The following is a 72,089-nucleotide window of genomic DNA, read 5'->3' as shown; positions in this document are numbered from 1 at the left end:
GTAAAAACATTGTCTCAACTAAACGTCTGTTAGAGTTACTACACTTGGATCTCTTTGGTCCAGTCCAGCCGCTGAGTCTGGGTGGAAGAAGATTTTCCTTGGTCATTGTAGATGACTTCTCTCGGTATACGTGGGTCATCTTGCTGACCAGCAAGGATGAGACTTTTGAGACATTTTCAAATTTGGTTAGAAAAATTGAAAATGAAAAAGACCTAAAATTAGCTCATATCCGTAGTGATAACGGTGGAGAATTCAAAAACCAAAAGTTTGTTGAATTCTGTGAAGCCAGCGACATTGACCACAATTTTTCTGCTCCTAGAACACCTCAGCAAAATGGGGTTGTAGAAAGGAAGAACAGAACTCTGGTTGAAATAGCCAGGACAATGCTGGATGAGCATAGACTTCCAAAGTATTTTTGGGGAGAGGCTGTTAACACAGCATGCTACATTCTTAATAGGGCTCTAGTTAGACCTATACTCAAGAAAACCCCCTATGAACTTTGGAAAGGACGAAAGCCCAATATTGGATACTTTCGTGCCTTTGGCTGTAGATGTTTTATTTTAAATACCAAAGATAGCTTAGCAAAGTTTGACTCAAAAGCTGATGAGGCTATCTTTTTGGGCTACTCAACAAACAGCAAAGCATACAGAGTTTTTAATAAGCGAACTCAAGTTTTAGAAGAGTCAATACATGTAGAGTTCGATGAAACTGACCCTGCAGGTAGATACCAGCCGCTGACCGAAGATGATCCAAACTCAGTAACCATCGCTGACCCAGAACCAGCTACTGAGTCATTCACAAAAAGGCTGACCAAGAGTAAGAGTGAACCCAAGATTACTTTTGCTGACCCATCTACTTCTGCAGAGATTGTTGAAACAGGAACAGCACAAGACATAAATCTACCCAAAGAAATAAGGATTCCAAGAGGGCACTCCGAAAGTGCAATCCTTGATTCTGCTGGGAATACCCTGATGACTAGGAATCAACTCAGGAAGTACCTCAGCAATGTTGCCTTCGTCTCAGTACAAGAACCGAAGAATTTCGCTGAAGCTGAGTACGATGAATTCTGGATGATCGCAATGCAAGAGGAGCTCGATCAATTTAGAAGAAATGATGTATGGGAGCTAGTGCCTCATCCAAAGAGTCAAAAGACCATCGGAACAAGATGGGTCTTCAGGAACAAGATGGACGAACAAGGAAACGTAGTCAGGAACAAAGTAAGGCTTGTAGCTCAGGGCTACAGTCAGCAAGAAGGTATTGACTACGGTGAGACCTTCGCCCCAGTGGCAAGGCTAGAGGCAATTAGAATACTGTGTGCATATGCATCTTACATGAATTTTAAATTATTTCAAATGGATGTCAAAAGTGCATTTCTTAATGGAGTTATAAACGAGGAGGTTTATGTAAATCAACCTCCAGGTTTTGAGGACCCTAAATTCCCAAACCATGTTTATAAACTCAAAAAGGCTCTGTACGGCCTCAAGCAAGCACCACGTGCTTGGTATGAGAGGCTGACCAGTTTCCTGCTGACTAGAAATTACGTCAGGGGCAAAGCTGATACAACCTTATTCATTAAGAAAAAGGGTAAAGATACCCTGCTGGCCCAAATTTATGTTGATGATATAATATTTGGTGCAACTAACGAATCAATGTGCAAGGAGTTTAGCAAGCAAATGCAGACTGAGTTCGAAATGTCCATGATGGGAGAACTCAACTTCTTCCTCGGTCTTCAAATTAAACAAGGAAAGAATGGCATCTTCATCAGTCAAGCCAAATATGCCAAGGAGATCTTAAAGAAATATGACTTGGAAAATTGCAAGCCAATATCCACTCCTATGGGCACTGACACTGTCCTCTGCGCTGATGAGAATGGTAAGTCAGTAGACAGCAAATTATATCGAGGTATGATAGGCTCTCTACTTTACTTAACAGCCAGTAGACCGGACATTCAGTTTTCAGTATGCTACTGTGCTAGATATCAATCTAACCCTAAGGAATCTCATTACATTGCTGTAAAAAGAATCCTTAGATATTTGCAAAGCTCAGTGAACGCAGGTTTGTGGTATCCAAATACTCATGACTTTACACTCATTGGATACACTGACGCTGACTATGGACGAGATAAGCTGGAACGAAAAAGCACCTCTGGAGGATGCCACTTCTTAGGAAGCTGTCTTGTATCCTGGTTCAGCAAAAAGCAGGCGTCAGTAGCCCTGTCCACCACTGAAGCTGAGTACGTTGCTGCTGGTCAGTGTGTTGCTCAAGTCCTATGGATCAAGCAACAACTTGAAGATTATGGTGTTCAAACGAAGAAAATTGAGGTCAAATGTGACAACAAAAGTGCAATTGATCTTTCCAAGAACCCAATTCAACACAGCAGAATGAAGCATGTCAGCATCAGACATCACTTCATTAGAGACCATGTACTCAAGGGTGAGATCAAGCTGACTTTTGTCCCAACGGACGAACAGCTTGTTGATATCTTCACGAAGCCACTGGCCCATGAGCAGTTCAGCATACTGAGAGAAGCAATTGGTATGTTTAATCCTCTTCAATAAATTCTGTGCTAAATGAATATGAATGCTGAGTAGATTACATGCTGAATAATTTTTGTTTGCTGAGTATCTCATTGAAACTGACTGAATATGCAATACTGAGTACACTTGCACACTGAGTAAATTAGTTTAGAACTTGAATTTAAAATCATCCCTAAATGATGCACTGACCATTTAGAATATCAAACGCTTGACATTCTAAATACTGAGTGATTAATCCGTTAGCATAAATGCAAAGCACGCATATAGCCTAGGATGACGTATTCGCCATAATGTGTCATAAATGCCAGGATCATTGTCGGTACATGATCCCAAGGCAAAACTGACACATGGATTCGATTAAGATCCACACCGTTCATTTCGTCTATAAATTATGGGTATTTCCCCATCTTTTACTCCTTACGCTTAATCAATTCTTAAGGCAAGGAAATCACTTAGAACTTCTTTTCTCTCAAATTCCTCTAAATTCCTCCATCTTCGAAGAATGACTAAGTTATCTTTCAACGTCTCCGGTGCCGGCCAACAAAAGTCCAGCTCCGATGAACCTTCACGAAACCCTTCTACATCGAGCAAGGGTAAAACTGGCCAAACTTCTGGCCAAGGGAAAGCTGTTAAGATCAGGACCTATTCCAAGGTCTTCAAAAATGTCCGCGAATGGAAGGTTGAGCCCTCCAGATGGGTCTCTGAGCATTTCGTACAACATGAACAGCCATTTGCCGAATGGATTTCCAAGAACGAATGGACTGGGCTGTTCTCGGTCAGAGATGAGACATATCCTGACCTAGTGAGGGAGTTTTACCACAACCTCAAGGTCGCTAATGACAATGCTGACTACCTATGCATCGAGGTAAAAGGAAGAACCATCTTCGTCAACCCTCTTTACATAGGAAATCTCCTCCAGCTCAAAACTGAGGGAGTAAGGCTGAGGAAGTCAGGCGATCGGGACAAAACCAACTATGTCCTTACCTTCTGCAAACCTGAGGGTTACTCAGGAGAAGTCTCAGCATCTTCAATGGGTCAGCACCAGAAGATGGCTCACTATCTGCTGACGTACTTTATCTATCCGAAGATCAATTGCACTACATCAGCAACGAACTTCGAGCAGTGCTTCATCTGGCACATGCTGACGTACACCCCTATCAACCTACCAGTTTTTCTTGTTGCTGGCTTTCTACGCAGCACTGGTACACTGAGGTTAGGGTCAATTATTACCAGGATCCTCATCGACCACAAGATTGACCTCGAAGGTGAGGAATCCGTCAGAGGAACTGAGATCACAGCTGCCTTGCTGAGGGCACTAAAATTCGGACAGCCCTTGAAGAAGGGAAAAGCTGCTGCTGGTCAAACTAACCAAGCTGAGGAATCTGTTGCTGAGCCAAAGAAAGGGCGAAGAACTAAGGCCCCAGCTTCTCGCAAGAGAAAATCTGCTGAGACTCCTTCACCAAACGTTGAGTCTCCAGCAAAGAGGCAAAGGTCAGCTGGTAAGTCAGCTGAGAAAAGAAATAGGCAAGATGAGCCTGGTACTGAGGAAGCTGCTGAGCTACCTCAGAAGAAGCAGAAGCCTTCAACACTGGCACCTCTGGATGTCATGCCAACTGATTTTATTGTACCGGGTGATTCTCACTTCACCCAGTGTCAAGGTACCAATGCTGAGCCTGAGGAACCTGAGGTCCAATTAGATGACCACTTCATCTCCCAAGTTGAGGAAGAACTTGATGGAGATAATACTGAGGAGGAAGAGGAAGACGATGAAACCAGCGGTCAAGATGACGCTGAGGATTCAGAAGAAACTGCCAGCGAAATTGAAGCTGAGGATGCTAACACTGGGTTAGCAGGTGGAGCTGTGCAGACTGACACTGAGTTGGCAGCTGGGATTGAGCAAGTTGAGCAAGCTGACCAGACCCATACTGAGGAAAAGGAACCTACTCCTATTCACTCAGAAGAAGAAGCTGCTCCTACTTTCACTCCACCACACAGAAGGTGAAAGCTGGTTAAGGCCAGTGAGAAGATGGTCAGTGAACCTCCTGTACAATCACCATCTATTCCTGAACTTGTCCTCTCCAAGACAACAAAGGATCCTTCTACTGTCAAACTGACATTCTTCAAGCGGCAATCCACTTCAACTTCCTCCGCGCCGTTAGAAAAACAAGCCTTTGTTTCTTCTCAACAGGAACATGCCGACCATCATACTTCAACCACTTCAACTAGTCAGGTTGAACCGACCACTGCTCATGCTGTCTCCTCAAGCATGGTGCTGACTCCCCATCCTTCCGCCGTCAGCACAGACAGTGTTCGGGTTATTACCTCTATAACAAACCTCTCTGCTGATCAATCAACATTACCTCCAAGTCAAGTGCAGATTGAGCCAAGTCATCCAGTCACTGACCAGGGCACTCCCTTCACTCCACTTTCTTCTGGTCATACTGATATACATCGGGATGCCACTGAGTCCGGCCAAAAGCTCATTGACTCAGTACAAGCACTCATCCACGATCTTCAACATTCCGCTTCGCCTGCTGCTGGATCTTCAATTCCTGAGACAACTCAGCTCTCCCAAGTCACTCTACTTCTCAACGAAGTCAAGGGACTCAAGGATCTACTGAATATAGTCGTATCATTCCAAGCCCAGCAAGCTAAGCAGGATTCACTTGCCAAGTTGGCAGAGATACAGCTATCAACAATTCAACACCTGAACTCTCTCCATCAGCAAGTTCAGAAGTTGTCTGCTGTGAACACTGACTACGCCACTTCCTCAGAACTCAAAATGCTTTTTGCTCAGCTTCATACTGAGCAACTTAAGATAAATGAGCAAATGGTGTCCTATAGTCAGTGCTCCGTCGAGCAAATCGGTGAGGCCATCCGGCTACTTAACCTCAACAAGCAAGATATGGATACTGACGCATTGAAGCAGAATGAGTTGCTGTCTCTTGCACAGCAATCTTTCAACCACATCCGTCATAATAATCTCCAGCGTCATCATTATGACTCAGCTCTCTTGAAGACATTCCACCAAGTTTTTGCTGGCCTCTCTGAAGCTCTCATCTGGCAAGCCAAAGCTCAAGTGTTCAGCATAAATATGCTCAGTGCTGCTGATCTTCGAGTACCAGTAGAAGTATCAGCTGATGGAGTTGCCATTTTTGATGGCGTCAATGATAGTGCTGACAAGCTCAAAGAGCTTTCACAAGAACTGGCTCGCGTTGTCTTAACCGATGCGTTCAAGCTCCCTGAAGTTGACAAAACGGGGGAGAAAGCGCAAGCTGCTAGAGCTCAGCATGAGCGACGTCAGTACGAGCGAAGTCAGTCACAGGGCAAGAAAAAGAAATAGATAGGCTAGCATAACTTAGGCCATAACAGTATAATCTAATTGTCTAATTATTTCTTTTACTATGTAATTGCTGACTTCTATCAATATATATCATACTTACTTTTCCTATACAAATACTGAGTTATAATATATGCTATTAAGTACTGAGTCATTATGTATCTTCAATTAAATCAGCTATGTGTAATACTTGTAACATTTATTGACTAAATGATATACTGATAACATATTTGACATTAACCTATGTGTTTATAAAACATTCTGATAAGAACTCATTGAACAACAAAATACTCAGCGCGCGCTCTATATGTTTAAACCTTCCGCTTAACACTGAGTAAATAGAATATGTGATATAGCTGACCTATTTCTGAAAACTGGCCTTAGACTTACTCATTTAAACCCTTAAATGTTTTAAGAAAAAAACTAAGTCAGTAGCTCAACCCTTACGGGGGAGTTTGCTAAATTATATTAGGTCAACTATCATGGGGGAGCTCATACTGAGTTCCTTGCTGAATAGTTTTGCCAACATCAAAATGGGGGAGTTTGTTGAAACACCTTTCCACATAATTTTGATTTGACAAAATTGTTTAAGTATAAATTAAAATACATATTCTAAACACACTAAGTTTAAATGCTTTGATTTATTCTACTAATGTGTTTGTTCAATGTTGAGTTATAAATGTCATAAGTATTGGAAGGCCCAAGCCCAATACGGAAGCCAAGGCCCAAGTCAAACAACTCAGTACACTCGGCCCACGTATGTCAAGACGTTGCCGTTTTGATGCAAAACGCAACTCAGCAAACGAAAGGATCTAGAAGACCTTCGGGAACAACTTCAAAATGAAGCTGCTGAGTAGTCTCGACAAAGCGTACAATACAGCAGCTGGCAAAGGAAAACGTCCAGACAAAGTGTTTCCTCTTTTGGCAAAGTTCAGACGACACAGTATGCTGTCCAGTTGACTTTACCATAAAAGGAGAGACCATCTGCTGAGATGACCGAGGACAGAAGATACACGATTCTGATTGGCCGAGAGCTCTGTGCAAGTCAGGATGACAACGACATATAGCCGTTTCCCTCCAACGGTTATTTCGAAATTCGAAATGACCGAATGCCCAGACGTCTCTATAAATAGTTGCATCAGAAGCTTCACAAGTGATAGAACTTGATCAAGCAGTTACGCTGACCAAATTTCCATACAAGTTCTGCGAGCAAGAAGCAAATCAAATTTCTTACACTACAATTTTCTCATCTGTGTAAAAGTCTAGAGTGATTGTAAAATCGCCTAAAGTGTCTTAGCACATCTTTGTATTAGGACAAAAACACTTATCATTTCTAGAGATAGAAAGGAGAGGCTGAGTACTCGGTTTTAAGTACTCAGCGGAGAGATTAGGATTGAGTAGAAGTATAGAGGAAGGTACTCTTGTCATACTCAATTGCTGATATTGTAAAAGGTTTGAGGCTCTACCTTTAAAGAGCTCAGTAGAGGATTTGAAATCTCGGAAGTGTTCCGGGGACAGGACGTAGGCTTAGAAGAAGCCGAACCTGGATAAATCTGCTGAGTGAAGTATTTCTTACCTTAACTCCTTATTTATATTGCTTGCTTTAAATAATCAAAACTGACCAAGTGAAGAGGTCAAGTTGAGTTGTGCGCGTTGAACGTCTGAGCTCAGGAATAGACTCTAAGTGCTATCTCCTGACTCAAGCTAAGAAACTGACCTAGTCACCTATTGACTAAGCCAGTATCTTGTTGTTTACCCAGCGCTGCTGTTCAAACCTTTTTCTTTAGAAAAAAAGAAGTCTGCCTAAATTGTAAAAAGTTTAAATAGTTCCTAACCCCCCATTGGAACTATACTTGCAACTAAACAAGGGACCAACAAACCTCTCTTGAAGAGCTTGCAAACATGCTCAAATCAGTTGAGCCCAATATGAAGAAAGACAATGCCATACCGGCTCTTGTAATCGAGGGATCGAGGAAAAGAAAAGGGAAATTTCCCAATTCTAAACATCCCAAGAAAGGTAAGAAAGATGTTTCCAAGGGAAAGGAAGTTAAGAAGCCCAAAGGAGATTGTCACTTCTGTGGTAAAGACGGGCATTGGAAGAGAAACTGCAAGGAGTATCTAGCCACCCTCAAGAAGGGAAAAGGCGGTGCTTCTTCATCTGGTATGTTTTATATTGAAATAAATACGGTTTCATTGTCTGAATCTTGGGTACTTGATACCGGATGTGGATCTCATATTTGTACAAATATGCAAGAGCTAAAACAGACTAAGGAACTAAAGAAAGGAAGCATAAACTTGCGAGTGGGAAAATGGAGCAAGAGTTGCCGCCCTCGCAATTGGAGATTATGTTTTACTTTTGCCCTCTGGGCTTGTAATAGAATTAAGGAATTGTTTATACGTTCCTGAGATGTCTCGTAACATTATTTCTATTAGCCGTCTCGTTGACGACGGTTTTCATATTTCAATAAAGAACAATAGTTGCAATTTTTATAAAGATTCGATCTTTTATTTTTCAGGAATATCACAAAATGGGATTTATGTGTTAGATGATAAAACTCCTGTTTTTGCAATTGATACCAAAAGACATAAGCTAGATAATTCAACTTACTTGTGGCATTGTCGTTTAGGCCATATAAACAAGAGACGCATGCTAAAGCTACATTCGGATGGGCTTATAGATCCAATCGATTTTGAATCATTGGAAACATGCGAATCATGTTTAAAAGGTAAAATGACAAAGACACCCTTTAGCAATAAAGGTGAGCGTGTATCAGACACTCTAGGACTCATTCATTCAGATGTATGTGGCCCTATGTCAGTCCAAGCAATAGGAGGATTCAGATACTTCATTAGCTTCATAGATGACCATACTCGCTATGGTTATATCTACTTGATGAGGCACAAATCAGAAGCTTTTGACAAGTTCAAATGCTTCAAGAATGAAGTGGAAAATCAATTAGGAAAGAAAATAAAAACACTTCGATCTGATCGAGGTGGTGAATATCTTTCTGATGATTTTCTGAATTATCTAACTGAATGTGGGATATGCTCACAATGGACACCTCCCTATACACCAAAACACAATGGTGTATCCGAGAGGAGAAACCGTACCCTATTAGATATGGTACGATCCATGATGAGCATGGCCTTACTTCCAAAGACGTTCTGGGGCTATGCCTTAGAAACTGCCCTCTTCACCCTGAATCGAGTACCAACTAAATCCGCTAGTTCCACGCCATATGAATTGTTCGTTGGTAGGAAACCCGTGTTCTCTTTCATGAGAGTATGGGGTTGTTCAGCATATGTCAAACGCGTTGCGTCCGACAAATTAGATTCTAAATCTGATAAATGTTTCTTCATTGGATACCCTAAGGAAACTATGGGATATTACTTCTATCATCCAGATGATCAGAAAGTGATCGTATCCAAACACGCAACCTTCTTAGAGAAAGAGTTTCTCGAAGAAACACAAAAGGGAAGCGTGATTGAACTCGATGAAGTTCAAGAGGAAGAAACACCAACTGAAACAACGGAGGCGGTCGAGGTACCCGAAGAAGTCCCATTAGATGAGACTCTAGTGGCACCTATTCGTAGATCACGAAGAGTTCGTGAACTCCCAGTTAGATATGGTTTTCTAGTGGGAGATGATGACGAGGTTCCCGTGTTAGATGACGAACCCGAAAACTATGAAGAGGCTCTTACTAGTCCAGATTCTAAAGCATGGCTTGAGGCCATGGATTCTGAAATGGATTCCATGTATACTAACCAAGTTTGGACTTTGGTTGATCCACCCGAAGGGATAAAACCCATAGGGTGCAGATGGATCTTCAAAAAGAAGACTGGCATGGATGGAAAGGTTAGCACCTACAAGGCTAGGTTGGTAGCGAAAGGATATCGTCAAAAACAAGGTGTTGATTATGACGAAACCTTCTCTCCCGTTGCTATGCCCAAATCAATCAGAATCATGCTTGCAATTGCCGCTCATTTTGATTATGAGATTTGACAAATGGATGTGAAAACAGCTTTCCTAAACGGAAACCTGCTTGAGGATGTATACATGATGCAACCTGAAGGTTTCATATCAAAGGATGCAAATAAAGTTTGCAAACTTCAGAGATCCATTTATGGACTCAAGCAAGCATCTAGAAGCTGGAACAAGCGTTTTGACGAAACCATAAAACAATTTGGTTTCGAACAAAATTGCGAAGAAGCTTGCATTTACAAGAAAGCAAGTGGGAGCTCTATAGCATTTCTCATACTATATGTGGACGATATACTGTTAATGGGAAATGACATTGCTCTTTTACAGTCAGTGAAAATATGGTTATCTGGTAACTTCTCAATGAAAGACCTCGATGAAGCAGCCTATATACTTGGTATAAAGATCTATAGTGATAGATCATGTAGACTGCTTGGTCTTTCACAGGCTACATACATTGAAAAGGTGCTAAATCGGTTTAGCATGCTTGAATCGAAATGAGGTAACTTACCCATGGTACATGGAGTAAAGTTAAACAATCATCAATGTCCTAAAACTGACGATTACAAACGACGCATGGCTGTAGTCCCGTACGCCAGCGCGATCGGTTGGATTATGTATGCTATGATATGCACTAGACCCGACGTAGCGTTCGCGTTATCTGTAATGAGTCGTTACCAAGGGAATCTGGGAGACGAGCACTGGATTGCCGTCAAGAACATTCTTAAGTACTTGAGAAGAACTAAAGATATGTTCCTAGTGTACGGAGAAGGAGATCTGAAAATTGAAGGATTTTCAGACGCTAGTCATCTCACAGATGTGAATGATTTTAAATCCCAATCAGGATACCTGTTTATCTTCAATGGGGGCGCGGTCAGTTGGAAAAGTTCCAAGCAGGGAAGCGTAGCTTTCTCTACGACCGAGTCAGAGTACATCGCTGCTGCGGAAGCAGCAAAGGAAGCAGTTTGGTTTAGAAAGTTCATTACAGAACTAGGTGTGGTGCCTGACATTGTCAATCCCATTACTCTGTACTGTGATAACAATGGAGCCATTGCACAAGCAAAGGAACCATGGTCTCATAATGCATCCAAGCACTACCTAAAGTGATACCACATCATTAGAGAGATTGTGGCTAGAGGAGATGTGAGAATAGAAAGAGTACCTACAGAGGACAACGTTGCAGATCCGTTGACAAAGCCTTTAACCCAGAAAATACATGATCGTCATTTAACTTCTACTGGGATAAGTTTTAGAAACAATTGGCTTTAGTCCAAGTGGGAGTATGTTGGGGTTTAGTGTCCTATAGACAATTGTTGCAGGATACAAACTTATTGTAAATGAATTGTTCTTTATATCATTTGTTTTAATGAGATATATGTTTTATAACTATATAAAAGCAATCCCTTTTAAGCACTAAATAAAGTCTAATAAAAGGAAATCCGTAAGTTTGTTTAAAGTGATTATAAAGTGTTCATACAAGCATGAAGTGAGACAAAACTTTATAAAAACTAATAAACTTAAAACCACCCCAAGTCAAGTGATATATTTAGGATTGATATATCACAGTTGAGACTTGTATGTAACAATGTCTTCTGTCCGACAGAAAGCTGATCTCACAAGCTTCACATATATAGATATCTGGACAGTTACATAGATCCGGTGAAACGTTGTTCATTAGGATTGGGGATCCGACTTGAGATAACAGGATGGGTAGATTCATCCTTGTCAACTGTTCATCTCATTGGTATTAATAGGTATAACTAATCCTCAGACTCAAAGGAATGTTAATTGGTCATCCTGAATTACTGAATGTGAGACTTTGATCCTGTGGTCCCACGATCCTTAACAGAGATGACTCTGGGGTGTGAACTGCAAAGGTTGGGTGTCACAGGAAGTAATTTCAGGGTAGTTATACATTGGATTGAGCATTTATCACTCCCGATTAATGGGAGATACATCCAAGGATCGCTTGTGGAAGACTCGACTCTAAACCCTTGCAAGGTGATAGCTTAAGAGTAGAAATTCGGATTTCACTTAACCTATCTTTTTGAGTTGACTCGGCCAATAACAAGTAAAACGAACGTCTCGCTATATGTGACTTGACATTACCCATAGTCATAAGATTCAGTTCAAGGATGTAGTTGATAAAGGATCGTATTATACCGTAACTAATACGGAAGGGTTAACGACAGAATCAACCTGTCTTCTTAACGGACTCTGTGGGAATGATTACGGACTTGCCAATAACATACTCTGTACATCATTCCGTTATGCAAGGGATTAAATATAATTCTTGAAGAAATTAATTTAATAGGTTGCATACGGCCAGAAGTAGTAAGGACCTAATGGATCACACATAAGACTTGGAACCAAAAGAGAGATGGATATGATTAATAGATGGAAGCCCAATTAAGCCCAGTAAGGCCCAAATACTAGGAGGGGGCCGAAATTTATATATGTTAGTAAGGAATTAATTTTATTCCATTAATCCTAATTAGATTAGGATTATGAATTAAATTAATTAAGAGATAATTAAGTTAGGAGTTTTAATTAGATTAATATACTCCTATTATTATCCAATTAGGTTATTTATTATTATCCTAAATGTATTTGATATATTATAAGATAATAATTAGGAATCCTATTCCTAATGGAATTCCTATTAAGTAACCTATTCATATCTAACTAGGGTTTAGATACAAGCTAATATATATACCCCTTCCCTTAATGAATTTCGACTAAGCCTATATCCCTCCCCACTTGTGATTTTCGAAATTGCTTAAGAGAGAGAGAAAAGAATTCTATTCCCAAGTTCGTGAACAAGAATTCATACGGCATTCCATCGATTGATTAATCTTATTCATCCCTCTTTCTCTTTGATCTTGTGTTGGTTTATTAGAGGCAATCTATTTTGGTTGCATCTCATAAGGGTTGATTCTAACTTAATCTCACCGTGTTCACGAAAGAAGGAAAAACAATCAAAAGGGAGAAATTCGTTTTTCTTCGCCTACATCAGGTCAGTTCACTATTTCGAGGATTCCCGGAGATTGAACCGTCGGATCGTCGCGAATTTTGGACAGTAGCTTCTAGAAATATTCTTCCACGTTTCCACCGAAGGGATTGTCGTTCGGAGGTCTGGAAGGTCTGTTTCGGATATGGGCAGATTGGTAAACAGTTTACATCTCCTTTGAAGTTGTGGGCACTTCGTTTGCAACGGTAGATAGATCATCGAAAGGTATTTCTTCTTATCCCACTTTATATGAAATAACGATTAACGGATCCTATGGTTAAAAGGAAGTAGGCTAAAATTTTTATATTTCCGCTGCTATACCTTAGCCTTAATTTCCTTCAGTGGTATCAGAGCCATCGTTAAATCCGTTATTTCATATATGAAAATTTAGAAGTTTTTCAATAGGATTGAATAAATATTTATGGTTAGGATTAATTAAACAAATTGTTTGATTAATTAATTCTAAAGATAAATAAATTTTAGTTAATTATTAATTAAAATTGATTATGCATATGTTCCTAATTATTTCGGTTGATAATCATTATAACAAAATCTATCAGTTTTATAGTTAGGTTAATAAAATTAGTTTTATTAATTCTAAATGATAAAACGGAAATCTATTGTAGTTTTTCCTATTTCTGAAAATCGTTTTTAAAACCGTTTTAAAATCTGATATATATATATATATTTCGGAAATTAATAGTTTTCTGTTTTGATTATCGAATGAAAAATTCGTTTAAAAGTTTGTTTTTACCAAGTTGTAAATCAAAGTGTTAAATGAATTGAAATCAAAATAATTGGGACATGCATAATCGACGTTTTATATGGTTATATTAATCTAAGAATTAATATAAAGATACAAAACGATAAGATGTAAAATTGGATGAAAGTTAAATTGACGAGTTAATGTGATTAACCTAAATATTACATAAGCCGGTTATGTAATCAACCAATTAAATTTATTTAATTGAGTCTTTGCATGTTTGGAGTTATGGACATATTTGGACCCTCTTTTAGTCTTTCGGTATTTTTGAAATAGGGCCTGCGCGTCCTGCCTTTCTACTATCTATTGTAATTTCTCCTCTCATCTGATTCCCTTCAATTCAATTGAAGTTTTCTTATAGTAGTATAGAAATTAATATGTAATTTCAAGGCGCCATGGAGAAGACGCAGGACCTAAAGAGAAATATGTAATAGTTAGTATTTCCTTAGGTTTGGCCTTTTATTCCGTCTCTGGCTCGACGGAATAATTTAGATGATATGTCCATAACGCCAATGTATGTATGTATGTATGTGTGTCTGATGTATGCTAAAGCAAATCAAGACTAAGTTAGATTATGAGACTTAAATAAAAATCCCTCATTAAAAAGTTAAGTAAATAAGCAAGTTATTAAAATCGGTTGCCCCTCCCTAATATTATAATTCAGCCGGCAGTACTGGGGGCCTTTGGGTTGTTGGCTAAAGTCAAGCTCGGGGTCTTATGGTAACACCTGGATTATCGAAAATCATTCTTTCATGAATATGGGGTAGTACTTAAATTAGATTATGATAATTGGATGGGCAAACTCATGTTGTCATAAACTAATGGGCAAAATGGTTGGGATTAATATGAATGACATATTAGTTACTAATGTGGTTAGTAACCCAATAACCTAGGAATCACATTCGAGATGTGATTGATTGCATGAATCTACCTAACGAATGGGACTAGCTTGTTGGCTAAAGTCAAGGCGAAATCTCAGGAGTTAGGATCCTAGCTCACTAAAAGATTTGTGAAATTCTTCGAATTAATATGGAGGGTTATTAATTTGGCAAAATAGTGGGAGCAATCTGAAATAAATTAAAAGGCCTATAATTTTAGATTGTTATACTTTAAAGCAAATGAATAACTTACGTTTACTCTTTCTCACTCTCAGTTTAATTAAACACTTTTAAAATCATGACTAATACCAATCTGCAAAACATTTACCGATAACAAGTTGAATAGTTCAAACTTCACCGACTGGTTTCGTAACCTCAAAATTGTTTTGAAGTTCGAGAAAATTGGGTATGTACTTGATACATCGATACCCCCTGTCCCTGAAGATGATGCTCCCATCGAGGAAATTGATGCTTATCAGAAGCACAAGGCTGATGATGATCATGCCGCTTGCATCATACTTGCATCGATGACATCGGAATTACAAAGGCAACATGAGGAGATGAATGCCTATTCCATCATCATGCACATAAAGGAATTGTTTGGGAAACAAACCAGGTGCGAACGCTACGAGATATCAAAACTGTTATATCGTTGCAGGATGCAAGAGGGCACATCTGTCATGACACATTGTGTCAAGATGATAGGCTATATTACCAAACTTTCTAGTATTGGATTTGTGATGGACAACGAATTAAGTACCGACTTGGTTCTTCAGTCCCTCCCAGAGAGTTATTCACAGTTCATCATGAACTACCAAATGAATGACTTGCAAACCTCTCTTGAAGAGCTTGCAAACATGCTCAAATCAGTTGAGCCCAATATGAAGAAAGACAAGGCCATACCGGCTCTTGTAATCGAGGGATCGAGGAAAAGAAAAGGGAAATTTCCCAATTCTAAACATCCCAAGAAAGGTAAGAAAGATGTGTCCAAGGGAAAGGAAGTTAAGAAGCCCAAAGGAGAGTGCCACTTCTGTGGTAAAGACGGGCATTGGAAGAGAAACTGCAAGGAGTATCTAGCCACCCTCAAGAAGGGAAAAGGCGGTGCTTCTTCATCTGGTATGTTCTATATTGAAATAAATACGGTTTCATTGTCTGAATCTTGGGTACTTGATACCGGATGTGGATCTCATATTTGTACAAATATGCAAGAGCTAAAACAGACTAAGGAACTAAAGAAAGGAAGCATAAACTTGCGAGTGGGAAAATGGAGCAAGAGTTGCCGCCCTCGCAATTGGAGATTATGTTTTACTTTTGCCCTCTGGGCTTGTAATAGAATTAAGGAATTGTTTATACGTTCCTGAGATGTCTCGTAACATTATTTCTATTAGCCGTCTCGTTGACGCCGGTTTTCATATTTCAATAAAGAACAATAGTTGCAATTTTTATAAAGATTCGATCTTTTATTTTTCAGGAATATCACAAAATGGGATTTATGTGTTAGATGATAAAACTCATGTTTTTGCAATTGATACCAAAAGACATAAGCTAGATAATTCAACTTACTTGTGGCATTGTCGTTTAGGCCATATAAACAAGAGACGCATGCTAAAGCTACATTCAGATGGGCTTATAGATCCAATCGATTTTGAATCATTGGAAACATGCGAATCATGTTTAAAAGGTAAAATGACAAAGACACCCTTTAGCAATAAAGGTGAGCGTGTATCAGACACTCTAGGACTCATTCATTCAGATGTATGTGGCCCTATGTCAGTCCAAGCAAGAGGAGGATTCAGATACTTCATTAGCTTCATAGATGACCATACTCGCTATGGTTATATCTACTTGATGAGGCACAAATCAGAAGCTTTTGACAAGTTCAAATGCTTCAAGAATGAAGTGGAAAATCAATTAGGAAAGAAAATAAAAACACTTCGATCTGATCGAGGTGGCGAATATCTTTCTGATGATTTTCTGAATTATCTAACTGAATGTGGGATATGCTCACAATGGACACCTCCCTATACACCAAAACACAATGGTGTATCCGAGAGGAGAAACCGTACCCTATTAGATATGGTACGATCCATGATGAGCATGGCCTTACTTCCAAAGACGTTCTGGGGCTATGCCTTAGAAACTGCCCTCTTCACCCTGAATCAAGTACCAACTAAATCCGCTAGTTCCACGCCATATGAATTGTTCGTTGGTAGGAAACCCGTGTTCTCTTTCATGAGAGTATGGGGTTGTTCAGCATATGTCAAACGCGTTGCGTCCGACAAATTAGATTCTAAATCTGATAAATGTTTCTTCATTGGATACCCTAAGGAAACTATGGGATATTACTTCTATCATCCAGATGATCAGAAAGTGATCGTATCCAAACACGCAACCTTCTTAGAGAAAGAGTTTCTCGAAGAAACACAAAAGGGAAGCGTGATTGAACTCGATGAAGTTCAAGAGGAAGAAACACCAACTGAAACAACGGAGGCGGTCGAGGTACCCGAAGAAGTCCCATTAGATGATACTCCAGTGGCACCTATTCGTAGATCACGAAGAGTTCGTGAACTCCCAGTTAGATATGGTTTTCTAGTGGGAGATGATGACGAGGTTCCCGTGTTAGACGACGAACCCAAAAACTATGAAGAGGCTCTTACTAGTCCAGATTCTAAAGCATGGCTTGAGGCCATGGATTCTGAAATGGATTCCATGTATACTAACCAAGTTTGGACTTTGGTTGATCCACCCGAAGGGATAAAACCCATAGGGTGCAGATGGATCTTCAAAAAGAAGACTGACATGGATGGAAAGGTTAGCACCTACAAGGCTAGGTTGGTAGCGAAAGGATATCGTCAAAAATAAGGTGTTAATTATGACGAAACCTTCTCTCCCGTTGCTATGTCCAAATCAATCAGAATCATGCTTGCAATTGCCGCTCATTTTGATTATGAGATTTGGCAAATGGATGTGAAAACAGCTTTCCTAAACGGAAACCTGCTTGAGGATGTATACATGATGCAACCTGAAGGTTTCATATCAAAGGATGCAAATAAAGTTTGCAAACTTCAGAGATCCATTTATGGACTCAAGCAAGCATCTAGAAGCTGGAACAAGCGTTTTGACGAAACCATAAAACAATTTGGTTTCGAACAAAATTGCGAAGAAGCTTGCATTTACAAGAAAGCAAGAGGGAGCTCTATAGCATTTCTCATACTATATGTGGACGATATACTGTTAATGGGAAATGACATTGCTCTTTTACAGTCAGTGAAAATATGGTTATCCGGTAACTTCTCAATGAAAGACCTCGGTGAAGCAGCCTATATACTTGGTATAAAGATCTATAGAGATAGATCACGTAGACTGCTTGGTCTTTCACAGGCTACATACATTGAAAAGGTGCTAAATCGGTTTAGCATGCTTGAATTGAAACGAGGTAACTTACCCATGGTACATGGAGTAAAGTTAAACAATCATCAATGTCCTAAAACTGATGATGACAAACGACGCATGGCTGTAGTCCCGTACGCCAGCGCGATCGGTTCGATTATGTATGCTATGCTATGAAATAGACCCGACGTAGCGTTCGCGTTATCTGTAACGAGTCGTTACCAAGGGAATCCGGGAGACGAGCACTGGATTACCGTCAAGAACATTCTTAAGTACTTGAGAAGAACTAAAGATATGTTCCTAGTGTACGGAGAAGGAGATCTGAAAATTGAAGGATTTTTAGACGCTAGTCATCTCACAGATGAGAATGATTTTAAATCCCAATCAGGATACCTGTTTATCTTCAATGGGGGCGCGGTCAGTTGGAAAAGTTCCAAGCAGGGAAGCGTAGCTTTCTCTACGACCGAGTCAGAGTACATCGCTGCTGCGGAAGCAGCAAAGGAAGCAGTTTGGATTAGAAAGTTCATTACAGAACGAGGTGTGGTGCCTGACATTGTCAATCCCATTACTCTGTACTGTGATAACAATGGAGCCATTGCGCAAGCAAAGGAACCACGGTCTCATAATGCAACCAAGCACTACCTAAAGCGATACCACATCATTAGAGAGATTGTGGCTAGAGGAGATGTGAGAATAGAAAGAGTACCTACAGAGGACAACTTTGCAGATCCGTTGACAAAGCCTTTAACCCAGAAAGTACATGATCGTCATTTAACTTCTACTGGGATAAGTTTTAGAAACAATTGGCTTTAGTCCAAGTGGGAGTATGTTGGGGTTTTGTGTCCTATAGTCAATTGTTGCAGGATACAAACTTATTGTAAATGAATTGTTCTTTATATCATTTGTTTTAATGAGATATATGTTTTATAACTATATAAAGGCAATCCCTTTTAAGCACTAAATAAAGTCTAATAAAAGGAAATCTGTAAGTTTGTTTAAAGTGATTATAAAGTGTTCATACAAGCATGAAGTGAGACAAAACTTTATAATAAACTAATAAACTTAAAACCACCCCAAGTCAAGTGATATATTTAGGATTGATATATCACAGTTGAGACTTGTATGTAACAATGTCTTCTGTCCGACAGAAAGCTGATCTCACAAGCTTCACATATATAGATATCTGGACAGTTACATAGATCCGGTGAAACGTTGTTCATTAGGATTGGGGATCCGACTTGAGATAACAGGATGGGTAGATTCATCCTTGTCAACTGTTCATCTCATTGGTATTAATAGGTATAACTAATCCTCAGACTCAAAGGAATGTTAATTGGTCATCCTGAATTACTGAATGTGAGACTTTGATCCTGTGGTCCCACGATCCTTAACAGAGATGACTCTGGGGTGTGAACTGCAAAGGTTGGGTGTCACAGGAAGTAATTTCAGGGTAGTTATACATTGGATTGAGCATTTATCACTCCTGATTAATGGGAGATACATCCAAGGATCGCTTGTGGAAGACTCGACTCTAAACCCTTGCAAGGTGATAGCTTAAGAGTAGAAATTCGGATTTCACTTAACCTATCTTTTTGAGTTGACTCGGCCAATAACAAGTAAAACGAACGTCTCGCTATATGTGACTTGACATTACCCATAGTCATAAGATTCAGTTCAAGGATGTAGTTGATAAAGGATCGTATTATACCGTAACTAATACGGAAGGGTTAACGACAGAATCAACCTGTCTTCTTAACGGACTCTGTGGGAATGATTACGGACTTGCCAATAACATACTCTGTACATCATTCCGTTATGCAAGGGATTAAATATAATTCTTGAAGAAATTAATTTAATAGGTTGCATACGGCCAGAAGTAGTAAGGACCTAATGGATCACACATAAGACTTGGAACCAAAAGAGAGATGGATATGATTAATAGATGGAAGCCCAATTAAGCCCAGTAAGGCCCAAATACTAGGAGGGGGCCGAAATTTATATATGTTAGTAAGGAATTAATTTTATTCCATTAATCCTAATTAGATTAGGATTATGAATTAAATTAATTAAGAGATAATTAAGTTAGGAGTTTTAATTAGATTAATATACTCCTATTATTATCCAATTAGGTTATTTATTATTATCCTAAATGTATTTGATATATTATAAGATAATAATTAGGAATCCTATTCCGAATGGAATTCCTATTAAGTAATCTATTCCTATCTAGCTAGGGTTTAGATACAAGCTAATATATATACCCCTTCCCTTAATGAATTTCGACTAAGCCTATATCCCTCCCCACTTGTGATTTTCGAAATTGCTTAAGAGAGAGAGAAAAGAATTCTATTCCCAAGTTCGTGAACAAGAATTCATACGGCATTCCATCGATTGATTAATCTTATTCATCCCTCTTTCTCTTTGATCTTGTGTTGGTTTATTAGAGGCAATCTATTTTGGTTGCATCTCATAAGGGTTGATTCTAACTTAATCTCACCGTGTTCACGAAAGAAGGAAAAACAATCAAAAGGGAGAAATTCGTTTTTCTTCGCCTACATCAGGTCAATTCACTATTTCGAGGATTCCCGGAGATTGAACCGTCCGATCGTCGCGATGTTTGGACAGTAGCTTCTAGACATATTCTTCCACTTTTCCACCGAAGGGATTGTCGTTCGGAGGTCTGGAAGGTCTGTTTCGGATAGGGGCAGATTGGTAAACAGTTTACATCTCCTTTGAAGTTGTGGGCACTTCGTTTGCAACGGTAGATTGATCATTGAAAGGTATTTCTTCTTATCCCTCTTTATATGAAATAACGATTAACGGATCCTATGGTTAAAAGGAAGTAGGCTAAAAATTTTATATTTCCGCTGCTATACCTTAGCCTTAATTTCCTTCAGGTCCTGGAAGTGAACAGTGTTGATGCGCCTCACGGCGTTCGGTACCGCAAGGCTCACTAAGGGATAAGTGTACCCCGTCGTTATCAAGTAATAAATCTGGAAAGTCCAGGTATCGAATCCATTAGATTTATTTACTACAAGTATCGAACTACTTGGTCTCAGGTGTTATCTAGGCTTAGTGGGTTTTGAGTTTGTTTGTTTAAGTTAATCTACTCCTAGGTTGAATTGTGCTACTCCTAGCTAAGTTATACTAATTCTAACCAAGTTATTCTACGCCTAATTAAGTTAAACTACTCCTAATTAAGTTATACTACTCTAGATGATCTTTCACTAATGCAATTACCCGAAGGAACATGGTATGAACGATAATAATGAAGTTAGGTTATTAGGTCTATTGATTAAAAACCTAATCTAAGTCACTTGTATTCAAGGCGATTAACCCTACTTACCCTCCTGAAGTTCCTAGTGCGTGATTCCCTTGTAAGGCCGAAACTAGGTCTAAGGCTCAGCAATTTGGGCTTAATAAACTAAGAGGTCGTCAATCTCCTAGGCTCTGACTAGGTCAGATTCAGCTCGCAATATGTGCCTACTCGATTTTGGGGCTTTTGAATGAGTTAAACCAATTGAATAAAGCGTAAGACAAAGATTAAACAGATAATCATAGAACAAAACAAGAGCTAAAATATTATTAAAGATGAAGAATAATGTCACAGGATACAATTAGCCTAAGATTCATAGATTGTATCAAAGAGTACAAACAAAGAAAGGTAAAAGGAGATACGAAAATCCCTTTCAAGGAACCTGTCTACTCTGCAATCGGCTTCCTAGGTCTTAAGGACGGACCTTGAATATTCCTCGAAGAACAGCTTTGAAGGAGCTTCAATGGAGGTCGATGAAGATGGAGGAGATGGAGAGGAAATTCAAGGGGAAAGCTAAAGTAATTTACAATTAATGAAAGATATCTAATTTACATTGGAAAAATCCTATTTATAGACGCGGCTCGGGCCCTTTTCTTGGCCTATTTCATGTCCTTATGCATGTAGGAAGTCGTGGGGCCGATCGTGGAGTCGTGGGGGCGGAACTGGTCTTTTTGACCAATTCCCGCAGGTCTGCTCGCCGAGCAGGGCGAGCTGCTCGGTGAGCAGGCACTGCTCATCGCGAGCAGGCCTTTGAGGGCCTGCTCGGCGAGCAGGAGCAGTGCCCGAGCAGTGCCGGGGCAGTGCCTGGGCAGCTCGCCCAGCAGCGCCTGGGCTGCTCACCGAGCAGCGCCCGGGCTGCGCGCCAAGCAGCGCCTGGGCTGCTCACCGATGCTCAATTCGCCGAGCGACTGCCGGGGGTCCCCGAGACACGATTTTTGCCTGAAATTGATCATGTTTTAACCTGCACACGCACATAAACTCCAAACAACATTAGTCCAAAGGATAAATTAACCCGCCAATCGCTTATTTTGAGCAAACGCTTCGTTTGGTGCGACTTTTGACGGATCAATTAGCTTCAAAAGATAACTGAATTATAATATGCATGCCGTTTTGGCCGTATTTGCCTAAATTGATCATAAAACGAGCCTGGACAACGAAAAGTAAATAAAACATTTCCAATTTCTAACTAACTCACACAAAAGCATTTAAATGCGAGAATTGCTCGCTTATTAACTAAATAACGCTAAAAACCGTTCTAAAACCGTACCCAAAGATAGGGGTTTTTGACCCCTATCAAGTGTCAATCTTCCTTTTGTGGTCATTCTCAAGATACGGTTTGAGATGATGCCCGTTCACTTTGAAAGGAGCATCACCATTTTTAAAAATCTCCACAGCTCCATGCTCGAACACCCTGTTTACTGTGAATGGTCCTGACCATCGCGACTTTAGCTTTCCTGGAAACAGCCTCAGCCTTGAATTGTACAAAAGGACGTCTTGACCTTCATGAAAGACTTTTTCCTGGATCTTTTTATCGTGCCACTGTTTGGTCTTCTCTTTGTAGTTTACTGCATTCTCATACGAGAACAGCCTGAACTCTTCCATGTCACAGAGTTGAAGTTTTCGCTGATCTCCAACAGCCTGTTGCTCAAAATTTAAAAATGTTAATGCCCAAAAAGCCATGTGTTCCATTTCAACCGGTAGGTAACAAGACTTTCCGTATAACAATCTAAACGGAGACATTCCAATTGGTGTTTTATAGGCCGTCCTATATGCCCAAAGATCATCGTCAAGCTTGTTTGCCTAGTCTCTCCTAGAACTGCCAACAGTTTTTTCTAAAATTCTTTTGATTTCACGATTGGAAATCTCCACCTGTCCACTTGTTTGTGGATGGTAAGGTGTGGCAATTCTGTGAGAGACTCCAAGCTTTCCCATCAGCTTCTCAAATTTGGCATTGCAAAAGTGGGTTCTTTGATCACTAATGATAGCTCGTGGGACACCGAATCGGGCAAACAGCCTTTTCAGGAATTTTACAACCACACGGGCGTCATTGGTGGGACTAGCCATTGCTTCAACCCACTTGCTCACATAATCTACAGCTACTAAGATATATTTATGCCCAAAGGATGTAGGGAATGGACCCATAAAATCTATGCCCCATATATCAAAAATTTCACAAACAACTATATTGTTGAGGGGCATGGCATTTCTAGCCGAGATATTGCCTGTTCGTTGGCACTCATTGCAAGTGCTAACGAATAGATGGGCATCTTTAAAAAGTGTAGGCCAGAAAAAACCTGATTGAAGAACCTTAGCTGCAGTTCTGCTAGCGCTATGGTGCCCTCCAGCTTCTCGGTCATGACAATGGCTTAGAACATCCTGTTGCTCCTCCTGAGATATACATCTTCGAATAATTTGATCAGCGCACAACCTGAAAAGATAGGGATCTTCCCAAAAATAATATTTAATTTCAGCAAAAAAACTTCCTCCTCTGATTAGTGGACATGTTGTGAGGCTTAAGCGAACTTGTTAGGTAATTAGCAATATCGACAAACCATGGCGCAGGCTGTGCGGCGTATAGATGCTCGTCTGGAAATCTTTCCAAAATCTCTGGTTGTTCCTGGCTACCTTGGTGAGAAATCCTCGATAAATGATCAGCCACGACATTTTCCGTTCCCTTTTTATCCTTAATTTCGAGATCAAACTCTTGAAGCAATAATAGCCAGCGGATTAACCTAGGCTTAGCATCCTTTTTCGCGAACAAGTAGCGAAATGCAGCGTGGTCTGTGTGCACAACTACTTTGGACAACACCAAGTAGGGTCGAAATTTATCGAAGGCATACACAACTGCAAGAAGCTCCTTCTCTGTAGTGGTGTAGTTCTGATGGACCTCGTTTAATGTTTTGCTAGCATAATAAATTGGCCTAAACTTCTTCTCTATCCTTTGTCCAAGAACAGCTCCCACACAAGTATCGCTCGCGTCACACATCATCTCAAAAGGTTGCTCCTAGTCGGGTCCTACCAGTATAGGCGAGTTGATCAGCTTGCTCTTTAAGAGTTCAAACGCCTTTAAACAGCTTGCATCAAAAGAAAATTCCGCTTCCTTATGAAGTAAGGCTGACAAGGGTAGCGCAATCTTTGAAAAATCTTTGATAAACCTGTGGTAAAACCCTGCGTGCCCCAGAAAACTTCGCACATCTTTTACATTGGCCGGAACAGCCAGCTTTTCTATCACTTCCACCTTCGCTTTGTCCACTTCCATCCCTTTTTTTGAAATTTTATGCCTGAGAACAATTCCGCCCATAAACCATGAAGTGGCATTTCTCCCAATTCAAAACCAAGTGGGTCTCCTTGCATCGCACAAGCACGACTTCGAGGTTGTTTAAACAACTATCAAAAGAGTTTCCATAAACAGAGAAGTCGTCCATGAATATTTCTACGGTTCGCTCCACCATGTCATGAAAAATGGACATCATACATCTTCGGAAAGTGGCTGGAGCGTTGCACAGTCCGAACGGCATTCGTCTGTAAGCATAGGTCCCATACGGACATGTGAACGTTGTCTTCTCTTGATCCTCACTATGAATTGCGATCTGGTTGTATCCTGAATAACCGTCAAGAAAACAATAGAAGGCATATCACTAACCGCTCCAACATCTGATCAATGAAGGGCAAGGGGAAATGATCCTTCCTTGTGGCTTCGTTGAGCTTTCTGTAATCAACACAAACTCGCCATCCTGTTATTGTTCTTGTGGGCACCAACTCGTCTTTCTCGTTGAGGACTACGGTTGTTCCTCCCTTCTTGGGTACAACGTGAATAGGGCCGGTCCACACACTATCAGAGATTGGGTAAATAATGCCGGCATCAAGAAGCTTGATCACCTCTTTTCGCACAACCTCCTTCATGTGGGGGTTTAGTCTGCGTTGCGGCTGGACAGATGGCTTGTGTTCCTTTTCCATGAAGATTCTGTGGACACAGACTGCCGGACTGATACCTTTGATATCATCCTTGTTTCTTCGCAAAACCGCCATGAGTTGCGCCTTCTGATCAGGAGTTAACTTTGAGGATATAATAACTGGACTTCCGCTGGTGGTTCCAGGAAAGCATACTCGAGGTGTGTAGGTAATGGTTTCAATTCTGGTTTAGACACTGGCATAGGTGGTATCTCCGGTGGTTCTTGATGAGTGGGAACAGTAGGATCGAAAGGAGGTGTCGGTAAGTTGGATTCAATGGAACAGCATGTTCCTTCACATAAGTTCACCTCTTCTCCCAATAGAGTCTCCAGAGTGTCCTGTTCCTGCAAAGTAGAAAAACTTTGAAAATCATCCAAGAAACAGCATGTGTCATCATTATTGTTTGCATATCTCATTGCCTCGTTCATTTTGAAAATGACTTCTTCCCCATTAATCCTTAAGAATAATTGTCCCTCTCCTACGTCTATCAATGCTCTACCCGTGGCTAAAAATGGTCTACCTAGGATAATAGGAACATGCAAGTCTTCATCAATGTCCATTATAATGAAATCAACGGGCAATATGAATTTTCCTACTTTGACTAGCACATCTTCCACAACTCCCCTAGGATAACATACTGAACGATCGACCAACTGAATGGACATACGAGTAGGTTGGGGTTCTCCTAATCCAAGTTTAGCATATACAGAATAAGGCATCAGGTTTATGCTAGCTCCTAGGTCACATAGTGCATTTTCAATATTTAGCTTTCCAATTGAACAAGGAATAGAAGAACTCCCTGGATCTTTTAGCTTTTTAGGTAGTTGCTGCTTGTTTTGGAGTATTGACGAACAATCTCTATTGAGTTGGATCATGGAAATGTTTTCCAGCTTCTTTTTGTTCGACAGGATGTCTTTGAGGAACTTTGCGTATGTCGGCATCTGTGCCAGCGCTTCTACGAAAGGAATGTTGATGTGCAACTTCCTTAAGGTGTCCAACACCTTAGAATTCTGTTCTTCCAGCTTTTTGTTGATCAATCGCGTTGGATATGGTACAGGTGGAACATACGGCAGTGGTGGCTTATACACTCTTTCGCTTTCCCCTTGATCCTGCTTACTGGTACAGGTTGTCTTCCTGGTTTCTTCTTCACTGGGAACAGCCTGTTCCTGCTCCCCTTCAGCTTCTTTGGATGTTCCTGTGCATTCAGCATTTTCATCAGTCGATATAATGGGTTGAGTTTGCTTACCAGATCTCAGGGTAATTGCCATGACATCGCCCTTTGGATTTGGCTCTGTGTTGCTCGGCATTATTCCCTTCCCTTTTGACGTAGATGCAGCTAACTGGTGAACTTGTGTTTCCAGATTTTTAATTGATGCTTGTGTCTGTTTCATGAACTGCATCATCATTGTCTTCATATCTGACTCTACATCTTCCTTTGGTGGAACAGGTTGTTTATAATGCTGCTGAGGTTGCCTCTGGTAGTGTCCTCCTTGCTGTTGTTGATATCTCGATTGTTCCTGCTGGTTCGGCTGGCCTGTCCATCCAAAATTTGGATGGTTTCTTGTGGCAGGATTATACGTGTTGGAATACGGGTTAGGTGGATTCCTCTGATTATACCCTGCGTAATCACATTGTGCCTGTGCGCCCTTTCCCTACTTAACTCCGGGACAATTGATGCTAAAATGAAGGCCTCCACAAAAATCGCAAATGTCATTGAATGGTGGCTCGTTGTGGATTGACGACACATTTATCTTGCCCAGCTGTCTAGCAAGCTGTTCTACCTAACTTGTCAATTTTGACACAACATCTTCATTTCCCGTTTTTTTTCCTTCACTTCTGGCGGAGTGCCAATTGTAACTTGTGCTTACTACCTTCTCAATAAGGTTATACAAAGCCTGTGGCTCGAGATCTTTTGGGTTTCCGTTAGCAATGGATTCAATCTGGATTTTGTAGATGTTTGTTACACCATTATAAAAATTCTGCACTTGCATCCACATAGGGATACCATGATTTGGTATCCTTCTCAACAGCTCTTTGTATCTTTCCCAGGCTTCTGCTAGCGACTCATCCTCTTCTTGTACAAACCGAGACACTTCATTTCTCAGTTTTATGGCTTGTCGAGGTGGGAAATATTTCATCAGAAAAGCTCGTACCATTTCTTCCCAAGTTGTGATTGTCCCTGGCTGTAAATTTCTTAGCCAGTTCTTTGCTTTATCCCTTAGGGAAAAAGGAAACAGCTTCAGTCTGATTACGTCGTCAGAAACGCCTCTGTTTGATCTGAACGTGTTGCACAGCGTGATGAATTCTTGAATATGTCCATTTGGATCTTCAGATTGATACCCATTGAATTGTACTGAGTCCTGGATCATCTGTATCATGGACCCCTTCACCTCAAACATGTTGTTCCCTTTGTTAGGTAGCACAATGCATGAATAATGTCCCTCTGTTGTGGTTCGGGAGTAATCTCTAATCCTCATGATTGGAGGATTGTTGTTTTCTCCTTCTCCTTCAGGACCAGGCTGAACAACGTGTTCCAGTCCTCTTCCAGCCATTCTTCTTTCTCTTTGTCTCTCTCTTTGTCTAGCACGTCGAGCTCCCGCTCGGTTTCGTCTACACGTTCTCTCTAATTCGAGATCGATAGGAAAAACAGGAGGTCCAGCTCTACGCATAAACAAGTTGAGAACTTCTTTTTCCTGCACGCCTTAGCAAACAGATTAAAAACACCCTGTTTCACAGAAATTTCAGATAAATTTTGTTGCTTTCAATCCCCGGCAACGGCGCCAAAAACTTGTTGTCCTCAAATGCGACTCTAGCAAGTGTACTAGATACAAGTAATAAAGTGATAAGTCAAGTATCGTCTCCACAGGGATTGAGATCCAAAATAATATAAGAAAATCGTTGCTGAACAGTGTGTGTGTAAAGGTATCTTTTTAGTAAAGTTGATTGTTGAGGTTGGTCAGTTAAGACAAAAGAGCTGATTCTATTAAAGATATGACAAATAAATGACAGTTAAAAGATAGAACAAGCTAAGCACAGTTGAACAGGTAGTGCAAGCTCCTAAAACAGTCCAACGAATCAGTGACAATACCAATGAAGTCAAAGTATCAGCTTTAATGCCAACTTAAGTCAACTCTCGTGTGTTCTTAAGTTTCTAAGATTTACTAGAACCAATAGCATCCTAAAGGAACATTCTTTCTTGCATTAAGATCAAAGCTGCATTTCTATTAAGAAAACCTTTGACACAACCATCTAACATGTCTGCTTCGAGGTTGCGAGATTGATAGAGATATCAGTGAAGATGTAAGCAGTGTCCTAACATTCATCTATCACATGCATAAATGCCTAAGCATAGAAATATAAACCCTCATCAACACATCATTGGTAAAACACTATATATTCATTGCAAAGTTATAAGACTTACATTACCGGCTCAGACTGGTCGTGCCCATTCAAAATATATTACTCACTCATATTGAGCAGTGAGCAATAAGAAATTCTTCCAACATTCTGAAACTCCATCTTTGGAGCTCTCTTCTTTCCTAAACAGTGACTTTCTTTCTTCAAAATATGCTCTCTCCAATCTTCCCTTTGCTACATCTATTTAAAGGAAAGATCGGGGCCAAAATCGGTACCCTAAAGTACCTTTACAAAATATTACAGAAAACAAGTCAATTGTCCAAAAATCTAAACAAACTAGAAATGATAATGGATCCTTTTGACCCTTGAACACTCAAGGGTCGAAACTTCTTGTCATCTTGCTACTTAGGTAACGCTCTGATACACCTTTCCACCTGCTGCCTCTGCCACGCCCACTTCTGTCCTGTCGTTGTCCGTCATCAGATTATCCAGCGTTTGACCGCTGGATCAGAGAAAGGCTCCAACTCCTCTTTGGAAGTTGCGAAACAAGCTGTTTCCAGATTGTTTGGCTTCATCTTTACTTATCTGTAAAAAAACATTAATCAGCCCTTCATTCTCGCAATATAACAGTAAAACACCCCTATTCATTTATAAATATCGTGTTAAAACTTAGTCAATTTCATGCCTAACAGGAATATTTCTTTAACTTATTAAGTATATATTATTGTTATGTTGGTTTGAACTGATTGGTTGCATGTATGATGTTGTTGTGGGTGGTGCTGCTGAGATATGTTTGCAATATATCTTCTACTTGGATTGTTATCTGAATGAGTATGTGTATGTATATGAACATAGAACTCATTGATTTAGGAAACTAGCCTGATTTTGAGTATATATATATATTGTTATGTGGGTTTGAACTGAACGATTACATATATGTATGATGTTGTGGGTGATGATGAAATGATTGGTATGAACTGATTGGTTAGATATAACTGTTTAGGAAGCTAGGACTCATAGAGTTTGTGTATGAATGATCATTAAGCATGTGGCTGATTAGGCATACTCTAAAGCTTTGAATGTTCATTATGATTGGCAATACTCTTACACCTATGAGTTATACTGATAGAAGTGATTGAGTATGTGTATGTGTATGTGTATGAAACATGTTTATGTTTGATGTTCTGTTGATGTTTATGTTTGAGGTTTTGTATGAGTATGTGTACGATTGTTCATTTGGGCATGTAGCTTATTAATCATGCATCAAGTATTAGAGGAACATTGTAAAAGGGTCATTGAGCATGTATGAAGCATGTATTAAAGGGTAAATTTAGGCTAATTGCATGTACTGATATGGCTTGCAAATGATAAGATATCACCATACTCTTTTTTATTTGAACATGACTTATGATGATAAGTAAGGAGTAAGTTGTCTTGAATAAGTAAGGAATAGACATGCACGAATAAGTTGTCTACTTATTATAGCATGTTCACTTGAATATACATGTCTGCTTGAATAAGTTGTCTACTTGTTATAGCATGTTAGGCATACTCCTAAATCTCCATTACTGTGTATCATGTCACTTGGCTTGTTATGCTTATGGAAAAGTGTTTAACATGGTGATGAAGTTGTATGATTCTAACAACACAAGTTTATGACTAAGCTTGTGGTGACAGTATCATACACTTCATCACCATGCTAACTTCATCATGAATTGTACAATCCAAGTGGCAGGTACATAGTGGTGGCTTTATGATGCTATGAGAACAAGTTTTAGACATGCACGAATAAGTTGTCTATTTGTTATAACATGTTAGGCATACTCTTAAAGCTGAAAATGTTATGAAACCATTCAGGATGGTGATGAGATAAGTTTACAATATACCTTCCACTTGGCTTGTTATCTGATTGAAACCATTCAGGATGGTGATGGGTTTTCGATGCTATCAGCATAAGTTATGAACTTGATATTATGTTTAGGAAGGTAGCTGATCATGCATACTCTTAAAGCTGAAAATGATGAACTTGCCTGATTCTTTTCTATTTTAACATGAGTTATGCTGATGAGACATATGTTTCATGTCAATTTAGCATGTTATGTGCTATGTGTCTATGTATGAAGCATGTTGGCTTGTTTTATGTTCTTTTTGTGAAGTAACTGATTCAGGAATAGACATATGTATTAGGAAGTAGAATTGATTCAATTTAATAGATATAAACGAATAAGTTGACTACTTTGTTATAGCATGTTATGATCCACTTGAATATACATATATATGTCTACTTGAATAAGTTGTCTACTTTGTATTGCCTATCAAAAAAGGATAGCGTGCAAGGGGGCATTATGATGTGATGTGCGAATAGCGTACAAGGGGGGCGTGATGCGCGAATAGAAAGGAGATTTGGATGTTAAAGAAACACTGGAGCTGGATGGATGGAGTGGAGTACTGGAGGGGCATGGAGCCAACATTAAAGATCAGATTGATTACCAAGTACATTTGTAATCAGTAATCATTCTATTCTTCAAGAATGGCTCTATGCCCATCTAGTAGTCCACACCATCCAGCTCAGTGTTTCTTTGGCATCCAAATCTCCTTTCTTCAAGAATGTGCAGATGGTAACCAAGGATATCGTGATGATGGGGAACCATTAGAGTTAAATGGCGTCGAATACTAGAGGGGCATGGAGCCAACATTGAAGATCAGATTGATTACCAAGTCCATTTGTAATCAGTAATCATTCTGTTCTGCAAGATTGGCTCTATGCCCATCCAGTAGTCCACACCATCTAACTCAATGGTTGCCCAGCATCCAAATTTCCTTGCTATTCGCACATCACGCCCCCCTTGTACGCTATTCGCACGTCACATAATAATGCCCCCCTTGCTTGCTATTTGCACATCATATATCCACTGCATGCTCTTCAGTCCATCCCCTGGCAGTTGCTACATAACCTGCCCTGTTGCTGATGTATCGTTCAGCAATTCGCTCTCGGCCAGGAAATGGCCCCTCAATGAAGAGCTCTACCAGCAGTCCATAAATATTCCACAGCAGCTATAAAATGCATAGATAAATTAAATTAGACCCCAAACATGAGTAGATAAACTAGACCCCAAACATGAATAGATAAATTTACGGGTAAAAAATACATAGATTTATAGCATCATCTTATCGTGGCAATACTATGGGCAGGGCGATCAAGTAGCTGGGGCATAGAAACATGTCCCAAGGGATCGATATTAGGATGGTAAATTTTGGTCCTGAATATGACCTGCGAACAATAGTAATATCATGAGTGTATTTACAAATATATGAACTGATTTATGTGTGTTAACAAGTTTATGCATGTTCTTACAACTGGAGGTGTGGAGGGGAAATCGACAGGTAAGTCCATGTGGACTATGAATACACCTCCTTCATAAGGGGTGTTTGGAGGTCCCTTCATCACGGCAGTCCATTGCCGCCGGTCATGACCATATATATTGACAAGCCACCTGGGTGCCTCATATCGGAGTAGGGCAATCTGAAACTCAACATTACGATAGAGGTTCCTTACAAGTATATCCATGCTCGAAATAACAAACTGTAAGTATAGTGTTAGGTTGCCATAGGTGACTATTGAGAATTGGTAAATGCTTCCTATTTATAATGTGGGTGGGTAAGTGAAGGGTCTCAGAATGGAGAAAGGGTAAAAGGAGATTAATTAGGTCTATCTGTATACGGTACGTAATTAATGAGCATCATTAATTGGTTTTGCAGATATCAAGACTTTGGGGATTCTAGGAGATGATGACTTAGATATGCTTCAATTCAAGTTGGATTTGGCTTTCCAATCAACACCACCACGCCTCTGAAAGATTGACTACATATTGACAGATTTGGAGATGTACATTAATTGCTTATTTTTTTTACCTTACTACATTCAGAAATTTGTGTAGTTCAAATGTAAACAGATTATGAGCATTAGTCTCCAATAAAATTAAAATCATTGATATACAGAAATTCTTGTTCATTTGATTATTGTTCATTTCCAGAATCATTCGAAGAAGAATGCAAGGAGTGACATTTACGTTTAAAAAAATATCATCTAAACAACAATAAAAAAGACATTAAAATAAAAAAATCTGTCATCTAAAATAAATCTATTGACATGATTGATTAAGACCTATGCCATCTGATACAAGTTACTACGACAGAAATTATTATAAAAACTGTCACCGCGAATACCAATATGCCAATTTCCCATATAGCGACTTGACATTTTTAATTATTAGTATGTCATGTGATGACATTAAAAGTGACGTTAATAAATAAAAAGATGCATCGTAACAATGTTCATATGACAATACGAAACTAGGCTGATGTCATCTATAGTATCTTCAAATGACAGAACCTAACCGTCGTTTGAAGGTGCAATAGACGGCAGCGAACCCTGTGACAGATTTATATCTCGCGAGACGACGGTTTCTAACCGTCGTCTGAAGGGGGTTTTGGCGTAGTGATGTGCTTTATAGGATATAATACATCTCATAATTCTACTATATATATATATAATAGTGATGATAAAATTAAGGTAAAATTCCTATGGTTTCACGTTTTTGTAGATCGGTACTTATGATTTTTTTTATTACAGAACAAATCGTGTGGTTGGCATTGTTAGCCAGTTTTTTATTGACTTTGTCAAATTTGGCCGATAACGACCTTAAAATCTTAAAAATTTACATTTTGAGGTCGTCATCGACCAAATTTGGCAAAGTCAACCCAAAATAGCTAATGATGCCAACCACAGAGTTCGTTTTATAACAAAAAACCTACAAATACCGGTATATAAAAACGTTTATTTGAAATTATCCCTAAAATTAGTATTATAGATCTTTTTGGGTCTTAATGAGTTGGTTTTAAACAATCGAATATTAAATGTTCTATTCTTGTTAAAGGGTATATCGGGAGAGGAGCCAGTTCATACGATTTACGAGCTTAAGAGAAATAAAAATAACGGTCTCGTCCTATAAAAAAATTGTATGCAAACATTTAAATTAAATTCCTAATGACAAACAAATTTAAGCATGAAATTTCGTATTTTTTTACTTTTTAGGTCCGAATGGTATTAATATATCTATAATAATAAAAATTAGGTAAAAAGCATCATTGGCTCTTGATTTTTTTGTTCATTAAATCATTGATATTTTATTTGGATACATTAAACTTCCGATTATTTATTTTTGGTTCCATCGAGCCCTTGATGACCAAAATAATCAATTTTGAACATAAAACTCGGCTAATAGAGTGTTATTCTTTCACATGCATTTGAAATTTATATTTTTTCACTGTTTGAAAACAATTTTGAATGTATAATGTGACTATAGGAAATCTGTAAAAACCTTAATTCAAACAATAAAAATTATTTTTTTTTTATATTTTCAAATACAAATGAAATTAATAATGTCTTTGTAACAGAATTAGATATTCACAACTTACTAATTGGTAAGCAAAGGCTTAATGAGATAAAAAAAATGAATAGAGGTTCAATGTATCTAAATAAAAAATCAAGGGCTTAACGAACCAAAAAATCTGGAACCTAATGTTGCTTTTTGCCAAAAAAAAAAACTACTATATATATATACTTAAAAAAAATACAATTTGGCTACCTTTTCAGTCTTGGGCTCTAGACAGCCGCACTTTTCGTCTATGCCAAGAGTCGACCTTGATCAAGAGAAGGTGCCATAATTATCGCTCGTGGGTACTAGATTTCCATACTGTCGACTTGGAATATGTTGCATACTAATGAATGTTCTAGAAGGAAAGCACTTATATATTGTAGGTGTATACTAATAATAATAATAATGTTATATGTGATATGATATGCATATGTAACACCCTATACGTAGAATTTTTTTTTTACTAGATTATTCATTAGACAAAGCATCTATTAATACTTATACTCGTAGTAATATTAAACACGTACACGTTAATATATACTTATATATACATATATCTTTATACATAAATTTTACAACTTATTTAGTTCCAAAAGTTTACTTATTCTACATGCTTATGATAAGAGGAGAGAGAGTGAGATGGAACCCAGCATACCGACCTTTCATCCATGGAATCTACAGTTCTTTAAGCTTCTAGAGTCCCAGTCTAACGTTCACTTCAACTATGTGGAAAATTTAGCGATTTATATGAGTCGCAACTCAGTGAATATAAACAATCAATGAATACCAATCACACACAATCACGCAAACAAGTCTCACACCCAAGTCATACAAATGTAAATGAATGAACCGTTTTATTAATGTTATGACACCACCAGCCAGTCACTACCCGGGATCAAATAACAGGTAACAGGTATAACATAATCTTGTTTCGGTCCATGTAATCAAGTAGTCCACGTATTGACCATTTAGGTCCAAGTAGTCCAAATATTGACCTTATAGGTCCAAGTACTCCAAATATTAACCGTATAGGTCCAAGTAGTCCATATAATTTCAAGTAGTCATAACAGTGACTAAACTGGTATGTCACAACGTCATCCGTTTACGTTTCATGTAATCATGTACGTATGTTCTAAATCAATTAAATCATGGTTAACATATACACATACTCCTTATTTGCATCCAACTATCACAAATACTATTCAAGAAGTGTCACATTTAACATATACACATACTCCTCATTTACATCCAATTATCACAAATAATGTTCAATAAGTATCAATTCATATCTATTCAAATCAATTTCAACAATTCACATCATTATGTATTCAATCAAACTCCACAATTCTCAATTCACAAACACAAATAAAAAAAATAACTTCATATCATGTTTATACTCACATCTAGGTCGCTAATTTTCTCGATGACGGTTTGAACCTTCCTCCGGAATATCTTCGATATTATAAGAACCTATAATATAATTTAACATATGATTAAATATAAATTGCACCCTCTTTAAACCTAATATTATTTACTTATTGATTTTTATTTTTCATTTCATTACACTTGTGTCCATCAAATGATATTTGTGTCTATACTAATATGACCTCTTAATATTAAAAACCTTATAACTCCCCTTTCACTTATCCAAATGAACTAATTCTGATTTTATTTTATCCTAGACTCATATATTTATATCATACTAAAGTTTTATAGAATTTCCAAATACACATAATTTATTACAAAATTTCTCTTTGAGTCTTATTTTGAACACAATTTCCCTGTACCAGTTCTACTAAATCACTCATAACTCAAAAGATATAATTCCAAATGTTCTAATTCTTTTTCCTACTTAAACTAGACAAATAGGAGTATATTATATCCAAAATTCAGAATTCCCTATGTTCTGTACAATGTATAGCCGAATTTATAATCGGATCCTATGTCAACACATAGGCAACATAGCACATATAAACTTCTTTCCTAGTTATATCTTAACATACAAATAAAATACTAAACAAACTTTTCAAATCACTAATTACGACATATATGAACATTTCTTATTTTTAACACCTCTCTAAATGAAGTCTTTAAAGGCTTCAAAAACATACCACAAGAACAGCTTCATGTATAAGATTCAACTTAGAGCTAGTCTAAGAGATTATACCTTATCTCCTAAAATACTTAACCAAATTGCATGAAACAAATTTTGAGATTTACCTAAGACCTAAACTCAAAACTTTTCCTTCTTCAACTCTCTCAAAATCAGCATCCAAAATTATGAAATAATTTATGCAAAGTGATATATAAACATACCTTTCTCTTTTTCTACTACTACTTCTTCTTCTTCCCTTTTTCTTCACTTTCTCTCTCTTTAAGGTGTTTCTCTCTCTAAATTTCTGGAGGTTTCCAGATTAGAATGGATCAAATAAACCTTCCACAAAGTTATCTTATGCGTTTGAGTAAAATCTCATATCTATCCCGATGTAATTATGTTTTTTACACTCACCACTATCTTATTATCATTATTGTTGTTGTTATTATTATTATTATTATTATTATTACCTGATCTGAAATTATATATAATATTATTTAATTATAAATTTAACAAATTACACTTTAGTCCTTATACTTTTAAGATTATTCAATTTAGTCCCTAGACTTTAAGACACACTTAAACATCTTCTAATGTCCCTAACAATGTTATGTAATGCATATATCTATATGAAATGAAATGCACAAAATTGAGATGTTACATTTCTCCCCCTCTTTAAAGAATTTCGTCCACGAAATTTATTACCTGATTCGTGAAACAAGTACGGATATTCTTTTCTCATCTTTTCCTCCGTTTCCCATGTAGCTTCTTCTACTGAATGACTTCTCCACAGAATCTTAACCAATGGTATCTCTTTATTTCTTAACTGTTTTGTTTTATACCCAATGACTGCCACTGGCTCTTCTACATAGCTGAGGTCATCAGCAACTTCAATTCTTTGGTCGTTTATTATATGTGTAGGATTTGATCGGTATCTTTTGAGCATACTTACATGAAAAACATCATGAATTTGAGCTAACTCTGGAGGTAATGCTAATCTGTAAGCAAGAGGACCAACTTTTTCAAGAATTTCATACGGTCCAATGTAAATTGGACTTAATTTTCCTTTCTTTCCAAATCTTATCACGCCTTTCCAAGGTGAAACTCGAAGAAATACTTTCTCCCCTACATCATACTCCATCTCTCTTCTGTGTTGATCTGCATAACTTTTCTGTCTGTCTTGGGCTGCTTTAAGTTTGCTTCTGATTCCTTCACTTTCTCCACTGCATCTTGCACAATCTCAGGACCTTCTAAAACACGTATGCCTTCTTCGTCCCAATAAATAGGACTTCTGTATTTTCTTCCATACAATGCCTCATACGGTGCCATACCTATACTGCTATGATAATGATTATTATAAGCAAATTCTATCAAAGCAATATATTCATCCCACGCACCTTTGAACTCAAGAACACAAGATCGAAGCATATCTTCTAATGTCTGAATTGTTCTTTCAGATTGCCCGTCAGTTTGAGGATGAAATGCAGTGCTAAAATTTAACCTTGTACCCAAAGCATGTTGTAAACTCGTCCAAAACTGAGATGTGAATCGTGGGTCTCTATCTGATACAATAGATACTGGCACCCCATGTAATCTAACAATCTCATTCACGTACTTCTTAGCCAAATTCTCAAGTGAACAACCCCACTGTATAGGTAAAAAGTGAGCTGACTTTGTTAACCGATCCACAATTACCCAAACATCATCATTCTTGCTTGGAGTCTTTGGTAGTCCATAAACAAAATCCATAGTTACCCTTTCCCATTTCCAGACTGGTATAGATAATGGCTGTAATTTTCCAATTGGAGCCTGATGTTCTATTTTGATCTGTTGACATGTTAGACATTTAGAAACATATTCTGCCACATCTTTTTTCATTCTAGGCCACCAAAAATGAGACCGCAAAGTATTGTACATCTTTGTCATTCCATGATGCATGGCATATGGAGCAGTATGAGCCTCTTCTAGAATCTCCTTACGTAGATTATCAACATTTGGCACACAAATTCTTTGTTCTATCATCAAAGTACCATTTTCAACTGCAAAATTAGTACTTTTCCCCCCGTTCTACACTTTCCATTATCCTTGAACTGTGGATCCCGGATTTGAGCTTCCTTGATTCTATCATATAACACTGGTCTCACCTTAAAGTTGGCCAACAGAACTCCATTCTCCTTCAAATCTAACTTTAAGATATAATTCCAAATGTTCTGATTCTTTTTCCTACTTAAACTAGACAAATAGGAGTATACTATATCCAAAATTCAGAATTTCCTATGTTCTGTACAATTTATAGCCGAATTTATAATCGGATCCTGTGTCAACACATAGGCAACATAGTACATATAAACTTCTTTCCTAGTTATATCTTAACATACAAATAAAATACTAACCAAACTTTTCAGATCACTAATTAAGACATATATGAACATTTCTTATTTTTAACACCTCTCTAAATGAAGTCTTTAAAGGCTTCAAAAACATACCACAAGAACAGCTTTATGTATAAGATTCAACTTAGAGCTAGTCTAAGAGATTATACCTTATCTCCTAAAATACTTAACCAAATTGCATAAAACAAATTTTGAGATTTACCTAAGACCTAAACTCAAAACTTTCCCTTCTTCAACTCTCTCAAAATCAGCTTCCAAAATTATGAAATAATTTATGCAAAGTGATGTGTAAACATACCTTTCTCTTTTTCTACTACTACTTCTTCTTCTTCTTCCCTTTTTCTTCACTTTCTCTCTCTTTAAGGTGTTTCTCTCTCTAAATTTCTGGAGATTTCCAGATTAGAATGGATCAAATAAACCTTCCACAAAGTTATCTTATGGGTTTGAGTAAAATCTCATATCTATCCCTATGTAATTATGTTTTTTACACTCACCACTATCTTATCATCATCATTATTATTATTATTATTATTATTATTATTATTATTATTATTATTATTATTATTACCTGATCTGAAATTATATATAATATTATTTAATTATAAATTTAACAAATTACACTTTAGTCCTTATACTTTTAAGATTATTCAATTTAGTTCCTAGACTTTAAGACACGCTTAAACATCTATTTAATATATTTTCACTTATCCTACTATTATTATTCTAATATCCCTAACAATGTCATGTAATGCATATATCTATATGAAATGAAATGAAATGAAATGCACAAATTTGAGATGTTACAGTATATTTCACATGATGTTATATAAGCTTAATACATCATTCGCCTTCTGAATTTGTCCAAAAAGTTTGATTGACACGTGAACTTTCAAAGTGTTCTAATAACTCCATAAAATATCATGATAGCTCTCTTAACTTGCTTAAAATTGATCGTTCGATCTCTTGGTGTGTGTGCATGTTTTGTTATAAGTTTTTTTAGACAAGTTCAGGGACATCTGATACATTAAGCATTTTATATATGGTAGTACAAATAAAAATGATAACCAAGTCAAACCAGTTCTTTTTGTAAATCTCTAAAACATTTTCAAATAAAGAAGGATAAGGTGCAAGAATACACCTAATGTTTACTGTCATGATCAATTTTATCTCTAATGTCTAAAATGGTGTAATTTTTATCCCTAACGCTGGCAGCCAAAAGCAATTTTACCCCTTAAGTTTTCAAGTTGGCTCAAGTTGATAAATAATTCATCAAACTGTCTTTTCGATCATAAATTTTGTCATCTAAATTTCGCATTTGTCATTTTATCACTCATTAATAAAAGATCATAAACATATGATTAGACATGAAATTAAAAAAAATTAAAAATATACTGTCTTTTGTACAAGTTGGATAAAAATATTTCGCGAATTTATAAATATTAATCTTCAATTCTATTATTAAATTACACAAAATATGAAATCTTTTTTTTAAAGAAACTGATATACAACTAGTGCAGAATAAGAAACAAAATATATGTGTTTTATACTAATGTCTAAAATTGATCCAATTTGACAACATAAAAAGTAAAATTGTTATTGGCTACCAAAATTAGGAGTAAAATTGCACAATTTCAGACGTTAGAAGTATTTTTGCATCCTATTCTAATAAAGAATGGAGGGAGTATAACTTAACTAAGGACCGATTTGATAACACTTTTCAGCATTTAAAAGTAATATATTAAGTACTTATTAGTTTTAAGCTTGTTTGATAATCAAATTTAAATACTTCAGTTAGTTGCAGATTAACTTATTCTGGTAAGTCAAAATATTTAACTTTTTTTTAAGTTAAATATTATCAATTAATATTTTTCAATTCAATATTTATTTTTAGTATTTATCAAATAATTATATCATTTGATACTTTAAGTATTTATAACATTTAGCACTTAAAATTTAGTAGTTATTTTTCGATGCTTAATTTTAAGTTTTATCGAACACCGTCTAAGTTGCAACCATAATTTTCAAAAAAAAAAAAAAACAAAGGAAACCATTTTATTTACTAAATTAGTGGTTATTCATTTATAATTAAAATAAAGTAAATTTTTTTTACTAAATTAGTGGTTATTCATTTATAATTAAAATAAAGTTTTTTTTTTTTTGATAAAAAATCAAATAATTTTTAAATTACGAGAAGAAGTTGAAATGTCAGATTCATATATACTGGTTTTGAGAGAGCTGCACCGAAAATTTGGCGGGTTTGAGGACGGGAGGCCGAAACTTGCAAGAATACAATTTCTCTACTTGCATTCTCGATCTTCCTTTCAATTTCAATGTCAGCAAGAAGATGAAGAAAAAGATAGTCACATCTCCCTATTTTGACACCGGAAAATATGAGGATGACTGTAGAAAACGAAAGAGAAATGGGGTTTCGAAATCGGAGATTGACGACAATTCTGCAATTGATGATGCTGCTTCTCAGGATTTGGGGGAAGCCAAACCTAGAAAGAGGAATAAGAAGAAGAAGATAGTAATTTCACCTTATTTCGACAAATCAAAAGACGCACAAATTAAGGAATCTCCTTCAACTATTCTTCCTGGTAGTGCTTCAGATTCTATCCAGAAGCGGAACAAGAAGAAAAAGGTAATTGTTTCTCCCTATTTTGCGAAATACACTGAATCTAAGGATGAGGAGAAACAAAGTGATTCTCCTTTTGTTCATACTTACCACGAATTTTCAACAATTCCTGCTATTGATTCAGATTCTGTCCAGAAGAAGGAAAAAGTAGTCGTGTCTCCCTATTTTAAACAAGTAGAAATTGAAGGCATAGAATGCAAGGATGATAAATTTGCTGATTTGAAGAGGAAAAGGAAGAAAAATGTAGTTGTTTCTCCTTATTTTAATCAAGTAGATGTTGAAGGAATAGAATCCAAGGATGATAAATTTGCTGAATTAATGAGGAAAAAGAAGAAAAAGGTAGTTGTGTCTCCCTATTTTAAACAAGTAGAAGTTAAAGGCATAGAATCCAAGGATGATAAAGTTGCTTGTGTTGCTATTAGTTTGGAAGGTAAAGAAGAGAAATTTGGAGGTGCTGATGTGTTTTGCCAGGCTGATTTGAAGAGGAAAAAGAAGAAAAAGGTAGTCGTTTCTCCATATTTTAAGCAAGTAGAAGTTGAAGGATTAAAATCCAAGGATGATGAAGTTGCTGACTGTATTAGTCTGGAAGGGAAAGAAGAGAAAGATTGGGTTGCTGATGCAAATAGGAAGGCGTCGAAGAGGAAAAAGAAGAAAGAAGTAGTTGTTTCTCCATATTTTAAGCAAGTAGAAGCTGAAGGATTAAAATCCAAGGATGATGAAGTTGCTGACTGTATTAGTCTGGAAGGGAAAGAAGAGAAAGATTGTGGATCTGATTCAAATGGCAAGGCGTCGAAGAGGAGAAAGAAGAAAGATGTAGTTGTTTCTCCCTATTTTAATCAAGTAGAAGTTGAAGGATTAAAATCCAAGGATGATGAAGTTGCTGATTTGAAGAGGAAAAAGAAGAAAAATGTAGTTGTTTCTCCCTATTTTAGTCAAGTAGAAGCTGAAGGATTGAAATCCAAGGATGATGAAGTTGCTGAATTTGTTAGTCTGGAAGGGAGAGAAGAGAAAGATTGGGGATCTGATGCAACTGGGAAGGCATCGAAGAGGAAAAAGAAGAAAAAAGTAGTTGTTTCTCCGTATTTTAAGCAAGTAGAAGTTGAAGGATTAAAATCCAAGGATGATGAAGTTGCTGATTTTATTAGTCTGGCAGGGAGAGAAGAGAAAGATTGTGGATCTGATCCAAATGGGAAGGCATCGAAGAGGAAAAAGAAGAAAAATGTACCCTATTTTAACCAAGTAGAAGTTGAAGGATTAAAGTCCAAGGATGATGAGGTTGCTGACCGTATTAGTCTGGAAGGGAAAGAAGAGAAAGATTTGGTTGCTGATGCAGATGGGAAGGCGTTGAAGAGGAAAAGGGAGAAGAGAGTAAAAGTAGAACAGATGAATTCCAAGGATGAGGAAGTTCAAAACAATGCTCATGATTGCAAGAGTAGAAGGAAGAAGATTGAAAATGTTCATGTTACTCTTAATTTGGAAGGGGATCGGGTTGTTGATGTGTTATGTGAAGCTGATGCCAATGTGAAGGCGTTGAAGAGTAAAAAGAAGAAAGACGTAGTTGTTTCTCCCTATTTTAAGCAAGTAGAAGGGGAACAGATGAAATCCAAGGATGAGGAAGTTCAAAATAATGCTCTTTATTTGGAAGAGGAAAAACAGGACATTGTCAGCCAGGAGAAGGCAACAAAGAAGACGAACAAGAGTGAAAGGAACGGTCATATGGAGGCAGAAATGGAAGTAAGAGATGCAGAGAAGCCGACAGAACAAAATGGTGTCCTTGAGGATGATGGACATTTGGCTAAGAGAAGAGCTCCTGCAAATGGAATGAGTTTTGAAGATATGCTAACCAAATATACATATAAAAGTAATGGTGGGTTGCTGAATTTTAGGCAGAAGAAAACTCTGAACCCGCAAGTTTGCTCTCCTAATTTAAAAAAGGCAGTGAATGATCAGATTACAAATGAAGAGGTTAAGATTGAAGAACAAAAGTTAGCAACAGATGATGAAAAGCCTAGCATAGAAGTTTGCAAGGTTTCTCCTTATTTTCATACTTCCATTGGGCAACAAGTTGGAGTGAATGAAAGAGAGCTCGAGGGAATGAAACCTCTGAAACCATGTGAAAGAGCAGGTCTTGTAGTTGGAAAAGTCCTGACTAACAGCAAACAGGGGAAGAAAAAGAAATCAAAGCAGAGACGAAAGGCAATAGTTCTTTCTGCTTCGCAGAAGCGAAGTGAGGCTTATCGAAGAAAAACTGAAGATAACACATGGAGGCCACCGCGATCTGTAGTTGGACTTCTGCAAGAGGATCATGCTCACGATCCTTGGAGGGTGTTGGTCATATGCATGCTCCTTAATTGCACATCCGGCAAACAGGTACTCTCTTGGTCCTTCTGAATTGATTTGTAGCAATCAAGCATTAGAACCTAGAAATGTTTGTTTGTTTGTTTGTTTGTTCTTTTTAACTTATTAATTGATAGAAACTATGACATCGAACACGTAGAAGGTACTTTGTTATCATATTTCCTTACTTCCTTCCTTTGTAACCTAAGAAATTCTAATGTGATAGGGAAATGGAAACTGAAACTGAAAATGAAGCAGAAACCGGGAAACGTTATTTCTAAAATAATATGGCTAGGAAATGGTAATGGACCCCGAAAAGAAACTTAAATGGAAACGGATATGAAACGTGAAAGTGCTAATGAAGAAGAGTTTCCGTGCAACATAGCTAACATGTTGAAACCTGCTTCTTTTTCCACAATATTGTGTTCTTGTACTGTTGTATGTTGAATGCTTTGTAGCTACATTTTGGTATATTGTAACAGTATGTTTTGCTTCTCTACTCTCTCAATTCGTTATTTCTTTCGAACTCTTTTTCTTTTTTAGGTTTTACATACTTTCTCTTCTGTGCTATATATCAATTCAACATGCTATCATGGAAAATCATTCCAGTTCTACCGTGCCATGTAAAAATTGACATTTTTATTGCTGATTTCTGCAATCAATTACTTGCTATTTTCTGAATTTTTGCTTTGTTTCAACTTTCAACTCGTGTGTTTTATTTGATATTTACAAATCTCTAAGATTTTTCAGTTTTACTCTTATTTAGCCTTGTTTAGCTAACTGTATTATTTCATTTACTATCTCAATCTCCTATGACGTACTCTTTGTGGACTTTTCTGTCAGTATCCAATTTAATTGATCACCCCGTTGTTCACGTTCACTGCTATGAAAAATATCCGAGGAACAACACAATTTTATATTAGACATAAAAAGGTGGGTATGCCAGTGAAAACTAATCATAATCCTGTTCACTTCCACATTATTTGTTAATGTCTTTTAATTGGCCTTAATGTGTTCTTATTCTTAAGTGATTAACCTGCAACTTAAACGAATTGATGGGTTTTGGCAGCATCTTGATCTTTACATGTAAATTCAGATTTTTATTTTATTTTTGGTTTTGGTTGAATTAGTTAAATGGGTTTTCTGAATTGGTAAAGAGTATGATAGAGAATACGCTAATAGGCATAAAGGGTAATATGGGAACTAAGGAACGTGCGGTTTGGAGCTTTGTGGAGGTTAGTTACAGGAGATAGAGAGCTTTTGTTAGTATAGATATAGAATGTACAGTGAAAAGAAGGGGATTACTGAGAATTATGGTGATTTTTCTGTTTGGCTGCTTAGTGTCACGGCCACAGTCTCTCACTACCTGTCGACAGTGGCATTTTGTCGGTTGAAGATATGCGGATATACATCAGTGAGATTTTCTTTCCTTTTCGTTCCGGACCTGATATACATCAGGACACAGCGAAACCTTATTTCTAAAAAAATTATAGCTAGGACTCGGTCATGGAAACGGACAAGAAACTGAAACGGAAACGAAATGGGAAACGCTAATGAAGAAGAGTTTCCGTGCAACATAGTGGACAATCTCTCACTAACTGTCGACAGTGGCCTGTTCCGTGTAGGGATGGCAACGGGTAGTGTACCCGCGGGTACCCGGCACTACCCGACCCTAATGGGACTACCCGTACCCTGTATAAAAGGGTATGGGACGGGTATGGGATCAAAATCATTACCCGTTAGGGTAATGAGACGGGTATGGGAATACCCCCTAGGGTACCCGGTACCCGTTACCCGTCATAAAAAAAAGTATATTAATAAATATCATTGTTTTTTAGATGTAAGACATGAAATTTAAACCCCAACCGTGACATTAGGTAGAGGCTATGCCTGCTGGTAGAGTGAGGATTGGGTTTACCTCAATTCATTTATCTTCTTTCCTTTTGGTTTGTTATCCATTAGTTCTTTATTTCATCTATCTAATATACATTAGCGAGATTTCGGATTTCTTTCCTATTTTCTGTGTGTTTGTGTATCGGTTTTCTTTCCTATTTTCTGTGTGTGTTTGTGTATTTGGTTCATTGATACCAATCAAATACACAAACACACATGGAAAAAATGTAAAGTATGCGGTGGAAGGGGAGGGCGAAGACTGATTTGTTTAGTTTTGGAGCAACTCGAACGGATTGGCTATGTAAATTATGGATGTAAATTAGGGTCTCATTGTATGGTTGTATCAGTTTCTTAAAAGAAAAGAATTCATATATGTCCTGCCCGTGGACGTAGGCAAAATCACGTAAAACTTTGTATTTCATTGCAGGTTAAGGGAGTTATAGCAGATTTTTTTGCTTTGTGTTCTGATGCAAAGGCTGCAACTCAGGCAACACCAGAAGAGATTGAGAAGATTATACAACCTTTAGGTTTGCATAAGAAGCGGGCAATGATGATACGACGCATGTCGGAGGAGTATTTGGGGGATGAGTGGACTCATGTCACTCAGCTTCATGGTATCGGAAAGTAAGTCCTTCGTTTCTCTCTTTCCATCTAATTCAATCTCCGAAAATTGACATTTTTTGAGGTTTTCATCTTTTAATATTTGACCTTAGACCTTGGGAAAGTGTGTGGTTGATCCCTTGTTGAAAGGAACCTTGTCTGAAATTCGCCATTTTATAATCCGGACATCACCCAACAAGGGTTCAATCCCAACATTTCGCCAAGTTCAAGGGGTAAATAAATGCATTTTTCATTTCAATATTGCTTCCATAGTTGTTAAAGGTGCGCCTCACTCTAGGCTCAAGGTAGTGAGCCTTGATTGCAGAAAGCGGGCCCTTTTTAAAAAGTTTTCTCCTTGTGCGCCTCGCATGGGTATATATATAACATATAGGGTAAATAATTTATTAGTCCTCTCATAACAAACCGTTTAGTCCCTTATTTCGAAAAACACATTATAAAGTCTCTATCCTTTGTCACTATTAACCATTTGGTCCTTCTGTCTAATTTTTTTAGATTTTTAACCGTTATATTTGTCCTAAACATATAGACAGAAAATAACAGAGTAAAAAGGTCATTTTGTATTGTAATATGGATGTCCTAAAAGTTAAGATATGTTTGGTTAAAAATCGAAAAAAATAAACAAAAAGGCCAAAGGTTAAAATTGCCAAAAGATATGACCTTATAATGTCTTTTTCAAAATAAGAGGACTCAATCTTATCAAACAAAAAAAAAAAAAAAGAGGACTCAACAGTGTATTGCGTAAAAAGGTGGGGACTAATAAATTATTTACCCATATATATATATATATGTTCTGCATCTCATGTTCCTCAGGCGCGCGCCTTGAGCCTAAACTTGAGGACTCTTAGTGACTTAGTGCGCTTTACGCCTCTAACAACTATGATTGCTTCCCATATCATATAGTATGAAGGAGCAATCATATAGTATGAAGGTTATGAAGTGATTTTTGAATGTTCAGGTATGCTGCTGATGCATATGCAATATTTTGTACAGGAAAGTGGGATCAGGTTATTCCTAATGATCATATGTTAAATTATTATTGGGATTTTCTTCACAAAATCAATCAACCTTCCTAGTTTTTATTTTGGGTTAGTTAATTGTACATAAAGTTTGATTTATTTTGGGTTATGTTAAATTATTCTTAGTTTTCGAGAATGCATTTTAATCATATTGTTGTCACGTAAGATCAATTTTAGCTAATTTTAAAGGGATGAGGTGTAAAAATGTCCCTAATGTTGTCTACCAAGAGCAGTATTACCCTTAACGTTAGAAATTGTACAATTAAGGATCTAAGATTATTAACTTGGTTCAATTGTGGACATCAAATACACTGACTTTGTCAGATGCTCTGTTTCCCTAATCAAAATGGCTCCAATATCTGATGAAATTTTGTAGAAATCACTTTGATTTTCCATCATCACAATTCACAATCCTCTCTAGATCCGAGTTTAGCATTTTCCATGTTACCGAGTTTAGCATAACCAACAACCATTGGATTCCATAGAGCCATATCCCTCGTCCTGTGACACATTTCATCAAACACCTATGGCTGCTTTTAAACGATGAATACATCTGAATTAGGCTAGTTACAATATGAACATCAGAACCTAAACCAATTCGAATAGTTTGACAGTGAATTTGCATCCCTGTTTTCATTGCTAACCATTGAATAACAATTGTTAACAATCGAATAATCAAGCGCCGGTTAGGAGGACTGAAGAGTGGCAAAGGGATGTAGTGGTGAGGGGTAGGGGAAGACCTAAGCAAACTTGGAGGGGGGTGATCGGGAGTGATATGAGTTTATTAGGGATTGGGGATAATATGGCAGTGGATATGATGGAATGGAGGGAGAGAATTTGTGTCGCTGACACGACTTGATTGCACGGTTTTATATGATGGTTCATGTTAGCCGACCCCGAATCATTTCGAGCCGAAGGCTTTGTTGTTGTTGTTGTTGTTGTTGTATAGAGGATCGTGAACTATGATTTTTATAAAATTTCATCAAATATATAGGAGCCATGTTAAGTAGGGAAACAGTGCATGGCCAGTTTATTTGTTAGCGATGTCCAAAATTGGATCAAGTTACTAACTTAGGTTCTTAGTTGTACAATTTCTAACGTTATGGTAATATTGCTTTTGATTGATAGCGTTATGAGTATTTTTTTGCAGATGATCCCTTATTTATAAGAAAATTTAAATAGACTTGTATGACATTCATTTAATTGTGGCTTAATACATCATTTGCCCTCTGAACTTGTCCAAAAAGCTTGATTGGCCCCCTGAACTTTTAAAGTGTTCCGATAGCCCTCTGAACTTGCATAAAATGTTCAGTTAGCCCCTTGAACTTGCGTAAAATGTAATCAATTATCACTCGGTCGTAAAAAGTAAGTTAAATGCGGAAGATGTATTCCACGAGTCTTAAAAAAAGTAAAACGACCAAAAATTGGAGTATACGATCCTAATATTAGAGAAGACAAGTTGTATAGTTGAGCAAGCAATAACTTCCTTTTTAATCTATTTTTTAAATTATGTAATCACATTCTATGATGCGTGGAATACATCTTCCGTATTTAACTTACTTTTTTTACGACCGAGTGATCAATTGATTATATTTACGCAAGTTTAGTGGGCTAACTGAACATTTTATGCAAGTTCAGGAGGCTATCGGAACACTTTGAGAGTTCAGGGGGCTAATCAAGCTTTTTGGACAAGTTCAGGAGGCAAATGATGTATTAAGCCTTTAATTGTCATATCAGATGTTGCAAAGGATTAGTAGGGATGTATGTAGACCGGAAAGAAAATCTGATCAAGGTACAAAGGAGTACCGATAACAAGAATAATTTCCTACTTAGGATTAGACCCTTATTTGATTCTGTGGTATTAAAAAATTTTGTCATTTGCTCACAGTGGTATCATTGGATAACATTTAGCTCATGTGGTATTCGTATAGGCGATATTTAACAATTTTTAGATTGGAAAATTAACTGATTTGTTAATTTTTGTCACATGACATGTATAAATGACAATTTTTGACACATGCCGAGGCCTCTCGAATTTAGGTAGGCTTGGTATTGACTCATCAATATCTTGAGTTGAGGCATCTCGAGCTGAGCTATGAAGCACAGACTCTTTCTTGGGTGGCCGTGTCGGACTCGGCGGTGACATGGGACTCGGCAGTGACACGGTGGGGACTCATCGAGACACGGCAGGACTCGACAGTGACACAGCGGGGACATGGGACACGGATGGGACTCGGCAGTGACACGGTAGGGACTCGGCGGGACTCGGCTAATGGTGAAAATATGTAAAAGTTTAGGGTTTTTTTAAAAATCTTTTAAAACCTATGGTTTAATTACAAAATTTGACAAAAAAAAACCTAAACTACATCTAATTCTCACATGTGTATCGCGATTATAAACGCTTAGAGCTTCTTTCTCTTCCTTCTTCGATTTGTTTTGTGATTTAGCAAGTTTTTTATATATATTTTATATCTAATATATATAAAATTTGTCGTGTCCTGCCGCACTCGTGTCTCATATTTTCTAAAAATGTCGTTTGCCATGTCCGCACTCGTGTCTGCATCCGTGTCCGCATCCGAGTCGGTGCTTCATAGGAACTGAGCTTTGACTGAGATGAGTTTTGACTGAATCTCATCGAGCTTTGACCGAATCGAATCTAATCTTTAATTCAAGTCAAGTCTTATTGAGTTGAACTTTAACAGAGCCGAGATCGAAAAGTTTGCAAATTATAAAGGCTTGTTAACACCTGTAATCACTTAATGACGGATGAACATTTTCTCATTCATATCCCAAAAAATCTCAATGATGTTTGGAGATTTCATTTTTAATTTAGCTGATTTTTATTTTATTACTTTTTAACAAATGATGACGTGTTTTTTTTTTCAAATGCCAAACATCAAGTCGTTCAATTTCATGAACTAAGTGTTCGTTTGTTTCAATTTTTTAGAATTACTTTTTGCAGATAAAAAATATTTGGTAAAATTTCAAAAATACTTCTTAAGTCATCTAGTTGTTTAAAAAACAAAACTTGACTAAGTAAATTAATTGTGTCCTTATTTCCATCCACCATTTTTACAAATTTGTGATTGCTTCCATTGACGATATAAAAGCTAGAGGAAGGCAGCTTAGTTTTCCAAATTTGTTCACTTTTAATTTATACTTTCAAAAATGTTATATATATATATATATATATATAGCTAAAGATTAATATACATGCCAATACGCCAAGCACTGGAACGGTTCATATTTGCTATAAACTTCTTTAGTATATTTCTCAATATTCTTACTGTTGCAGTGCTCTTTACCATGTACCTTATTAATTGCAAAAATACATTAAAAGTGTTATGAAAATTATGTAATAATTTTGGGTAAGGTGTAAAAATACCACTAATATTTGCAGTCATGAGCAATTTTACCTTTTACGATGGCAGCTAAAAGCAATTTTACTCTTAACATTGTCAAGTTTGGTCAATTTTGAAAAATAATTCATCAAAATGTCTTCTCGGTCATGAATCTTGTTATCTGCACCAATTGCATATAAATTGATTCTGACAAAAGATTTCATATTTTTTGTGTTTTAATAATAGAATTGAAGATTAATATTTTTAAATACGGTGAAATATTTGATTTTTTTTGTCCAACTCGTACAAAATACAGTTTATATTTTTATTTTTACGTATAATCATATGTTTGTAATCTGCTACTAATGAGTAATAAAATGACGCACATGTAAAGTGTAGATGGCAATATTCATGACCAAGAAGACGATTTGATGAATAATTTTTCCAATTGATCCAGCTTGTCAATATTATGGGGAAAATTGATCTTGACTGCCAACGTTAAGGGTAAAATTGTACCATTTTAAACTTATGGATAAAATTACTCTAGGGCATGTAGGATCCATCGTGTTTTGATTTCAGAATGACTTAAATCTTACAGCTAGAGCGTGTAGGATCCAATTGAATTAATCGTTTCCTTATTCTTAATCTAAAATAAATATATTTTATACGGTAAATTTATAAAATTAGGCTTTTGGGGAGGTTTATTTACATTTATAGATTCATTTCAATTAGAGATGGCAACATGTAATGTACACGCGGGTATCCAGTATTACCTGATCCTAATAGAACTACTCGTACCCTGTATAAAAGTGTATGTGAGATCGAAAACATTACCCATGATGGGTATGTGAATACCCCCGAGAGTACCCGATACCCCGTATATATTTGACGGAAATTGACCACATATCTATGTTTTATAATGATGTCTGAAATTGACCAAATTTACCAACGTTAGGGGTAAAATTGCTCTTGACTATCAATGTTAGGGGTAAAGTTATACTATTTTAGACGTTAATGGTAAAATTGCTACTCGTTGTAAACGCTAGGATATTTTTGCACCTTATCCCTTCAAATAGGATAAGGTGCAAAAATACTCCTAACATTTACAGTCAGAGTAATTTTATCCATAATGTCTAAAATTGTGCAATTTTACCCATAACGTTGGCAGCTAAGCGCAATATTACTCCTAACATTGACAAGTTAAGGTGCAAAAATACCCATAATGTTTACAATCAGAGCAATTTTACTCATAACGTCTAAAATGGTACAATTTTATCCATAACATTGGCACCTAAGCGTAATTTTACTTCTAATACAAGTTGGGTCAATGTGAGAAATTATTCATCAAACTCTCTTCTCGATCATGAATCCTGTTATCTATGCATCATATGTACGTCATTTTATCACTCATCAATAATAGATCATAACATATGATTAGACGTAAATTATTTTAAAAAATAAAAAATATAATGTCTTTTGTACAAATTGGATAAAAAAAATTAAATATTTCACCAAATTTATAAATATTAATCTCCAATTCTATTATTAAATCACATAAAATATGAAATATTTTTTAGAACTAACTGATATGCAATTAACGCATAATAATGAACAAAATATATGTGTTTTATAATAATATCTGAAATTGACCCAAGTTGCGAACGTTAGGGGTGGAATTGCTATTGGCTGCCAACGTTAGAGGCAAAATTATATCATTTTAGACGTTAGAGGTAAAATTGTTACTCGGTGTAAATTAGGACTATTTTTCACCTTATCTCTTAAAAGAAAATCATTACCAAATTTCAATCAAATTCTCCCTGATAAGTTTGGGGATAAGGTGCAAAACTAGACTTAACATTTACGGTCAGGAGTCATTTTACCCCTAATGTCTAAAATAATGCAATTTTATCCGTAATGTTTGCAGTCAAGAACAATTTTAACTCTAACATTAATAAGTTTGGTCAATTTGAAAAATAATTTGTCAAACTGTCTTTTAAGTCATAAATCTTGTCATTCGTACTTCACGTATGCGTCATGTTATCACCAATTAGTAACATATAAAAAAACATATGATTAGACGTGAAAAAAATGCCGTCTTTTGTATGAATTGGATAAAAAAAATTCATATATTTTACCGAATTTATAAATATTAATCTCCACTTCTATTATTAAATCCCAAAAAGATATTAAATCTTTTTTAAAACCAACCTGTAATTAGTAACAAAATATTTGTGTTTTATAATAATGTCTGAAATTGACCCAACTTATCAATATTAAAGGTAAAATTGTTATTTTCTGTTAATATTAGGGATAAATTTGTATTATTTTAAGACTTTAAGGGTAAAATTTGCATTATTTTTGCATAGTATCCCAATAAAATCTATATCTATATATCTATATATCTATATATATACTAATTCTGTAGAATATATTGCTGATGTGTCGTTTTCTTAATTGCTGATGTGTAATTTTTGTAGATTATCTTAAACTCCTCCTCTTCTTTACAATTACGTTACTCTATTATGGTTTCTTCTGGCTTTTTGCATAACCATGGTTAGTTAACTGTTAATAAAACTACCCACGTCCTCGCCGGTTTCTTCTCTCCCACTTCCTCAATCTCAATCACCACTCAACTGCTTATCTCTATATTTCTCCCAACTGTTATCTCCCTCAATTGGATTATTCTTTCTGGAGAAATTTGTTTGAGTTGCTTTGAAATTTGGATCGATTTGTGCATTTCCATATTCTGGTGATGAGAACGATGAATGGTGGATGGAAGAAGATTAGGTCACGAAGCGAGCTTGACTGATCGTACTCGGACGGCTCGATTAGGTCGTATCCAGACTCAGGCTCCTGGTCATCGCACTATCTTCTGCAATGATCGAGATGCTAATTTCTCTGTTCGATTCAATGTTCCTTATTAGATCATAATGCATGCTTCATTTTATTTTTATATATAAACACATTTCATTTGCCCAGAAATTTAGAGTTTTTGTTTTTATTTTGTCATCCCGTAAAACAGAAGAAATTTAGAGCAAGTTCCATGTATTACTATCACGCACATGTCTTAAGTTATATATTTTTATAATCTGCAGGCATCCGGAAGGTTTGTTGCAGCAGCTGGGAGAAATCCTGTTTGTAATCTTGGATCAATGGTTGGTACAACAAAATTTCCTGATTAGTGCTATTTCGAAACTTATTCCTGATTAGTGCTATTTAGAAACTTATGGGATTGAGGGGAAAGGTAAATATACAGAGGCACTTCAGTAGAGGACTTGGCCATCTTCATAACAAGTCTCCCATTTCACACATTGCAAAGGTACTCTAGGATAGATTACTTTTCTAGCACAATGTTTAATTTAGCTTATTTTAAGATTTTTGACAAAGGAGTGGTATTCGTTGATAGAAACAACTAAACGAATCAAAGAAATAGATTGGTGGAATTATGTAGACGTTTAGTGTCCTTATATAATAGCATCTGAATTTTTACTATATAAAAAAAATTAAAAATAGGGAAATTGTTTTAATGAGTATAAGATGCCCTTCATAATTTATTAAAATTTATGATAATATCAATTCAAAACATACAATTTTATTGCATATCAATGCATCCTAGCCTTCAAAACTAAGTCAAGTGAGATGCATAAAGGATGGTAATGGTAATGTCTTAATGAAAGATAAGGTATGCAGGAGAGACGGGGAAGCTATTTTTATAAGCTCTTCAATGGAAAGCATTCAAGTAGCTTGGAGATCTAAGAGTTCCATTGAGCAAGCAAATTATAGAGGAATCATAGTAGGTGAGGTGAAAAATGCCTTAAAGAAAAATAAAGATTGAAAAAGCTAATGAACTAGATCTGATGCTATCTAAGTCTAGAAAAGGTGCAGGAAATATAGGAGACTATTGTTAACTATGTTTTTCAATAAGGAATCCTTGACAAGTGGATAAAAACTATGTTACTTTTGGTCACTTTGATTAGAAGATGAAATATGATTTGAAAGTTTTAAAAAATCATGTTGCTTTGCTAATATCTTTGTTGCTTGCACTGCATAGTTTCTGTGTTTGTCAAATTAGTTATTAGCTTGGTAACCTTACACAAGATATTCCTGAACTATTTCTGTATGTATTGAAACTTAAAATGCGATTTGGATTTGTCCTTGGAGTAATTTTTTTTATCTCAAAGGTATATTAATTTAAAATCTTTTTCCATTGCAATGAGGATGTATGAAATTGGTGTTTAAAACAGTTTCAAATGTAAAGAATTTGATGATCCAATTGTCGAGTTGAGTATAAATGCTAGATTTGAAACCCATAGTTGTTAAAGGTGCAAAGGGGTCCTGGAGCCTAGGCCTAAGGCATAGGAACACGAAACACATTTTACTGTTCTAACATTGGTTGTTGTATTGTCTTAGACCAGAATTGCTCACTCCTGTTCGGAAATTGTAGTCAGTTCTTAGTTTTTATTCTGCAGATTGTGCATCGTATTTGATCATGTTGAACATGCTTCGCACCACAGTTTTCTTACTTTAATTATATCAGCCAAGTTCTTATTATCGTTTTGATGTTTCGTTTTGTACAGACAATTCTTGCTGGAGCTACTGCCCCAGAATCTAAATGGGAGAGTGATGGTGTGAAGCTTCAGTCTGCTGCTATTTCATTGACGGTCCTTTAGTTTTGTGCTAATCTCATATTCTCCAGATAAAAAATTGGTATTGTTTCTGCCAAATTGCATTATAATTATGCAATAATTGTCAAGACTTAGGCATGATCTTTTCGGGTGAACGATTTTCTAACTTTATTTAGTTAGATTAGGATTTAATCATCCAGTTACGAGGCTCAATAGATTTAAGAAATTAGATATGATTAATATATTAGGATTTAATCATCCAGTTACGAGGCTCAATAGATTTAAGAAATTAGATATGATTAATATTGATCGCTTTACTTTTGGCTGCTCTGGAAAATAATCTATCGTGCTTATTGAACATCAGTGGCCAATGTAGGATCTTGCTGGTGGAATTGGGACTGCATCTGGATAGTCTTGGTGATTGTTGCTTGGTTCTACTTCAAATCAGATGTTGAACATCGATCTCAACCCGTACCGAGACTATTTGTCTTTATGTGATCACCGTCTTATGTTTCTGATGGCAACTTTGCAACTTTTGTTGAGTTTAATAAGCTAAAGTAGAGTTAATTTTATTATCATTTGATAAATAAGAGGTTTATCAAATTGATTTGGATGGATTTGAGGATAATTTAAGATCTTATTGGAATTTTTTTGGGCACATTTTTAATATATTTCTGACATCATACATCATGTTTATGAATGTAATTTATATGTTAATTTATGAATTAATTTAAGGTGTTTTTGAAAGAATTAATTTAAGGTTTTAATTGGTTATAATTTGATTTATTAGTGCAATGCTATAAAAATATAGCTGTTAATATAGTTGTCGCAGATTTTTTTTTATTTGTAAGCTTATATTTACTTCCAATTCTCTTTAATTCTTATTAATTAAATTTGAATTTTAGAGTTCTTTCTTCTCAAATAGCTAAATTATATTTAATTACATATTTTTAATAGTTAATTTCTTGCAACTTTTTAGTTAGATTTTTTGGGCAATTTTGATTTCGTTTTGAAACTTATTTATTATTTCAATTAAAAAGAATGGTATATGATTTGCGCTGAATCATGATGTATTAGAGTTAAAAGTCTACTAGATTTACAAATTTATCAATTCATGCACGATGGATTATAGAGTTATAAGTCTACTAGATTTACAAATTTATCAATTCGTGCACCATGGATTATAGAGTTATAAGTCTGCTAGATTAAGGATTTTATCAATTTGTATACTTACAAACATTAACTAATACTATTAGTATTTTTTTTTTTTTTTAACCACTGCTCTATTCTTTTTCTTTGTTAGTTACAACTTTTTTCCTTTTCTTTTTCTTAAAAACTGTTCTATTTTTTTCTTTTTGTTTATTGCAATTTAACATGTGTAATAATAATAAATAATAAATATATTTACAATTTGAAATATTTAACAATATTGAGTCATTTATTCAGCAATACTATAATGCGTATGAAATCATATAAAAAAAACCCGTGCAAAGCACGGGTCAAAAACTAGTTACTGACTAAAAAGGAGTTTAATCAGCACCCGTACAGATACCCTCACCATTTACCCGCTAAAACCACACTGCTTCTTCACGACTACCCAAACCCTAACCAGATCAATTCCACGAAGGTAAAACACTACAAGTTTTGGCGACAGAGCCTTCCATCTCCGGTTCCGATGGAACACCGGACTGCAGTACCGTCTTCATAGACACTAGCATCGGTACTCAGTTCATTAGCACCGTCTCCTCCTCCGAAACGGTCGCCGATTTTAAGAGTAATCCTCTCTCCTTTTACCTTAATCATATTTTAGCGTTTTAACTAAACTAGTATCATCTCCATTGATTATCTCATCTTCACTTCAATTATAATGTGCTAATTAAACTTAATCCTGTTTATCGATTGATTGAATGTGCTAATTAATCTTAATCATTTATCGATTGATTGAATGCTTTAATTAATCTTAATCGTGTATTCTTTATCTCAAGAAAGCTTCACGTATTTTTGTGGTTTTTTTTTATTGTAGAGAAATTGTTGCAAGAACATGTTCTCTGCTTTCCTCATGTTGGGGGAGTTAAAATTGATGGTTTAAAGGTATGGTATTTGATTATAAATGCAGTAAAAATGTGTTAAGTATGGTCGTGTGAGTTCATGAAATGTTCTTATAAATTTTGCAGGTAGAGCGCAGAGGAATTTTTTATTATTTATCAGAATCTATTTTAGTGAAAAGTGTGTTCCAGGGGGTGAATAAAAGTTGGTTCATTAGTGTTGATGCTTCTAGTTTAGAAGAGCATAATAGAAATAGGAACTTTCTTAATCCCTGTTCTAATAACCTGTTAGCTCCTATGGGTATGATGAATGTTGCTTTGGATGATAAGGGTTTAGATGTTGCTAGAGGAGATGCTTCAAGGAATGTCGAGTTACGGACTAAACGTGTAGAGAAAAAGCCTAAGCCTAGAAGGAAACGGAAACGGAACCGGAACCGGAACCATATTGTTGATGAACTTGCTCCAAGAGAAGACAATGATGATGTGCCTGAATCTGGTAGGCATAGATCACAGAAGGAGACTGAGGCACCAGACAGTTTTCTGGGAAATGGAGTAGTGTCGTGTGGTGATGATGCTGTTGAGGGAGGAGGCGCCATTGTGCAAAGTTGTAATGTTGGGAGTGAGAGGACTAGAGAGCAAAAAAAGCATATTGAACTCAATAATGCTAAATCAATGGAGAACAGGGATCAATCTTTGGAAGTCAGTCCAAAATCAGAACCTGAAGCGAAGAAAAGGCGTAAAATCAAACATTCAACAATCTCTCAGAAATCTCCAGTTGACAAACAACATACAAGATATGCTTCAGAGGCTGTTAATCAAGAAACTGCTGCTGCAGTTCCTTCAATTTGGGTGAAAAATGTTGGAGTTGAGCATGTTGGGACGTTTAGTAACTCATCCAATTTGGGTAAAAAACCTGCTGCAATCTCTCCAAAAGATAATCTAGGTAAGTGCAGTGGATTGTATTGAAATTTGAAAACAAAAACTTACATTTTCTATACTCATATCATATCATTGTCTCTTTTCTGTCGTGTTTCCTTCATTACTGTGAATGGAAAACAAAAAGTAATAACTGTTTGTTAGTATAATACGAAGAGTTAATTAATATACTTTTGTCTGGCATTTGAATTTTGTTTGTTGCTATCTGTATATAATAACCATTTTCACATTTGTCGCGGATCTTACTTATCCTCACAAGTGATTAAGATGTTCATTAATTACAATTGAAGTTTATTCATGCCAAGCTGTTGAAATGTCAAATTCAAATGCACCAAGTTTCTCTCAAAAAGTTGAGGGTGACTATAGACATATCGTGCCAAATTTAGGTGTAAATTTACATATTTACTTGCAAAACACAAACACACACTTACTATAGACCTGTTTGTAAGTTGGGTGTTTGTGGTTCGGTTTGGCTCGAATCCGGTCAAATCTAATATTTCAATTGAATCTATATATAGAATAATCTCTTGCAGGTAGAATAATCTCTATTTCTTTCAGTCTGCACTTGGATTTTGTTTCCTTATGTGTTCTTATTTTATATAACTTTATCCCATCAGATTTATCGAGCTGATAAGTTAGTATTCATGAAATATGCAATCCAAGGAAAATCCAGATTATATATATATAGTTTGTTATCAGCTGGTTCTCTTTCCTCCAATGACTCATTAATTATAAAGCTAATTTGTCATGGTTAAATAAAATTGTTGTTTGGAAAAGGGTTATTATTGTATTTGGTTAAGTTATTCTTTTGGTTGTCTATTATTCAAGACACTCACACAATTCAAAGGTGATTTGTTGTTTTCTTTTGCCGCAAAGATTAGGAAGAAATGTACTAACATCAACGAGAAATGAATTTCTTTCTTCATGTTCAAAATTTAAGTCCAAGTTCATTTGGTTGGGTTTAATTGATTCCGGGGTTGGTTGGGCTTAATTGATCTGCAGTTAATCCCTAATGAAACTCTAGACAATCCATGACACAATAATAATGTTTGCTGTAAATGCACACATCTAGAATGGTGCTATTAGTATCTAATTTGCTTCTCTTAATTTTGCAACTTTATGCATTAGTACCAATTATTGAAATGACCATTATAAACTCCACCTCTTACAGAAGTTGTATATGGCAGCATCAACAAGATTTCAGTTTTCATCTGGACTAGACTTTTTGTAATGATTGTGGATAAGTATGACTACCATACAACAAAGAATTGGTGATTCTTTATCATGGATTTACAGGTTATAAATTACTTTTTTTATTTTCTTATGTGCTACTCTTTTTATGAATTGTACAGCAAAATGTAAAAATGCCTTAAACAATTAATTAGGTGCAAAATTGTTCTCATTAGACTCAATTATACAAATGTATATGTAGGTGTTTATATATACACACACATTAAGTTGCAAGTATTGCTCCAGTTATTCACAATATTTCAATTGAATTTACATTAATACTCAAACCCAGCTCGGCCTCTTGCTATATATTTGTTAGATTTATACATAAACATATCTCAACTCTTGTTTTATTTGTTATGCTTGTAGAAATTGGTACGAGGAATGAAGAGGCTGATAATGTGGAAGGTGGTCATGAAGCATCTGAAGCAGCAGAGAAGAATTCTTGTCTTGAGGTCCAAGCATCTGATACGACTGGGAAAGAGAACAAAGTTTCCGGACACGAAAATGAGAATGATGGAGCAGAAGAACACCAAAATCATGTTTTTGGTCAGAATGATTTACACTTAAAAGCTAAAGAAGCGATTGTTGGTTCAAAATTGCTTGAAGCTAGTGAAACTGTGGATCCTCCAAAATTGTCCAAGAAAAAGAAGTCGAAGAAAACAAAGGATTTAGTGAGTGTAACACCGCCCATTTCTGCTACCGAACATGTGAAAGGCTTTACAAGCAGCATATCTCCTAGCAAACCTCAGAAAATTGCCAAGGCGGATCACCTCAGTGATACTTTTAGTAAAGAGGAGATGCTTGTTGATGAAGAAGTGACTAGAAAAAATGGTGCTAATGATATAGTGAAAGCTAAGAAGAGGAAGCAAAAGAAGAAGCCTGATGCAGATTCTGATGTAGAGAAAGAGTTGGATACGGTGAGTGATAATGTGATTCAGAATGTGGTGAAATCAGTCAAGGAGATGGGAAAAGATTGGATCACTTTGGAGTGTGGAAAGGATACCGCAGCTGAAAATGATCGATGCATTCAACCTGCTCAAGTTCGAGCACAAAAACTGGAAAGTAACAGTAAGAAGAGGTGCCCTGAAGCTGTTGTCAGTGGTAGCCCCTCTAGAAGTGGCAGTGCAAATGAAGTTGCTGATTCCTGCGAAAGAAACGGGGTCGAGTTCAATGATTATTTTGTGCCTAGAAAGCAAGATGTTGAAACTGAAGGTTCCAGTGAGATGCTTGTTGATGAAGAAGTGGCTAAAACAAATGGTGCTAACGGTATGGTGAAAGCAAAGAAAAAGAAGCATGATGCACATTCTGATGGTCCTCCATCCGACTTAAAAACTCCGCTGATGTCAAATAGCAATCATGTTCCTGAAGAAGCTCTGAGATCTAATGATGCTCCTCCAAACAAAGAGCCTTCAGAAGTTTCTGATAGAGGGGAAAAACCTCTGGTGCGTAGCAAGTCTCAGAAAGTTTATGCTGTTCCTGAAGAAGCTCTGGGATCTAATGATTTCAGTCGTTCAAAGAGTAAAAAGGCTGAATCGAATCGGGAAAGCTCTAAAAAGTTAAGTTTAGGAGGAGTATCAGGTTCAATATTCAAGGATGATAGCGCTGCTGAGGCTTCTTCTAATGAAGATAAGAATTCAAATGTCAGCACCAGAACTCCATCAGTTGTTCCATTGTCTTCTGGCTATTCGGATGGAGAACGCAATGCAGATTATGACTCATCACAAAATGGTAAATTTTGGTCATTTTTGCTTTTGCATTCTGCAAAAAGAGGCATCAAAACTCATACATTGCCATGGTTTTCATTAGAGGTGGCAAATTCGGGTTTGGTGTCAAAATCGTGTTATTTCATATATATGTTCCATATGGTCATGTATGATATAAATGCAAGAAAAATGAATTCCGTGTCAATCGTGTCTTGTAAGTCGGATTGTGTCTGTAAATCGTGTTTTCGTGTCTGAAATTGCCACCTTAAAATTTGGAGAACTTAAAATTTGTATTAGGTTTATTGCCCACTTGATTATTTGGTGAACTGATAAGAATTCTCTCTTTTACTGTCGTTTACACTTGCAATAAATTATTTGCTTCTTAATTTTTTTAAGCAATAAATTCTTCTGAGTATTTTGTAAGGTTATATTTATCCTCTAGTAGTGCTTATGTGAACTTGATTTTTAAGATAGAAATGAACATTGGATAGGCATTGAGCAGGTAGTACCTAAGTAGTCTTCTCATAGCCAAATTATGGTAAACTTTTCAACGTCTTGTCTGTTATTAGTTGGTATGTCTGGTTCAACTAATCCTTGAAACACAAATGGCACCGATACTTGTAAGAGGTTGACGTGCATATATCGGATACTCCGGAGATACGGATACGTCGGGGATATGCAAGGATATGTAGTGTGTGTGTATATATAATATTGTGTATCCTACCGTACTCGTATCTCATATTTTTTTAAAATTCCTTTTGCTGTACCCATACGCTTATACGTACCCATACGCATATGCCTATGCGTACTCGTATCGGTGCTTCAGCGCTCCGAACTGATAATGCATCTCTCTATTTTGCTTTGTTTTCATTAATAATATATGTGCTGATGTTTTCTTTGAATTGAAATTGTCATAGGAACTAGCAGCCGGAAAAGAGAGGAAGGGAAACCAATGTAAGTGGAAAAGAACTGAAATTATGAATTCATTGTTATTGCTGCTTGTTAGGAACAAATTCTAGGCATATATAGATAACCATCTATGTTGCACGGAAACGAAAACAGACACCGGAAAATGTTATTTCTAAGAAAATTTAGCTAGGAAACAGAAACGAACACGAAACTCGAAAATGCTAATGAAAAAGAGTTTCTGTACAACATAGATAATCATTTATCTGCTGCATTTTACATGGATGTTTATTTATATACTTTTCTCTTGTGATCCTTATAGCTTTACTATCTACGTTTAATGACAGTTGTTCCGGCATGATTCTGAATAAAATTCAAAGAAGTTCAAGACATTCTATGTATGAAATTTTTATCGCGATTGTGTGATTGAGGCCTAACAAATAGCTTACTTAACCTTACAGGTTAATCACAAGAATGGCCTAAGTGAAAATATATCTCGAGTAAATAAAATACGTTAATTTTGATTAACTTTTTTAATAGCTCTTCTGATCAGTTGTATTGTTGTAATGAACACAGGAAACTAATTGAGCATTCTCCGGTTGTTGTCGAAGGCAAAAATATGCAAGCAACTTCTAGTAAGTTTTCTAAACATTTAGGCAGCCTGACATATTAACCAAATATATATAATAACTTGTCGGAAACTAAATACTGAATCCATTTTATTTTTATATATATAATCTTGTGTTTATGTTCTAGCTCTATATATTGTTCGTAATTGATGCTTGCTTTTATTTCCGAAATTTAGCTCTAATTGTTGAAAATATTGGCATATAATGTGTTAAACAACCATTTAATAGAAAAGGAGTATTTTAGATTGCACCCGGACCAAACTGGTTCGGGACTGTTGTGATCATGTCATGTCAGCACCACTACTGATGTGGAATGAAAACAACAGTCCCAAACAAGTTTGATCGGGGACAACTATAGAAAGTCTCTTCACTCTCACATGCAAATGTTCCTTATTAAGTTTGAATTGTATACAATACAGATACACTCTTATACCGTGTGTTGAACTTTTATAAAATTGCGTCAGTATTGTCAGGTTTGTTGACAAATGGTGCTAATCTTATGGTGAAAGCTAAGAAGAGGAAGAAGACGGAGAAGAAGCATGATGCATATTCCATGTTCGAGTATGATGGCGCTGCGGGATGTTCTAATGAAGATAATAATTCATTAGAAGAAAAGAAAAACGCAGCAGTAGTAGATATTGACAACGAAGACCCGAATGATGATTTGTGTTGGATTTGCGGAGATGGTGGAGAGCTTATCTGTTGCGATACTTGTCCTTCAGCCTTCCATCTCACCTGCCTCGGGATTAAAACATTCCCTTCCGGCTGTTGGAACTGCATTTATTGTTTATGCAAATATTGTCACAAAATTTCTCCTAACCATACTTGTTCTTTTTGCCACCAGAAATATCACCCGTCCTGTGTTAGTAATCCATCCTTAGCTTTCTGTGGCGACAAATGTGAAGAGCTACACCGCAAACTGCACGAACTTATAGGAGTCAAACACGAACTCGGAGGAGGGTTTACTTGGAGTTTCATTCGCAACGACGGAACTGTGTTATCTCCCAACAGTTCAAAATTGGCTGTGGCAGTACAGATAATGGAAGAGTGTTTTCTGCCGATGTTTGACGATAAAACTGAAGTCAATCTGATTCATAATATCGTCTACAATCACGGCTCCAACGTGCATCGACTCAACTACTCAAGTTTCTTCACTGCAATTCTAGAAAAGGGAGGTGAAATGATATCAGTAGCATCAGTAAGAATACATGGGAATGAATTAGCAGAGATGCCTTTTATAGGGACACGTGAGGAGTATCGCGGGGTAGGAATGTGTCGGCTACTTCTAACCGCAATTGAAACCGGTCTATGCTCTTTAAATGTCAAGAAATTGGCGATTCCTGCTGTATCTAAGGTTAAACAAACTTGGATTTCTGCATTCGGTTTCAAGCATTTTCAAGGTCCCGCCAAGAGATTACTGAGAAGATTTAACATGGTTGTGTGTCCTGGGTCTCTTATGTTGTACAAACCTTTGGCTGTTTCAGGAAGTCAAATCTGATATATCTGCAGAATCTTAAAAGGTATCTACTGAATCTTAAAAGGTAAAATTCTACTGAATATTAGGTACATATCTACTGAATCTTATGCATAGATTTTTTTTTTTTATTTCAAGTGAGCATGTTTCATATATTTTCTTCTGGTTTAGGACTAATTATGTGGATATGTTGAATTTGTAAGTGAGTCAATCTGTAATTGTACAGTATAGAAATTAGGGTGATGTTCGGTTCGATTACTAATCGAACTGAACTGTTTGTTATAGAAACTGAACCGAACTAAACTGAATAGAATTAGTAACTGAATATTGTTCTATTGGCCTCTATACCTGTTTAAATGAACGGTTAACCCTCTAAAATCCACGTGACTAGGGATGTAAATGGGGTGGGGATTCCCCATCCCCATTGGTGACTCGTCCCAGCGGGTATGGGGAATCCTTGACAAGGATCCCCATGGGACGGGGATGGAGATAATTTTGTCCCTACAAGGATCCCCATTGGTGACTCGTCCCAGCGGGGACGGGGAATTCTTGACAAGGATGGAGATAATTTTGTCCCCCGTGACGGGGATGAGGACCGCCCCGTTAATCCCTGAAGGGGATCATCGATTATTCCCTGTGATAATTGATTTTCTTGGATGATTTAAATGCATTTTAATTAGGTGATTGGTTGCTTTCAATTTTTAGTGTTATGTGATTTGAAAAATTTGAGAATGATTGTTAATATTTGATATTATTAGCTACCTATAAACGGGGAATGGGGATCCCCGCCGGACAAGGATGGGAATAAGTTTTTCGCCATTTAGCTCGCGGGGATGAGGATGGGGTGGGGAACGGGGATGGATTTCCCGTCCCGCCCCGTAGGGGTGGGCACGGTTCAGTTAACCGGTCCATTACCATATTTTATTAACCGAACCGAATATATCGGTTTTTAGTTTATTAAAACCGAAACCAGTCCAATACTATCGGTTAACCTTATCAACGGTTAACCAATAATTTCGGTTATATTTTTCGGTTAACGGTTTTTAACCATTTTGTTTATGGTTAACCAAACTCAACGGTTAACGGTTTTTAACCATTTTATTCATGGTTAATCAGAATAAACGGTTAACCTGTAATATTTAATCAATCAAATTAATTAAAGCTATTAAAACAATTCTGTCAAAACAATCTCAATGTACTTTGTAATCACATTAGATACTTTCCAATCACATTAGATACCATACAACTTGCTAATTTAATGGGGAAAATAAGCTATAAAAATGACAGATCAAACATATGTTTTACAATAAATAAATATGGGCAAATGCTATATTTGTTTTTCAACTCAAAAAACAATGGTGGATATGAGAAGACTAAAGAATTCCATAATTAATAATTTCTGATTCCGCCTTGTCTTTCTTCTTCAAGTTTTCATTCATTCTAATTCTAGCCCAAGAGAAGCCATGGTCACCATGTTTTGAGCTTTCATGTTTTCTCTCCATCCATTGATAAACATCAAGATGATTTTGATCTACGGTGCTTTCTCTTTCCCATTTAATCTGCAAAACAAAATTCAGATTATAGATTCTTCCTAATTTAATTTGATATATGAATTTCGAAATTGTTAGAGAATAATATGGCTTACCACCGTTATGCGATTAAGACCGGGAGAAAGCTCGGGGAACCATCATCGGAATGGAGCCGGCGATCAACAACTTTTTCTTCTATTCCGATCTAGTGAAGAGATCTGTCTTTTTTGTAGATGAAAGGCTGCCAAAGGGATACTCAACTGATACTGGACAGAGGGTTAACCGCTTGGACAGACTATGGATGGCTTCCTACGGTGGTTGTGTAGATGAAGAGAATAGAAGATCGACTGATGTTGAAGAGAATGGAAGATCGAATGATGTTGGATGGAAAAAGTGAAAGATGGGTGCCTGGAAGAAGTGAGAGATGTGGGTGGCGGCTGAAAGTGGGTGACTAATTGTAACATTAGGGTTTTAGAGATTGTTTATATATACATATAAATATAAAATATTCAAATTTTTTTTAAAAATGTGTAATTGGTTCGGTTAACCGAAAAACCATCGGTTTTTTAGACTTAAAACCGAAACCGAAAGTAATCGGTTTCCCAAAATTAAAACCGATCTTGTAACCACCGGTTCGGTTAACCGACTTTTTCGGTTCGATTTTTCGGTTTTAGGTTTGGTTATCGGTTTGGTCGGTTTTTTTGCCCACCCTTACCGCCCCGCCTCGTTTTGGAAAAGTTCAAATGTGTACATTTTAAACAAGTTCAGCCGGCTAATAGATCGCTTCCTTTCAGAGAGTCAATTGGGCACTTTAAACAAATATTGGAGTGAGTATAATATTTGTTCACGAGAATCTTTAAAGGTACATGAATTTCAAAGAATATTCTATTTATGTGACATATCTACTGAATCTATAAAATTTTTTTATTGGTTTAGGACTAATTATGTCAATATTGAATTTGTAAATGTGTAAATTGTACAGTATAGAAATTAGCGGTGAGCATCGGGTTGGTTCGGTTACTAATCGAATTGAACTGTCTGTTAACTACATAGAATTGACAACTGAATATTGTTAAACCGAAAAATTATGATTCAGTTCGTTTCAGTTACCGACCGAATACTGAAATATATAAATTTTTAATTTAAATGTCCAAAATTACAAATTTGTATACAATAAAAAAAAATTTGTGATTCAATTATAGAATTAGAAATCGTTTTCATTGTAAATAATGAAGTTTTGAATTAAGCGAACCTTGTAATTAAAAATCGTTTTCATTGTAAATAATGAAGTTTTGAATCGCTTTCTTAAAGGATTTGTATAAAAATAAAATTGACTTGTATGTTTAACCACGTTTTTTTATTAAAGGTTTTTATCTCAGTGTTTTCAAACGCACTTAAATCGTTCCAACGGCGATTAAGGTGAGAACCATGTAAATAAACTCGTTTTGGAGAAATAAGTTAGTGTAGAATTAACTCGCAACACGACATGTAAATCACGTTGTAAATAAACCACTTCTTCCTTCCTCCCCTCTCTTTTATATTGAACTGATGTAAATGGGTGATTCTTTACTAAAGTGGCTTTTCAATAATATATGCTCAAAACGGTTTCCAAAATGAGAAAGAAAATGTTTCAAATGAATTTTAAACTTAAAGAAATATGCGATTAGTCCGTTATCGCCTAACATGCTGAGTAGGAGGCTGGTGGTTCATAACCGGGCGATGTCGAGGTGCTTAGTAGCCTTTCTCCGGAAAGGAGCTAGCCTTCTCGGCTCGTACCCAAGTTTCCCGAACCCACACCGGTCTCCCGCAAGGGATCGGTGTTCATTTTCCCATTCGTGGGTGGCGACTCTTCCATATCTCCGAGCTCCGGTCCTGCCGAGCAGCTTGATTCCACGATTGGTTGCTTTCGGCGCCAATCACCGCTTACGTCGTCATGAGGTTGTCCACCCCCCGGTCCGCCCGGGAGATTAGGCCGCGGCACCTCGTCTAACAAGTGGCGACTCTGATGGGGAAGTGAGAAATTTGATTCCGGAAGGCGTGTATTAAGCCCTTAACGGGGACGGATCGTATTATTTCTTTTCGTATGCATTCATGTGCATTATTGCAAACCTTTTGGGTAATTTCCGCGAAACCTCTAGCGAGAGTCCATTCGTCGCTCGAAAGAGGCTAGTGTAAGTTCGCCCTTACAGTAAGGCGCCAAAGGGTCCCCATCCATTCGTTAGGGGCGAATTTGTGCGGTCCTGTGAGGTCCCGCGATCAGCCGTGTCAGCATATAGTAGCCTTAGAAGTTGCCATAGGATTACCCGTTACTATTTTTGATGTGATAAATGAATCAGTTCGTGTTTTCAAATTGCCATGATACGTGTCTAATCCTAAAATATGTAAAGAAAATGAAACGATACGTTAATATATACTCTTAAACCGATATACAAACTACCCCAAAACATCGAAACGGTTCGAACTAAAGACGACTTAGTCATCTCGTATGAATGAACTTGTGCGACCCGCCTGGTCCCTTTCCGTGTCCTGACGAAGGCACATGTTCAGGAAATGCGTTATGACGTAAGCACATATTAGTATGAATCGGTTTGGTATTAAGGATAGTTATATCTCGATTCAAAAGACTATATTAACGAGTAGCCGTTATTCACATTCTTTAAATAGGTTGGGATAAAACGAAATTATGACGAAACGAAAACGAAGAACATTTCTGTTTCGAATGACCCTGTTGTAACGTAAAGAGTTTCGCAAACGTGACCCGTCCCTTCCGAATAAAAGACGAGCTCTTACGTTATGCCGTGTGTCGTTCTTAAGAGAAATGGACGTGTCCGCAAAGGTGACTAAGAAAATAAAAGAAAAGGCAAAAATAAACAAACGACCAAAACCATTCTTTATCTACGATATATGTCAATCTCAAGAGTAGTTAAAGAAAATAAACCAATGTCGTTGGATACGTGTCTCGAACAAGTATATGTGCTGTTTAAAATCACGAAGCCGAATCAAACCAAACCGCATGATCGCGCCATATGGACGAGACTGCGGGTTTTGACTAACGACTCGATCATTTCGACCGTTACCAAAACTGCAAGAAATATGGCCCGAGGTACGTGTTTGCTTAATTCGTGCCCAAATGAAAAAGAATGGTGAAATCCTTGCTTCGAACAAACATGCGATTCAACGAAACGTTGATTTTCTATAGCCACGCTAAGGTGATATATCCCGGAGATTGGAAAGAATAAAGAGTTGTAATTAGCCGAAAGATTACCGTGCGCTCAAATAAGACTCGCCGTCTTTTCACGTAGCTAAAACGAGCAAACGGAGTCTTAACGCTAAAAACAAACGCGTTACGCGATGAATCCGTTCCCTAAATTCAAAAGTGATCTCATCACTAAATAAACGCATGGTTACGTCTCTCGATAGATCCAAAAGATCCCGTTGTAATCCCAAAATCGAGACACGAATCCGCGTGAATAAAAGGGAACGAGTCATGGACGATGACGAGCGATTGGACTAAAAGAATAACTCGTACCATGTCTAAAAACTGAGATGCGCTCAAAGGGAGTCAAAACCCGAATTAATGCGTCTCGCGAAAGGACAAAAGACGAGTTATTCCGAAAGGACAATCCAACTTGGTTGATTTCTTAGTCACTGAACGTTGATACGTCAAAACGAACTGTGTTGTCTGACGGATGATTTACCTTTTTCGCAATAATCGACGGCATCACGCGTCCCCTGGACCGCAATGTGAGCCCAAAACCAAAATCCTAGGAAAGAGACCTGGGCCAACGAGTGTGTGGAGGAATAAGGGTGGAAGAGAGATGTTGTGATACGTGTAATTAGACTAACGTTTGCTCTTCTTATCTTATATATCCGTAAATAATAAACGCACACACCACAAATCATGCATATAAAATCATGCATACATACTAATGGATACCGTTCGCGCAGACGTCATCATTAAGCAGTTGTGGTACCGAGAGAGCAGTCGGCTAGTTAGGCAGTTTGATCAGCTACAGATTGACAGTCCCGAATCAGCAATTGTGGCTTCTAATTCATCTTCGTCCGAGTATTCTCATTCTTCTGTCAGTATGTCTGCAACCGACGAAAAAGTGGCCGGATTGGAAAACTCTGTGAACAACATTAATGAGCAGTTGGCTGCGATAGTGGCCCAGATAGCTAAGTTGGCTATGAAGGATGACAAGAGTGGCAGCAAGCACGCTGAGAATGAGGTGAACGATGGCCCTCGCTTTGGGAATGAGGATGACTATCAGGATTATATCCGAAAGCAGCTCGAGAAAGAGAAAGCTAAGGAAGAGGAGTGGAAGCAACACATCACTCAGGAGGTGCAGGATCTACGTGGAGGAAGTTCCGGGAGTCAGGACTTTTATAATTTGAAGAATTGTTTATCGGCAACGGCTTTGCCTTTGAAATTCCGGCTCCCTGACATGAAGAAGTTCGATGGAACTGGGGATTCCACTTCCCACATGAATCAGTATGTTACTGTGATGAAGCACACGATCCTGACTGAGGATCAAGTCCTGGGGCTGTTTAACACTTATCTAGAGGGGCCTGCCCTCACATGGTTTCATGCATTGCCGATGGTGACGAAGAGGGATTGGAAAGAGTTAGCGAAGTCATTCATTGCATAGTATAGCTTCAACACCATGCTTGAGGTCACTTTGAAGGAGCTTGAGAGCACTAAGCAGCAGACTGGGGAATCTTTCTCCGATTTTGTGAAAAGATGGAGGGCCAAGGCCGCGGTTATGAAGCAGAAGCCGCTTGAGCAGGATCAGATCCGAATGGTAGTCGGCAACACGTTGCCGTATATCAAGAATGAGCTGCGGTATATGCCTTTTACCGATTTTAACCAGATGTACAGTTGTGCCTTGACAGTTGAGGGGGATGGAGAACCAAAGAAAGCTTATACCAAATGGACCAAGTCTGGATATAGTGCCGGAGGGCCAAGTGCGAGTACGGAATCCGCAGCAGTGAAAGTGCTTGATCTAAATGCTATTGAAAAGAGGCGGTTCACCAAGTTTGATCAAACCTACGCAAAAGTTTTCGAACGTTTGCAGAAAAAGGGATTGTTGAAAGCCCTTACCCCATATAACAAAGCTCCACCTACTCCGCAGATACAGGCTAGAGGGTATTGTGAATTCCATAGCAGTTATGGGCATACAATTGAGAATTGCGAGAGGCTGAAACACGAAATCCAAGATTTAATCGAGGAGAAGAAGATAGCTGATCCTTCGTCAGCGAACCCTTCCGTTAGGCGTAATCCATTGCCTAATCATAGGGTGAGCATGATCGGAGTTGGTCTGGCAGAAGGTGTCGTGATGGAATCCTTCGAGGAGAATGTAGAGGAGTTGTTGGACTCCGACGAAAAGAGCAATGTAGGAAATGGTATATATGTGTCCTTCCTTGGCGAGGAACAGGAGGATGAACTGATGGATGAAGGGTTGGATAGTGGGGCACCGTATGATGAAGATAGTGCCGAAGAGACCGGAGAAGGGTCGTCTCGAACTATTGTGCCTAATTTGGGTCTGTTTAGTGGTGGAGGTAATCCCGATGTGCACTTGCGTGAATATATGCGCGATATGTTTGTTGAATCCTTCGGGGTGGATGAGATTGCTCAGTGGTTTCACCATTCGCTGGTAGGCGAGCCTTTGGGGTGGTTCCACTCATTACCCGACTCTTGCAAGCATGATTGGGATCAATTATCAGATTTATTCTTAGAAAAATACCAAAGAGCCGAGGACAGGACCGCAGAGCGCTTCGCAATGCAGATTGGACCTATCAAGCGTCCGTTACCGAGGGTTAGCAAGTATAATGGCAACAAAGATCCTATGGAACACCTTCACTTCTACTTATCGGCCATGGCGCCTTTGGGTTTTAAGGAAGAAGAGATCACCAGCTTGTTCTGTAATTCGCTGATGGGTGAGCCGTTAATGTGGTATATGTCACTTCCAATGTATGTTAAGACCGATTGGGCGGCAATGACGAAGAGGTTTATCAAAGAGTATACGGTATGGATGCTGGCAGAGCAAACCCCGGATTCCCCCTCTTATCAAACACCCGATGCGGTGTTAGCAATGCCTAGGTATGGTGGATATCAGGATCCTGTTGAGCATGCGAGGTTATTCCGCAACCATATGTATGACGCCGAATTCCCGCAATGTGAATTACATGAACATTTCCCGGAAACTTTAATGGGAGAGGCCTTTTTGTGGCACCAGGGCCTATCAAAGGAGGAAATGGCTCATTGGGTACCGCTTAGGAGGGCCTTTGTGGCAAGATATGAGATGTATGTTCCATGGACGGGATCCCTGGAGGATCTGGATAGGATCAGGCAATTCCCCGAGGAACCATTTGTAGATTATGCTAGAAGGTGGAGGCACCGTTATGAGCAGTGTCACGAAACAATGAGCGATAAGGTGCAGCTTATGTGCATACAGAGAGGAGCTATTCCGTTAGCAGCTAGAAGGATGAGTAGAGTGTCCCTCCGGGATTATGATGATCTGATAGGCTGGGCATTGTATGGATCGGCGGATCCTTTTTATTTGAATCCGAACGTTCCTCATGTTATGGATTTAATGATTGTAGACATTTGGGAGAGCTCTTCGGACGAGGAAGATGCTAATCGGAGGATTCCTATTAACATTTGGGATGAATCGGATGATGAGCCGGAAATTGCCGTCATGACAAGATCAGGTCGAGTG

The 72,089-nt window shown here is 37.3% G+C and overlaps 2 protein-coding genes across 9 annotated transcripts; both read left to right on the top strand.

The window, feature by feature from the left end:
- The first annotated feature begins 40,683 nt into the window (after positions 1-40,683).
- Positions 40,684-49,371, top strand: LOC136222459 (uncharacterized). The gene is made up of 4 exons (XM_066010240.1): positions 40,684-43,452; positions 45,740-45,936; positions 46,889-46,937; positions 48,990-49,371. The coding sequence occupies exons 1-4, from the start codon at positions 40,792-40,794 to the stop codon at positions 49,236-49,238; spliced, it is 3,156 nt and encodes a 1,051-aa protein (XP_065866312.1). The 5' UTR covers positions 40,684-40,791; the 3' UTR covers positions 49,239-49,371.
- A 7,055-nt stretch (positions 49,372-56,426) lies between these two features.
- LOC136222423 (uncharacterized) lies at positions 56,427-66,257 on the top strand. 8 transcript variants are annotated; one of them, XM_066010203.1, is made up of 9 exons: positions 56,427-56,689; positions 56,939-57,006; positions 57,090-57,903; positions 59,496-60,857; positions 61,750-61,786; positions 62,086-62,136; positions 62,315-62,373; positions 62,832-63,887; positions 65,604-66,257. In XM_066010203.1, the coding sequence occupies exons 3-8, from the start codon at positions 57,258-57,260 to the stop codon at positions 63,863-63,865; spliced, it is 3,189 nt and encodes a 1,062-aa protein (XP_065866275.1). In that variant the 5' UTR covers positions 56,427-56,689; positions 56,939-57,006; positions 57,090-57,257; the 3' UTR covers positions 63,866-63,887; positions 65,604-66,257. The 8 variants fall into 8 exon arrangements, with proteins under 8 accessions (XP_065866275.1, XP_065866267.1, XP_065866260.1 ...); XM_066010195.1 differs by having other exon boundaries at positions 62,832-63,908; XM_066010188.1 differs by having other exon boundaries at positions 65,470-65,604.
- The last annotated feature ends 5,832 nt before the right edge of the window (positions 66,258-72,089 follow it).

This window comes from Euphorbia lathyris, chromosome 1, assembly GCF_963576675.1.
Source record: "Euphorbia lathyris chromosome 1, ddEupLath1.1, whole genome shotgun sequence".
Taxonomy (NCBI): domain Eukaryota; kingdom Viridiplantae; phylum Streptophyta; class Magnoliopsida; order Malpighiales; family Euphorbiaceae; genus Euphorbia; species Euphorbia lathyris.
This window is presented reverse-complemented; position numbering and strand designations above follow the sequence as displayed.

Bases quoted from the DNA above. Each gene is read 5' to 3' on its own strand.
- LOC136222459 (XM_066010240.1), top strand. From the start codon at position 40,792: ATGAAGAAAAAGATAGTCACATCTCCCTATTTTGACACCGGAAAATAT. The intron at 43,453-45,739 runs GTACTCTCTTGG...ATTTCATTGCAG, and splicing joins ATTGCACATCCGGCAAACAG to GTTAAGGGAGTTATAGCAGA. The intron at 45,937-46,888 runs GTAAGTCCTTCG...TTGAATGTTCAG, and splicing joins CAGCTTCATGGTATCGGAAA to GTATGCTGCTGATGCATATG.
- LOC136222423 (XM_066010203.1), top strand. From the start codon at position 57,258: ATGGGTATGATGAATGTTGCTTTGGATGATAAGGGTTTAGATGTTGCT. The intron at 57,904-59,495 runs GTAAGTGCAGTG...TTATGCTTGTAG, and splicing joins CTCTCCAAAAGATAATCTAG to AAATTGGTACGAGGAATGAA. The intron at 61,787-62,085 runs GTAAGTGGAAAA...GTTTAATGACAG, and splicing joins AGAGAGGAAGGGAAACCAAT to TTGTTCCGGCATGATTCTGA.